Raw genomic sequence first — 69,568 nt, 5'->3', positions numbered from 1 at the left:
GGCTCACACTCCCACGGGGTGACAGTCTCCTGGAGGGGCCACCGCTTTAGAGTGGAATGTTCTTCCCGGTTCACCGCTCTCCACCCCTCCCAGCTCCTGCCGCCCTCAGCGGCCATTGCCCACACACGCAAAAGTTCACTAGGAAACGGGACTTTGTCTTGTATTCACAGCTCTAGTGGGAGAAGGAAGAGCAATACGAGGGCACCAAGACCATTCCACCCCCTCCAGCTTGCCTCGTTTGGGTACCACCTGGCCCCAGTGGGGATTTCAAGTTTGTGACAATTGTTTTCAAAAAGTTTTAGCCATTGAAACCTTTCTTCTAGTGGAAAAATGGAGACAGCAACCTTGGTTGAATTGAGGGTTGGGCCCAGGCACCCCATCTAGCCTCTCCATGAAATTCCAGGGTCCCCAGGGACCAGGCAACCCTAAGGCTCTCCATTCCCCTCCTTCCCCAGGTGGCTCCTGGAGGTCAACGCATCCCCATCGCTGACAGCCAGCAGCCAGGAGGACTATGAGCTCAAGACCTGCCTTCTGGAAGATACCCTGCATGTCGTGGACATGGAGGCCAGGTGAGGGAAGGCAGCCTCGCTCAGGCACCCCTGTATGTGACAGTCGGGGCTCCCATCAAGGAAGACAGAGAACTCAGAACTCTGGGACTTGAGTGGCCCTTAGAGATGGTTCGGGCCTGCTCACCATTTTACAGATGGACAAACTGAGATGTCCACACAGGGTTGGATCCTGGTCCAAGGACTCAGCCCTTTTGAGGCACAGCAGGGCCACCTATAGCCTTCTGAGATTCAGTCCAGCAGGATTTCCATGAGACCCTGGACTTCACCTGTCTAAGCCTGTTTTCTGGTCTGTAAAATGGGAAACCTCATGCTAACCCCCAGGATTGTTAAATTAATCTACTAAGATAATTTATTATAAAGTGCCTTGCTCATAGTAAGTGCTCAATAAGAGACTATCTACTGTTATTTTTTTAAATGTTTTTATTTATTTTTGAGACCGAGAGAGACAGAGCATGAGCAGGGGGTGGGGCAGAGAGAGAGGGAGACACAGAATCCGAAGCAGGCTCCAGGCTCTGAGCTGTCAGCACAGAGCCTGACACGGGGCTTGAACCCACAAACCATGAGATCATGACTTGTGCCAAAGTCAGACGCTTAACCGACTGAGCCACTCAGGCGCCCTGAGACTATCTACTGTTATAACGATGTGCATATGATGGGAAAACCCAGGGTCTGACTTCAGGAATGGCTGAATCCAGGTTCTCAGTCAGTATTGGTTGATTCCCTTTCTTTCCCTTTCTCCTTCTCCGTGACCCACCTCTTTCCTGTGTATTAGCTTTTTCCCAATTATTCCAGCAAAAGTTTGAGAGCTAACTCTCATTCTTATTGGTGGGGATTATGTCAATGCCTATCTCTGAACCAATCATTGTGACTCTGATTGCCTGGGCCTACATGTTGTGCCCATCTCCCAGGGGAGTAGGATCAGCCCTGAGCTGAGCCATGTGAGTGAGAGAGGGAGGAGTGGTTCTCAAAAAAACCCAAGGTACACTGAGGCTGAAAGAAGCTGAAATGGCTGCTGAGCAGGTAGAACCTCAAGTGTCCTCTGTATCTACCATCATTCATTCATTCAACAAACATTTGAGCTCCTACTATGTGCCAAGACCTGTGCCCCACACCGGGGACACAGTAAAGGACACAACAGACCTAGTCCCTGCCTTCCTGCAGTTTATAGTCTGGGAAGGACAGCAGACTTTAAGTATAAGTAGGTTCATGTTACCGAGGGCAAGGGTGGGGGCCTGGGGACAATATGGGAGACGACCCCTCTGAAACCTGGGAAATGGGTGAACAAAAGAAGAAATGCTGACAGCGTGGGCACGAGCAGGGTGCCGGGAGGGATCAGGAGCCTCGCCTGGGTCTTAGGGCTTCACCAGGTGCACCTTCATTAGCCCCTTGTATCTCCTGCCCATCTAGGCTCACAGGAAGGGAGAAGCGAGTGGGAGGCTTTGACCTCATGTGGAATGATGGCCCTGTCAGCCGAGAAGAGGGGGCTCCTGACCTGTCAGGGATGGGGAATTTTGTGACCAACACACACCTTGGTAAGTGGGGCCAGGTGGGGAGTGGGCACGGGGGATGTGTCATGAGAGGAGCCAGGTAGTCTAGGAGGCAGCTTGGCATAGTGGTTAGACCGTTTTAATTTGATCTACAATTTACCAGCTGTGTGACCTTGGGCAAGGGACTTAACCTCTCTGTTCCTCATCTGTAAAATGGAGACAAAAGAGTTTTTATCTCAACATATGCCTAGAACGCCACCTGGCACATGGCAAGAGATATTATTCATCTATCAGGAGGTGGATTGCAAAAGGCTTAGGTGGAAAAGAACTCCAAAAATGTACAATGTGGTAAAAGAAATTAAGGACTTCAGGGCTTGACTTTAAACTTGGTTTTTAAAAAGTGAAAAATGTTCTTGATTATAAAAATTATTCACTCATTGTAGAGTATTTGAAAACTAAAAGGGAATAAAAAACCATCCAGACATAACCAGCTTCAACAATCTGTTGTATTTCCTTCCAATTTTTCAAAAATGCCTATATTTATACTTTTTTCTTTACAACATTGGCATTGGGCTGGAGTTTTGAGTCCCACTTTTCCACATAGTATATTCCATGTCATTCAACAATACTAATAAAAGCCTCTCTTTTGGAAACACTTTTTGGCCAGGTCCAAGCTTTACGTACATCATTTCATTTTTAGGCAGCTTGTATCATTTTATAGATGGAGAAATGGTCTCCAGGTGTTACATAACTTGCTGAAGGTCCCAGTTATAAGTGATGAGGAGTTGAACTCCAATCCCTCTTACTCTAAAACCTGAATGCTTGGGTGCTAGAAAATTCTATCCCTTAGCACAATTAAAAACAAAATTACTCTACAGCTGTAAAATATTCCAGCTTGTATATAGGTCAACCTTACTAAATCAATTTCTCCTAATTGAACATTTGGTATGATTCCAATTTTTTTCTTTTATAAGTAATGCCATGCTGTGATGAACATCTTCTCACATCGAGCTCAGCTGAAATTCTGGCTATTTCTTTAGGACAGATTCCTAGAAGTAGAAGTACTGGGTCAAAGGGATGGACTTATTACAGCCAAATTGCTTTTTAGAAAGAGTACACAGATTTGCCTGCTCTGAATAAAACACATACACGCACACACACACGCACACACACACAACACCACAAAAAACCTTTGTCAACTAGATAGGTAAAAAAGTAGATTTGTTTTTATGTGTATTCTGTTGATTACTGGTTATGTTGCAGAGTTTTTCAATTCGTATTTCTTCTTTTGTAAGCTGTCCATAGTCTTTATGCAGTTTTCAGTGGCTTGTTCTCTAAATTTATAAAGGCCTTGGATATCAATACATTGATGACATTACCCCTCTGTCAAATGTATTTATAAATATTTTCCTGAATTTGTTATTTGCTTTTTAAATTTTATTTAAGTGGCTTTTTTTTTTTTTTAAAGAAAAGAAATTTTAAATCTTTTTTTAGGGTTTGATAGGATTTAGGATTGAGTTTGGCTACAAGCAACTGAAAAGCCAAATAATAGTTACACAGAAAGGGAATGATCTGTTTTGAGCCACAGGATGTCTTGGGGTAGATGACAGGGCTGACACAATGGAAACAAAATGCCCCCAGAGACCCAGCGCTTTCTTCTTTCCACTTGGCTACACTTAGTGGGTTGCCTTGGTGCTCATGCTTGTTGCCTCATGGTTGCAATATAGCTGCTCCTACTCCAGACACTGTGTCTTCGTCCCAGGCAGGAAGAAGCAGGAAGGCCCAAGGGCCAAGGCTTTTCCTTCAAGATTTGATTCTTTATTCCAAAACGGAAACCCTCCCAGGGCTGACATCTTACTGGCAAGAACTGGGTCACATGGCCACCCCAGCTGCAAGGAAGCCTGGAGTGTCGATTAATTTGCTTGAGAAAGGAGAGGAGAGGGGATTTATGAAAGGCTTTTCTACAGCAGTGCCACCTTGTGTTGTTGCAAGATGACTCTACAGAGCTTTCAAGCTTTGATGTGCATATATATAATCATCTGGAAATCTTGTTAAAATGCAGATTACGATTCAGTAGGTTTGGGATGCGGGCCTAACATTCTGCCTTTCTAACAAGCTCCCAGGTGATGCTCTCCTAGTTGACTGTTGCTATGTAACAAACAAACTCTCCCCAAACCTAGAGGCTTAAAACAACTTCTGTCCCATTTGCTGATTCTTCAGGTCTCGCCTGGGGTCATCCATAAGGCTGCAGGCACCCGGCCGGCCGATTCACTGAGACACAAGGCCTAGAATAGCCTCATTCGCACGGGTGGTGGTTGTGATGCTGGCTGTCAGCGGGGCCTCTCTTTCCAGGTGGCCACTCATCCTCCAGCAGCCCAGCCCTGGCTTCTTCCCATGGTAGTCTCACGTTCCAAGAAGGTGGGAGACCTAGCAAAGCCCCCTGAGGCCTAGGCTCAGAAGTCCCACGGTGTAGTGTCATTCCGTCACAATCCATTAGTCAAAGCTGCTGTAGCCCAGATTCACAGGGCAAGGAAATGGAGCCCTCCACTGGGTCAAGGAGCGGCAGTCACCTTGCAGGAAGGCGTGCATATAGGAATGGAAGGAGTTGTTGCAGCCATCTTTGGCAACCATCTGCCTCAGATATTAATGCTGCTTATCCCTGGACCCTGTCTGAGTCGCAAAGATGCAGAACAGTGGCTCTCCATCTTGGCCGCTATAGGAATTATGCTGGAGCTTTCAAAAGTACTAATGTCTGCTGAAGGTAAAGATACAGTTGATCTGGCCCTTAGGAGTTTTAAAAGGTCCCAGCTGACTAAAGCACAGCCTAGTTGAGAGCCCCTGCTTTAGAAGTCTCTAGAATAATCCCCAAGTCTCCAGTCGAGCGTCTGGGTGTGAGCACAAGAGAAGCTGGTCGAGTTGGGAAGAGCCTGGATGAAATGAAGGGTTGAAGGGTCTCCGGGTGAAAAGATCAGCAGGTAACTCAGAGATGAGTCTAGAACTCCAACAAGAGGCTTGCATTGGACACAAAGATTTGGGAGTTATGAAGGAACCAGGTAGTTCCATGGAACTCACTTTGGAAAACCCTGGGGACGCATATAGTGGGCCTCAGCTCAGTGAAGCCTTGATGATCAGTTGAGTACCCAGGAGGCTCTGGGGTGCTGAGAGGGCAGATGCCTCCAGGTCAGTAGTTGTGGCCACAGCGATGCAGTCATTCAGCCAGCATCTGTGAGCGCCATCAGTGTGCCTGGCACAACTAAAGGACCATGGTGCTGCCTCACAGACCAGCCGTGAGAACAAACGAGAAGCGGGTAACGCCGTGAAGGTGCTGAGAGGAGGTGTCTCAGAAGCTCCTGTCGGCCTCTCAGCATGGATTGCCTGGGACACCCTGCCAGGAGTAGGGGCCACTTGCGGGGAAAATTCCTCTCTTAACCACTTGTGCCTGCCATATGGGGTTGGGTAAGGAAGGGAAGGAAGCTAACGTTTAACCTGTTAGGTACCAGGCACTATGCTAGCTTGCAATGTTTTCACCAAGCGAAGCCAAGAGGAAAGGTAGTGTGGGGTAGTGGTTAAGAGCGTGGCCTGTCTGCTGACAGTGCAGGGCCTGCTTGGGATTCTCTCTCTCTCTCTCTCTCTCTCTCTCTCTCTCTATCTCTCCGCCTCTCTCTCTCTGCCCCTCCCCTGCTCACACTCTCTCTCAAAATTAAAAAAAAAAAAAAAAAGAGCTTGGCCTCTGGAGCTAGATCTGGGTTCGAGTCTCAGTTCTGCTACTTGCGGTATGATTCAAAGCAAATTTCTTACCCTGTCTGAAACTCAGTTTTCTTCTACACGTCATTCCTGTGAAGGCTCAGCAAGTTCATCCGCATTCAGCACCGGGGTTGAATGTTACCTTTTTCTGGTGATCCTTACATTCAGTCCACAAAGCAGGTATCCTGGTTGATTGATGAGAAAGCTATGCTCAACAGGGGAGAATGATCTGCTTGAGGGCGTGCAGTTCAGGAGTGGAGTCGGGACGAAAAACACAGGGAAAAACACAGGCCATCCGGAGTTGCACGACTCCTGCGGGCCCTCCCTCTTCCAGGAAGTGGGAGCACAGGCCCCTCCACGCCCCCCATGTCTCCTCTACCAAGGACAGGCCATCCCAGCTAACACTCCATTTCCCTTCCAGGCTGTGTCAACGATCGGAAAAAACAGCTGAGGCAACTGTTCCGCTCCCTTCAAAGCCAGAAGAAAGCCTCCAGTTAGTCCCCGCGGTGGGGAGGAAAGCGACCCTGGGAGGTGCCAGCACAGTCCTCTCCCCCCTCTTTCCAGCACAGCGGTGCCTCCAAGCACTCACCTCCCTCCCTCTGGCCTGGCAGCAGCGTTGCTGCTTACTGCTTGTTCCACGTCCCCTGGATGCCCCCACCTGGGCACCTCTGCACCAGGAGACGGCCAATCCCTGGGACTAGATGCGTATTAACCTTGAGGGATTGGCCTGGCCATTGGGCCTGACAAGGACAACCGCAGCAAGTTCTGCTACCCCAGAGAGATCCTGTCTAATAAATGAGAACAGACCTCACTCGGAGTCACTGGGCACTGGGCCTGGCTCGGGGCATGATGCTGACCGGAGCCAGGCCCTCCTGGCTTTGAGCCTTTGATGTCTTGAAGGTCAGTGCTTAAAACAAGCCTTCAGAAGCAAGGGGTCAGGGGCTAGGGAACTGGTCTTAAGGTGTGCTTGCAAAGCAAGCACTTACTGGATTACTGGGGGTCTGGGGAAAGGCTGAGCCCTAAATACACCTTTCCCTCCATGCAACACCCTGACTTGGCGTGTCAGGAATTCATGGAGCTCCCCTGACCATCTTGACATCAACAGGCCAGAGCATCCTTGTTTTTCAAGTGGACAAGGTAAGGATCGGGAAGGCCAAGCTGCTTAGCGAGGGTCTCTGCAAAGGTGCACTTAGGAGGCAGCTAGGTGATGTGGGGCCTCTACGCACCGTCCCGAGGTTGGGAGCTGAGCTTTTTAAGCCAGAAGGCCTTGGCCTGGCCAGCAACGGGATACAGCTTGGGGAGTTGGGCGCAAATCAAAGTTCTGCATTCTCTACACATTCCACCATTCCTAAGCCTCCTGTTGGTTTAAGAGAGACTGCAGCAGAGTGGGCTGTGGGCAAATTGCTCCACGGGGGACCGCCTAGGAGAGCCCAGGCAGCTCCCGCTACAACTCTCCCCACTGCAGGACAGTTCTTTTGGCTGCAAATAGCAGAAGGGGAAGGGGAAGGGATTTGGGGAAGGAGAAATACCGGCAGACCCAAGAAGTGAACCAGCCGGCCTTGGGAAGGCCAGAAGCTAGGCCACTCTGGGCCTCCTGCCTCAGAGCGTGGGAACCTCCTTCCACCCATGTGACTGAGGCAAGGCCAGACAGCCCTGGACACAGGTTCCTCATTTCCAGGACAGCCAACCTGACCGGCTCCTTTGGCCAAGCATCCACCCTGCCACACAGGCAGGGACAACGTTCAGACAGAAGTCACGCGCCAGGCACACCTATCAGACAGCAGCTACCGGGGCGAATGCTCCGGTCCCTTTTTTACATTTTTATGTAATATGTACTACAAAGGTGAGGTGTCCTTCTCTTTCACCCTTGTGCTCCAACCCGGCAGTTTCTGTCTTGGGGAGGGAACCATACAGTGTTTGCACACAGATTATCGGCTTATGAGACCCTGCTCTGGCGTCTTGCTTTTCTCACTTACTCTACCCTGGAACTTGCTCCCAATCAGTGCACAGCAAGCTTCCTTATCCCTGATTGTAGGTGTAGACTATTCCCCTGTCTGGAGCTGTTGACTCCTTTAACTAGTCTACTATGGATGGACAAATAGCTTCCAATTCTACCTCCCCACTTTAGGACCATGATGGGGAAAACAATGTAATTGTACTTTTAAAACTCAGGAAGATGCAAAATTGTAGGTATGGGGCCAAATTTGGCTTATGTAGGGTATTTTGTTGGCCAAAACCTAAGTCTTTAAAACTCTTCTGTATTAGTGATGTTTAAAAGGCAGGAGATTCAATTTAAAAATCCAGATTTCTAGCTCCTCTTGAAAAAAAAGTAACATCTGGACATACCAGCCTGTGTTCCCACGTAATCATCGGCTGGAGCCAAGTGCAGTGAGGGGACCGGGTGAGGCGTGCCCGCTCCGTGTTACCAGTGTTGGTACTGGCGGTCTAGTCCTGCTAGCATTTCAAGGCTGGTGGCGTCCTAAAGGCAGCGTGGCCTCGATTAAGGACCAAATGAGATAAAGAACAGAAGCTACTATTCATTCGTCCAGGAAACATTTATTAAGCTCAGTGACATGAAAGACAGCGTGCTGCCTCACAGCACATTAGGATCTGAGACCAGCGAAGGCAGGCCGGAACCCTGAGTGGCGCTGACCCAGGCCCCGCCTTCAGAGGTGGCAGAGGGCCTCGTGAAGAGGCAGCTCCCCCACCCGTCCCTGGTGCGGGACTCTGCAAGGCCTTCCTAAAAGACAGGTGCAAGAGTTTGATAAGCAGCACCCACTCTGGGCTCCATTCTGGGGGCAAGCAGGAAAAAAGGGTCAAAGTGGAGGCGGTGCTGGGGGAGTGGTGCGTCTGGCCCACAGATGGCTGTGGTGAACTACGAAACACTGATTCGGCCTTTCATTCAGAAACCACCTGTGAGCCTCCTGCTTTATTCCAATTCCACTACATGCTGCTTGAGAATGCCTCTCTTCTGGAGAGGAATGCAGGAATGATGCTCCCCGACGTCCGGGGCCCATCTGAACAGGGGCCCTTGTTAAAAGTGCCTGCTGTGGCCATTCTCACACCCCCACAGGCGCTGCCCCCACTCAGCACTGGTGGCTGCCAGGGCCTATCAATGGGCCTTGTGTCCATCCAGCCCCAGCAGTCAGCCCCAGCAGACACTGGCAGAATGAGGGCTCCCTCCTGCCATCACGGAGAGCCAATCCCCCCAGACAAAGGCTTTTCATGGGGCAGATCTTCTTTACATCTTAAAGTGTAAAGACGCCCATCTTCTAGCAGGGTGGATCGTGTCCTTGCAGGTTTCAAAGCTGGAGTCCTGGGTCCTCCATGACCTCAGGGGGGATGCTGTCCTAGGTCCCCCATCTCATTCTTGAATTTCATCCTTTTAAAATGATCTTGAGAGCTTTAAGCTCATCCTGGTTGAGGGGATTCAGGTTAAAACCCTTCAGCTCTGGTTTGCCTAAAGGGAGAAAACAATCCATCAGCTAGTTGGGCCTCCTGTTGTCCAACTCCTGCTGGCCCTGGAGTCAGGCCCAGGAAAGGGGCTTATGCTGCATTCGTGTTGCCAAACACTTGGCCTTGAGGTCTGACAGGGAAGGGCCTCAAATTCTGCAATGCATTGGACGAGGCACAGGAGTCACCAAGAACCTGACTCTGCTGCCCAGAAACCTCCAGATTTCTGCCAGACCTGTGACCAATCTGGAGGGGTTAGGTTTACCCAGAAATTTAGCTCTGGCCTTAACCACCTGACTGAGGCCCTCTGAGTGCCCTGAGTCAGAGCTATCCTGCTTCTTATACCATGCCTAGGATTTCCTGTGAGATAGCCCAGGCTGTTCCTTGTGCCTGGAAAAGGACTCCTGACAGGAATAAGACCCCACGACCTTCCTTGTTCATTCCATCTCTGGGTGGCTACAACCACCGTCCCTGCCCACAGCTTCAGCACCGCTCGCTTGCTGCCCAGGCCTTTGCCCGCCTGGGAGAGGCTTCCACCCTGCTCTGCAAAGTCCATGCTGACAGTCCTCTCTCTTCCTAGTTTCCATTTCCCGCCAGGCCAATACCTTGGGCCTCAAAGAGGCGGTTGACCTTCACTTTAAGTTGTTTGCGGAGTTTCTCTATTTCTTTATCCAGATGGTCCTGATCTGAAAAAAACGAGGTGGGCAGAGGATGAGGTTATACCACAGACAGACCCACCCAAAGGGAGAAGCCATCCGCTTCTCCCCCCACTCCTTGAGATCAAGGGCTCCTGGCATTCGGGAAGAAGGGGACTTGAGAGACCAACTGAGGAAGGAAGTAAAGCCTACAGAAGGGATGTGATCTGCCCAAGATGGTCGAGTAAGCCCAGGACAGGACTGAGCACTCGCCTCTCCGTTCACTGACCTATTTTCATATGCAAAGTACCTTGGGCTGCTCAGTGCGTGGGGAAGGCAATATGGGACTTTAGGTCACCCTCCCACAATGAAATCACAGAAAATTCAAACATCAAACCAGAGTGAAGAAGATGGTTAGAAAAAGCATGGCTAAGGAGTTTTACAAACCTAACTCCATCAATGCGAGGGGTTTTTAGGTAACAGGACTGTGGTAACACGTGACCTAAACAATCAATGGATAGGCCCGATGCTCGGGCTTAACCTAATTAACCCTGGTGAACAGAAACAGTTATCTTTGCCAAGACTGTTCATACCTTTGGGCACACTGCATTATGAGAAGTAGACGCCACAATGTTTGGTGACACCACTGCCTAATGTCACCAAACGACCACCTGCTGGTTTGTCTTCCCCACAGATTTTCATTCTTTCCGGTGGGGAGAAGGCCTGGGCAGCGGTTCTAGTGCTCCTGGTAAACGAGCGACGCTAGGCCCTCAGGGGCTTGGTTAGCTTGGGAGGACCCGGAGAACCAGCGACAATCATGTCCCAGAACCCCTCGAGGTATGGTGACAAGACCGTATCTGTGGACCAAGACAGCTGAGGACCAGATCCTGAACCCAGGCAAGCAACCCCCTCTGAAAGCTTAGCCTGAATGAACTGTGGCCACCACCCAAGTGCAATGACGACTCTTAATTTTATAACCATGGTATTACTGTACATTTTTCAAAAGCGCAGTCAGAAACTTCTTTAAGCTGTTCTAGTCTCCTTTGCTAAAATTTTACTTCAACAGCGCTAGGGAGACTCTGCCTTCAGGGACGGGCGACCTTGCTGGTCCTCTTGGTCTATACATTTTCCAAGGGTCGGGAGAGAAAAAACTATGCATAATCTTTCCTTTTCCCAGGCAAGGACCCATTTGCAGCTTGACTTTTTGCCGTTATGCTCCTACAAAGAGCCTCCAGGGTCGTGGCTATGAAGATCTGAGTACATGCTGAGTGCCCAGGCTGCAGCAGACCCCAGAGGCTCACTCTCTCCAGACCTCCATTTTCAATGCAGTCTCTACTACAGGGGACCTGAAAAATAAAGAGCTCACTCTGCCAGGCTCCCTTCAAGCGACGGGTGGCCACATGACTTAGTTCTGGCCAATGAGATGTCCGAAGTCTCTACGGAGGACAGCCTTACTTTGAAACAGAAAGCAAGGCCATACATGGAGCAGGCCCTCTGCCTTTCCTACAGCCTGGCATGAGGACACGAGGCCTGCAATGACCACACCGCCACCACGAGAATACGTGAGGGTGACCCTGCTGTGAGCAGCAGTGCCAGTCCTGGACTGCCTGCCTCTGGACAACTACTGAGGAGAAAAACAGAACCAGGTTTCCTGAAGCCTCGGTTTGTTGGGTCTTCTGTATTTGTGGCACAAACTGTTTCTCACTGGTAAACAAGCACTAGGCTAAGTACATATACTGTTTTATCCCACCTTCACAAGTGTGCTACAGAGATGCGTCCCCCCCTTTAGAGATGAGAAGTAGCTCAGAGTGGCAGAGCAGGGACTCAAACCCACACCTACCTGAACCCTGTAACACAGCTGCCTCTCCTCAAATGGCCCAAAGCCTGACTCTCACTCAGTTCTGGGTTACGATTGGCGCTGGTGGGGGAGATGTGTCCCTGACTCATCCCCAGAAGGCCTTACCTTTCTCAATCATCTCCTTCGTCTGAGGGTGAGGCATCCTGATGAACATGTTCCCGAAGCAAACCATCACATCTTCTGAAAGGGCAAATGGTCGCTCTTTCAACAAATATTTTGGAGCACCTACTCCCTTGACAGGCATTGTCTGAGATGCTGACAACACAGTAGAACGAGACAAAGTTTCTGCCCTCACAGAGCTTATGTTACGGTGGAGGAGAAAGAATAAATAAGCAAAGATAGGACCTGTCAGACCCTGATAAGTCTAAGTACTCCACAGAAAAATAAAGCAGGGTAAGACGATGGGGAATGTCAGAGTAGGGGACGAACTTGTCATTGGTATTAGGTGGTCCGAGAAGACCTCAATGATCATGTGACATCTGGGCAGAGACTTGAAGAAAGTGGGTGTGAGCCCTGCAGACATCTGGGGAAAGAGTGAGCAAGGCAGAGAAAACAGTAACAGCAAGACCAGGGTGAATGGAGTCGATGAGCGAGGGAGAACAGGAGAGGAGAGGATGTTGGAGAGTTCTAGGCGGTCTTACAGGACTCCACCTTTTACTCTGGTGAGATGAGAAGCAATGAGCAGGTTTTAGGCTTTCTGGTGCACTTTAAACCCTGGGCCTGGCCTCTGCCCATCTTTCCAGCCACATCACACGCTGCCCACCCCCCCCACCGCTTACTTTGTCTTACCCACCTGTCTTCATCTGAAAAGCCCTCAACCCCTCCTCCAACACCCACCTCATGTCCAATTCCTTCCTCAGCTTTCTCACAACTTCCAATTATGTGTTTATGCTGTTTTGTCTGTAAGAGCACAAGGGCAGAAACTGCACTGTGTCCATAACCCCCACCCAGCACCTTCCTAGTGCCATCAGTGAGCCAGCAACTAACCCCCATCATGGAGATGAGCCGCTGAAACCCTGAGCCACAGTCCGTGTCAGACCTGCAACACTTTCTCCCTCATCTCCACAGGCTGTGTCACACACGTGGGGCTTCCTGACTTGTCTTTGTTACGGATAAGTTCAAAGCCTTAGAAGGAAGATAGAACAGGCCTCCAGAGCCACAGTGATGAAATCCTGACTTACCGGAGAGGCTGAGATCCTTCTGCAGAGCCCGCAGGCCCTCCCGGTTCTGATTCCTTTTGGTGTCCAGATCCACAATCTGCAAAGCACAGGGGTAGGAGGGAACTCAGCTTCCTCTTGCCCCAAACTATTACCTTCCAACAGACCAGAGGCTTTTAAAACTCAACAGACACAAGGCACTGTCCCTGGGTTTCTTCCTATGTCATGCCCAAAACACACTGACGTGCAAATGTACTTCTCCTATTCAGTTTCCAGGTCCTTAAAGACAATACTCCGTGCAGGTGCTGTCCCCACAGAGAAGGTGCTGGGGAAAAGTTCGCTGACTAAATGGGTAACTTATTATTCACTGGAGTGCTAGTTCTCAAGCTGCAGAGCATTTCAGAATCACCATGGCAGTAGAAACCGCTCCCTGGACAAGTCCCTTCAGCTGATGCTGACCTAGTATCAGGAGAAGGCCAACAATCCTGGACTGCAATAGCAGGGGTGGGGGCACTGAAACAGTGCTAACAACACAAAAGCGACTAAGGAAGTGAGGAGACGCTACGGTATCCTTCTGGAGAGCCCTGGCTCTGGAGCCACGATACCCAGGTTTGAATCCTGTTGCCCGCCACGAGCTGTGTAATTTCACCTTCGGAGAAATGGAGATATGAATAGCACTTAGCTCATACGTTATTGAGCCAGGAACTAAATGAGTTCGCGTAGTCCTTGACACACAGTAAGTACTCGGCAAATTTTAATCGCTTCTTTATTATTATCATCCAGCACACCCTGATGCAGTGTTTCATTTAATGGGCACTTATTCATCCAAGTCCTCCCCTTCTCAGTAAACACCCGACCAGTCATCCAATTATTCTAACTGGAGACGAGTCATGAATCACTCTTCACTCCTCCCACTCCCTCACCCCCATATGTAACCACATCAAGGCCTACTAAAGCCCCAAAATATACCTCTGACCCATTCGCTTGTCTCCATCACCACCAGCTAGAGCCAAACCCATCTCTTGCCTGAACCTTGGCAGTGGCTCCTCACAGACCACCCCCCCATGCCCCCCTATATTTTGTGCTCCACACACCAGCCAGAGAAACTCTTTTAAAGCCTAAATCCAATTACATCATCCTCCCTCCCCCCATCATGTCCCTTCAAACCCTCAACGCTTAAATTAGTACAAGACCCAAGACCCAGACTTCCAGGTCAGGTCTACAAGGCCCTCCACGACCAAGGCCCCACTTCTCCTCCAGCGTCCCCACCTGCCCAATCACAAGACCACTCTTTTCTCTTTCTCTTGTCCCGAGAGCCTTGGCCAAGGCAGAGCACCCACAGTCAGTGGGGCGAGGCAGCAGGAACTGCCCTTTGAAAAAGATGTTCAGGTAAACCTACGAAAGAGGTAACGGCTCGGGATCCCGAGGGCACGGCAAGGGACGGAGAAAGGATGGGCACAGGGAATCTCTGGCACAGAGCAGGCGCCCACTTAACACGTGCTAATAAATGCGTGAAGCGAGGCGCCGTCACAGGCGTCTGGTCCACCTTACCTTACCGCCGCCCCACGTCTGTAGTCACAGCCGTGAGCCCACCAGCCCAGGTCAGCCCACTGCGAGCCCCCGCTGGAGCCGGATTCCGCGCCCAGCGCGCGGCCTTAGGGCGCTCGCCGCCAGGCCCCAACCGCCGAACCCCAGCCCCAGCGCCTCGGACCGGCCTCCTACCTGTCGCTTGTCCGCCAGCACCTCCTCGGCGAGCTCTTCCACCTCCACCAGGTACCGAAGCACCCGTTCCGCCTCGGGTGACAGCATGCCCACCACCTCCGACACCACTCCACTCGGCTCGGCTGCGACACAGCTCAAATTCCGTTCGGGCTCCGCTTCGGCTGCGCATGCGCACGCGCAAGCGCCGCCCGGGCAGGCCTTCCGGCGGGCATGCGCAATTAAAAGAACTGTGTCGCGCAGGCTCCAACACTCGAGAGAGAGGCGGGCCTAGCTTTGGGGGCGGGACTGGAACGCCCCCTGCAGGCCCAGAGCGCCTAGCGTGCAGCGCTGCCTTTGAACCCACCTGCCTGTCTTTCTCTATTTGTTGAGCACTTACTAGGCGCCAGGCAGTTTTAGGTGCTGAGGGCGCAGCAGTGAACAAAACACAGTCTCTGTCCTCATGCAACGTCATCCTAATGGGAAACACCGACAATTCATGACAAAAGATATAATTACATACTATGGTGTTTGGGAGTAATAAAATCAGTCTTCCCCTGTTTCAGGAACACTAAGAAGGAAGAAGGTCCATGTGTCAGAGTGGCTTATATTTAATCTCTGACACCTTCAGTTTCCAATTTATAAAAATGGGAGTGAATAAAATTCTCCCTCATTGTGTCTCTGCCGGATCAGAAGGAGGTAGGCATCATTTTAAAAATTCAGCTTTCACCAGTATTCATCGAGCCCCTGTCTTAGGCCCAATGTTCAGAGTAGTTGACCTAGACCCAGGGAAGGGGCTGGAAAACCATGTGCAGTGAACAATGAAGTGCCAGCTCAGAAAAGAAGTTCTGTAAGTGTTAGAAAGCAAATCGGTGTGGGCCATAGGTTTGGAGGGATGTCCAAGAAAAGGCAGGCAGGTGGAACATGGCTGCCACTCAGAACTAGAAGGTTCCCTAGAGATCTTCATGCCTGAACCCCTCATTGTACAGCTGAGAAAAACTGAGGCCCAGAGAGGAGTGAGGACCTTACACAGCCAACAGCCGACCTAGGATTCTGACCTCCTGCCTCCCTGATTCCAGCTTTTTATTCTCTCCTTTGGCCCCTGGTAACCAAACCCCTTAATGTCCGTTGCCTCACTTGAATTTCACAATTTTTTGTACAGATAGGTTATTACTGCCCATTTCATAGCTGCAAAGTGAGGCCAGGAGAAGCACAATGCCCTGTCACACAGAAAATCAGGAACAAATGTGTGTCTAGAAGCATTCTGGTCTCCATACCACAACTGTCTTTGGATCCTGGGGGAAAAAACTCCCCCCACCCCAGATTGTGGCCCCAGAAGCCCCACCTCCTCTTTGCCTGGCCTTTGGCTTCCTTCAAGTGCCAGAGTCACGGCTAATTTTCCCTGCAGCTGCCCTGCGTGGGGAAAGAAGATTCATTAAGGATTCCTCACTGAGGGTGAATTTGTCGCCAAACCCAAGATGTTTTGTGTAAACACCTTCTGGTTCAGAAACGTAGGCACAGGCCCTATAAAGGAAAGAGGAACATTTGCCAAAGGAGAAACAGGACTTACCAGGCATCCCTGGGGCCTAGACCCCAGGACTGGGTCTCCTCCACCTTGGGGCCCAAAGAGGGCTGGACCAGGCTAACCCTTGACCCCTGCCAGATGAGCCTGGATGGGGAAGGGTTAAAGTGGGCTCCCAAACTGACTGTGACTGGCCCTTAGAGAGCACCCCTGGGGAGAGAAGTCATATGTTTCATTTATATCCAAAACCGTCATTCCACAAATATTTATTGACTGCCCTGATCCCGTTATAAGGATTCCACCATGGGCAAAAAACGGACATGGTCTTTGCCCTCAGGAAGCTTCCAGTCTGACAGGAGAGACAAGCAATAAACACATGAACAAGTAAATATATCATATATCAGGTAGTGATAAACGCCATGGAGAACAACAGAGCAGGATGGTGGGGAAAAAAATTATAGAGGGGCTATATGAAATAATGTGGTCAGGGGGCTTCTCTGAGGCAGTTGCATTGGAGCAGAAATGTGGAATAGGTGAGGGGTGAGCCATGTGAATATCTGGGGGGAAAATGTTCCAGGCAGAGGGAATAGCAAATGCAAAGGCCCTGAGGTGAGGCTTTATTTAGTAAACTGGAAGAATAACGAGGCCAGTGTAGGTAGAACAGGATGAGCAAGGGAAAGAAAGTAGGAGGTGGGGTCAGAAAGGTGAAGGAGGCATGGAACAAAGAGTTCTACAGAAGGGGCTGTGGGTGCCCAGCCCAGATGGGCAAAGCCCTTCCTGGAGGTCACCCGCAGACACTGCGGCACATGTCCGCACCCCCACTGCGGAGTGGGGGGAATGCCGGTGAGTTACGGCCCAGAGACGTGACCCTTACCCAAGAAGAGAGGAGTTAGTGACTGAGTACCCCAGCTTCTCTGCCCCTCTGTGGGACACCCAAGAGGAGACTGCCACAATCATCCAAGTAGGAGAGGATGGTCACTGCACTGGGAAATAGCGGGGGGCGGGCAGGCAATGGTGAGGGATATCATGGCCTTTGCGCTCCCTCCTCCATTAGCCTGGATTAATTTTCTCCTGCACCTTTGTCACTGCCACATACCCCCTACTTATCAGCCTGGTGTCACGTCCTCCCAAGGGTCAGGAGTCTCCTCTAGGAGCACACAGCTTCCTGGGCTTCTCCCATCTCTGCACTCAAATACTACCTTTTTCTCCGGTCATCTCCCTCCCCAGCCGTAAGCTCCAAGGTGGAGACTGTATCTGTCTTGCTCACCGCTGTGAATCCCGAACTGAGAACGGTGCCTGGCACACAGTGGGTGCTCAGCCAATGTTTACGGAATGAATGAGTAGACTCAACACAAAGCAGAACTTTGTCAAATCCAAAGTGTTCAAGGATGAGCAGAGCTAACCCGAGGGTAACTAGTTCCGATCCCAGAAGCCTGGACTGCCCCAAGCTGAGGATATTGCAGAGGGTAGATCCCTCTGCAGCCTGGGGTGGAGGTTCAGGAGTGGGCAGGTGATCCCCAACCAGAGAAACCCTGCCTGGTCACACCGGGCATGCCCCCAATCTTTAGCCCAGGCAAAAGGGACGTGGCTGCTGGGACTTCGGTGTTTGGAGGCTGGAGCCAACAAGAGCAAAGCTACACCCGTTCCCCTGGGGTCCCCTTTTATTGTGCACCCCCTTTGGGTATGTGCCCAGTGAGCAGCACCCACTTCTCCCCTTAGGGGGGACTGCCCTCAGGCTGCTGGAGCCTTCTGGGGTGACTTACCTTCCCCTTAAGCTATGACCCATCATTGTAGAGATATGAAAGCCCACCTTCCTCACCTGGGATGATCGTGGGGGTACGGATGGGTAACTCCGAGGTATAATTTGCACTCCACAGTCCCCCTGTGGGATCAGGCTGAAGTTGCCATCCACGTGACATCTGCCGGGCCTGCTCGGCTTCCCCTCCTTCCCTGCCCTGCCCTCCCCACTCCCTATGGTCAAAACTCTCCAATACTCCCATCTCACTCAGTAAAAGCCTCCTCACCAAGACCCACAAGACCCTGCCTGCGCTGCCCTGCCTCTCTGAGGCATTTCCTACCTCTCTCCACTGTTTCCCTCTGCCCTACTATCTGCGTGCCCTACTATCTTCTCAGCAAGACCTACCCCAACCACTCCACTGTATTTAAAAATGCAGACCCTGCCCCTCCCTGTCCACTGATGAACTTCCTCTTCTCTACTTTTTTCTCCTTTTTTTCCTAGCATTTGTCCCTTTCCAGGGTGTTATATAATTAACTTCCTTATATTTGTTGTTCATCTCCCTCTGCTAGAAAGGAAGTTTCACAAGAGGAGGAATCTTTGTCTCATTTGTTTTTTTTTTTTTTAATTTTTTTCAACGTTTTTTATTTATTTTTGGGACAGAGAGAGACAGAGCATGAACGGGGGAGGGGCAGAGAGAGAGGGAGACACAGAATCGGAAACAGGCTCCAGGCTCCGAGCCATCAGCCCAGAGCCTGACGCGGGGCTCGAACTCACGGACCGCGAGATCGTGACCTGGCTGAAGTCGGACGCTTAACCGACTGCGCCACCCAGGCGCCCCTGTCTCATTTGTTAATGACGTATCCCAAATGCCCAGAACAGTACCTGGCCCCCAGTCGGTGGTGAATAGACATTTTTGAATGAATGAATGAATGAATGAACAAATGAGGAAAAGAGCCAGGACTCTAACCGAGGCAGATTCTCTCTGAGGCCAGGCTCTTAACCCCTCTACTGGAGGTGGGGGATGGGAGTGGCAGATCCCGCCAGGGCTTGTTGGCTAAGGTAAGGGGATCGGGTTTTGCTCACAGATCAGTGAGAAGCTGCTGGAAGGTTCTGAGTAAGTATGGGACATGATTGGGTGTATTTTGTGAAAGCCTTCTCTGGCGGTGGGGATAGGATGGGCTAAAAGGGAGGAGGGTTACAGTCCAGGGAGTGGGCATTAGGAATGGGAGGGTGGTGATGAGGGCTTGGAGAGGCAACAGGGCTGTGGCTACCCTGGGACTGGGAGCAGCAAGAAGTCTGCTCCATATCCCAATTCTCCAGGCAGCCTGGGTGGTTGTCCCATGGGCTCTGGCCCGTGAGTAGTCCGGGCCGGGCCTCCCAGCTGCTGACAACATGCCCGTCCCCCAGATGGACTGTTTGCTCTCCCGGGTGGTCCCCAGCTCCTCCCTCCGCTTCCTTTGCGCCCTTGTGGGCTTGGCAGGAGGTGGGGAGGCCTCCACTCCTTCTCCTCTCCTGACCCAGAGAATAATCCTTATATTCATATGATCCTCCTCCTCTGTGCCCTCACTTCATCCTCCCACATCCCCCAGTAACACAGAAACCTGATTCCCATAGGGCAGATGAAGATATTGAGGCCCAGAAAGGGGATGAGACCTTCCTGAGGTCATGAAGCCAGATGGGGACACCAGGTGGGGACCCGTCTTCCTACTCCCCTTGCCTCGATTTCATCAGGCAACAGATGGTCCCATGGCTTGACTTGAAAAATCTTAAGTGACCTCAAAGAGAATGCAAGCCCAGAACATTCCAGGCCTCCCTGAGCTGGCCGTGACGACTATCTTTAATACTAAATCTATTCATTTTAAATCCCAGAAATAGATTCTTCTTATAGACAATGAAAACATTACTGAGAGGACTGAAGTTCCTTTTTGGCACCCCTTCCCCCATCTCAGCTCCCTTTAGAGTCCCAGTTTGAGTGTCTTTTCAGAATTGTGATATCCGTTTAAAGATATAGTCAGGAACCCAGAGAAAATATCGAAGACCACTGTGTGTGTGGCAGGGAAGGAAGGTGGATGGAAAGCACTGCTCGTGAGTATTTCACTCTGTAGCCCGTTTACTCTCGGACATTTTTGATTCGTATATTTAGATCACTGTCGTATTTTCTGACAGCTGCACTATTTCCTAGAGTGTATGAGCACCATTTGTTTCTCTAGCTTTCTAAATGAAATTTGACATTTATTTTTTTAGGCACTAAAGTACAGAGGTGCTCTCTACTGTGTTTGATATGTGTCCTTAAATATTTGAGACTTATTTTGTTTGTTTAAGTTTATTTATTTATTTGTATTCTCTGCACCCAATGTGGGGCTCGAACTCATGACCTTAAGATCAAGGGTTGCACACTCTTCTGGGCACCTGGCTCTGCTGGTTAAGCATCCGGCTCTTGATTCTGGCTCAGGTGGTGATCTCATGGTTCGAGCCCTGCATTGGGCTCTGCGCTGACAGTGCAGAGCCTGCTTGGGATTCTCGCTCTCTCCTTCTCTCTCTGCCTCTCTCCTGCTCTCTCTCTCCCAAAAATAAATAAATAAACTTTTTAAAAAAAAAAAAAAAAAAAAAAAAAAAAAAGAGCTGCACGCTTCTGATTGACCCAGCCAGGCACCTCAAATATTTGAGGTTCTTACAAAGTGCGAGTAGTTGTTTTGTGTGTTTATGTATTTTTTAAAAATCTTAATGAGGTCATCACACACACACAGAGATGGGCACAAATCATAAGTGGACAACAGTTCAAGAACTTTCCAAAACTGAACACACCTATATAACCAGATCAAGCAACAGAACTGGGAGATCCCCTCCAAGGCCTCCCCACCGCCCCCACTTGAACACCCTCCTTCTCACCTCTCTGCCTTTGCTCAGGCCCTGCCCTTTGCCTGGAATATCCTTTGCTTTCCTTCACCACTTGTTAAGGGCTTACTCTTCCCCGAAGGTCTCTCCTCCTAGAAGACACCCTCCTCCCACACGCCTGATTCACCAGAAAGTTTGCTCTCCCCCAGGTCTGCCAGAGGGAATTTGGTCCTTCTTTTCTTCTGTCATCAACCACTTTCCTGTTTTGGGCTGCTTATTTTTTGCCACTGTTTTGGCTTTCTCACTAGCCATGGAGCCCATTGGGGCTAGGGGCTCCATGGACTTCCCATCAGGTGCCTGGGACCCCCAGGAGAGAGGTCTACTGAATGACTGAGTGTGTCCATGACCTAATCATATGTTGGAGGAAATTAAGGGTCCTGTCCGTCTGTCTGTCTCTGTTTCTCTCCCCTCTCCTCTCCTTCTTTACCAACCAGAATCTTTCAGGAGATGCTCATTCCACTGGAAATAGGGTGGAACATGGAGTCAAGACTTCCCCTGTCTTGGGTGGAGATGAGAGGCTCAACTCATCTGTAAAATAGGTCTTGTCACTCACTCAGTCACTCAAGGTAATGGTTATTGAGTGCCTACCCTGTGCCAGGCCCTGGGGACCCACTGGTAAAATAGGACAGGTCTAGTCCTGAGTCTGGCGAGCTTTCAGTCACAAGGATAAGATCGGCTTTCATGCATATACCGTTTCTAACTGCAATAAGGCTCATATGAAAAGCTCAGAGTCCAATAAGATAATACAGAGGGGTGCCTTAACCTAAATCAGGGAGTAGAAGTTAAAGAAGCTTTCTATAAAGAGTGACATTTGACCCAAGATCTAAGGCTGGGTAAAAATAAACCAAGCAAAAGGAAAGACTACGGGTGAAGGTGAGGTAGAGAAATTGTTCCAATGGTGTTGTGGCAGGAAGGAACCTGGAAGAGGCCAGTGTGGCTGGAGCCCAAGGAGAAGGGGAAAGAGAGATAAGGAATGAAGTTGAACTGGGTAAGCAGGAGCTAGGTCATAATGGAGGGCCTGGTGGGCAAGGTGACATTGAAAAGTGGATTAATTCACTCCGTAAGTAATTATTGGACACCTTCCATTCGCCTGGAGGTGCCTCTGCCAGGGAACAAGGCAGACAAGGTCCTCGTTCCCATAGAGCTCACAGTCCAGGGGCAGATAATAACATTAAACAGAGGAGGAATGGCTTATCTTTACAGAGGCCCTACTGTGTGCCAGGAAAAATCTCGTTTGATCCTTACTACCACACATCACGAAGTAGGATATTCATTTTACTGAAGAGGAAACAGGCTTAGCAAGGCGGAGTGATTTCCTCATATGCAAGGAGTCTTGAGGATGTATTGCAGCCCATTTTCAAAGCCCCCTGACAGCACTTTTACTCAATGCCAGTATGTGAAGGATAAACTGCCGTATTCTCTGTAGAAGCCTCTATCTAAATTATAAACACACAGACCATTCCGTCAGCAAGTGGATTTATTCTACAGATATCCAAAATAATGCGTCCACAAAATTATTCATTAATGGATTATTACAACAGGCTGGGGACAACCTAACTGCCCGTTATTTAGGGGCTTGGAGAAGTAGATTGTGGTACATCCATGCAATGGGGTGCTGTGATGCCATGAAAAGGAACAAGGGCCCTGAAACATGCACCGATAACACACACACACACACACACACACACACACACACACACACACACACACAATTATGTTTGTTTAAAGGACTTTCAGATTCTATAGGGAAGAAAGTGACAGCAAAACAGGGAAAACATTCCAGGATTGTTAAATCGAAAGTGACTTCCTTGTTTTACAAATGAGGAAACTGAGCCCAGAGAAGAGAACTCCAGGATTGTTGAATCCAAAGTGACTTCCTCGGTTTACAGGTGAGGAAACCGAGGCCCAGAGAAGAGAATTGAGGTAACTTGCTCAAGGTCACCTAAGCAGGCAACTGGCAGACTCAGGACTGGCTGTCGCCTGAATTAGAGACCTGTGCCCTTTCATGTCACAGCTGGCTCGGGATCACTACACATCTGTGTGCCAAGTTCCACTAAGTGCAGAAGACACAGTGGTGAACAATGTAGGCATGACTGCTGCCTCCACAGATCTTATATCCTAGACCAGAAACAAGCACATATTATAACATCATGTAGTGATACATGCTTCGGATGAAAAATAAGGCAGGTAAGGGGATGGAGTGTCAGGGGAAAATTACTAGGAAAACCCCTCTGAAGAGGCAACATTTTAAAGAAGAGAAAGATGGAGGCCTGTGAATTCCTGGGGGAGTTGCAGGAGTAAAGCCAGGCAGGACGGATTAGGTTGGCATGGTAAGAGAATAGCAGAATCAGTGGCTGGAACAGAACAAGGGAGGGAAAGACAGAAGGAGGTGAGGTCAGAGAGGAGAACAGGAGAGAGATTATAGTCAGGGTTGAGGACTTTGGCTCAAAGTGAGGAAGGAAATATTCAGAAGGTTTTGAGCAGACATGAAACCTGATCAGATTTCTTTTTCAAAAAGGCCCCTCTGGCTAAGGGTGGAGATTGAACATTAGGAGCAAAAGAGGGGCTGCGGTGTGATCCAGTTGTCCAGGAGAGAGGTGACAAAGCCATGGCCTGGGGCAGTGGATAGGGAGCAGAGATTGGTCTCCCCATCTGTGCACTGAAGGAGTTGGATGACATGGTCCCTTAGGGCCCTTCTAGTTCTGGCGTTTCGTAATTTGGTGAGTTAGCTCAGCATACACCAAGTAGGTGCAGCCAAGCCCATGTTTTCCTTTTCTCACAATCTCTAGATTTTTCCTTTTGGATTCTGAGTCTGGACAGAGCCCAGTGATCTGAGGCTCAGCACGGGGACTCCTGCCCACCCCATCACTGCCAGCCTCACTCCGGTCCCCACCTCCCATTGACAGATGGGTGGGCAGCAGGAAGCAGCTGGGCCTCGAAGCCTGCAGGGCCCCGGGGGAGGGAATTATCTGAGAGTTCATAACCCCTCTCTGCCTTCCAGATCTTGAGTTAAAAGCCCCAAATGTCACATCCCCAAGGGGCAAGGGCATGAGGGTGCCAGGAGAGGGGCAGGACAAGGGGCATGACAGCGCTTCTCTGTCCTCTGCTGCCCACATGGGGGTGGGGCCCTGGGGTGCTGAGAACTCCAGCTTTGGGAGCAGGAAGCCATTAGAGGCTGGAACTGGTGGCCCTCAGGCCGTGTCTGACCCACTGACCTATTTACTTGGCCTGAAAAGTGTTTGAGCAAAAATGGAGCCAACATTTAAAAATCAAGAGATTTTTACAATAAAATCCAGATTTCTGGTTTCTCTTGAGTAATTAGAAGATCTGACCATGCTCACCGCCTATTCCCATATGACAACATTCAGCAATCGCTGAGTAGCAGCTGTCCTCATTATTATTTTATTTTATTAATAGGTAAATACACTCACATGATTCCAAAAAAATTATAAATGGGCATATAATGAAGTCTCCCTCTCCCATCCTGTTCCCCTTCTGCCTTCTTTAGTAATCTCATGTTCTTATATAGACTTCCAAAGTTTCTTTATGCATATACAACAAATAGATTATTCTCCTCATTTTCTTTTTTTTTTTTTTTTAATTTTTTTTTAACGTTTATTTATTCTTGAGACAGAGAGAGACACAGCATGAACGGGGGAGGGGCAGAGAGAAAGGGAAACACAGAATCAGAAGCAGGCTCCAGGCTCTGAGCCATCAGCCCAGAGCCTGACGCGGGGCTCGAACTCACGGAACGTGAGATGGCGACCTGAGCCGAAGTCGGACGCTTAACCGACTGAGCCACCCAGGCGCCCCTATTCTCCTCATTTTCACTCAGCTTCACCCCCGTTCTGTCCCTTGCATGTCCCCATGGAGACCTCTCTGTATTAGGAGATGGAAAGCTTCATTGCCTCCCTTACGGCCACATGTCATTCTGTTGTCAGAAAGTCCATGATTTATTTAACCAGTCCCCGACTGATGGGCATTTGGGTCATTCCCAATATTTGCTGCTATAAACAATGCGGTGCCAATTATCTTGTGCATAGTTTACACAAGAAAAACAGGAATATTACTAGAAGCTGCTCCAATCAGAGGGTGCGGTAGGCACGGACTGAGTTTTGAGCTAATCAGAAAGATGTGATAAGGACTGTTCCCCAAGAGTGATTCTTCAGATTCCCACCAAAGCCCAGAGACCATGACCTAGGGACCTAAGGAAAGGCTCCCAGATTTGCTTCTGCCCCTTGCTAGATGTGGGACTTCTCTCTGGGTCTCAGTGTCCCCATCTGTAAAATGAAGGAGGGGCTTGGGGAGCTGGATCAGATCTCAGGGCCTGTCCGGTTCTAAACAGCTGTGGTCCACATTCTCCTTCTGCACTAGCCACATCCAGCCTCTCCTCAGCCCTCGTATGAGCCTGACTCAGTCCCACTGCAGAGCCTTTGCTCAAGCTGTTCTGTGCCACACCTGCCCCCCATCACACACACTGACACATCCCTTCCACTAAAACACCATTCCCTTACTCCCTTATTAGTCCTGGGATGAATCCCTGATCTTTGATTTCAGACCACTCAGAACACGCCAGTCCAAACCATTCGGGTCAGGGTTCCCTCTAAGTACCATTGGTAGGTGGGTCACCCCCACCTGGCCCACACTTCAGACATCCCATCAGATCCTTCTTCTGTCACCTCTCCAGTGGCCTGAACTAGCGTTCTTGAATGCCAACTCTGCTACTCCCTAACTAATGGCTTTGGGCAAGTGACAGCACCTCCAAGGGTCCCAGTTTCCTCACGCAAAAAAAAGGGGGCGCAGTTTGAGGGCAACATATAGTCATAACCATAACTTCTTAGCACAACTCCTGATACTCAGAATGGATTGATAATTCTGTAGGCCACCGCCCTTGTGTGAATCAGTTATCTGGTTTATAAATTACAGAGAACAACAGAACTTACTTCATAGAGTTGATCACTCACTCATTCCTTCAATGATGTTTATCAAATACCTATTGGGTGCCAGGGACAGCACTGGGCACTCAGCAGTTTGTCGGTGAAAAAAATAGATGAATTGTCTCAACTCTCACGGAGCTGTCAGGAAATTCCAAACAGGCAAACATAAAAGGATAAATCGGACTAACACGTCATGGAAGTTCATAACAGGGGAGCATCAGGGAGATTTCTCTGAGGGATAAGGAGCATGGCACAACTGGGTGGGAGATCCGGGAGGGCTTCCTGTGGAAGGCATCACCCTAAGTTAATAATTAGCATTAATTCTCCTCACCACAGTTCCAGGAGGAAAACACTGGTTGCCCTTCCCCATTTTGCGTTTTTTCCCCCCTCAAGCTAAGAGAAATTGAGTGACTTGTCCAAGGTCGTAGAGTCAGGAAGAGGTGAGTAGGTTTCAAACCCAGGTTCCCTGGCTCTAGGGCCTCAGACATAAAAGTATATCTTCTACTGCCTGTTTGAACAGGTTGATATGAGGATGTAGAAAGGCATGGGAGGTACAGAGCTGCCTCCGTTGTGGTGGGGCCCAGAGGTCAGAACCTAACTGTCAAGCCCCATCCAGGTACCCATGAGAAGGTAGAGATCCAGACACACACAGAACCGGCCCAGGGCCGTTACGGGGTCCAAGGTCAGAGCTTCGCTCTGCCCAGGGCTCCGTGCACTCCATGAGTCTCCCTGCCTAGGGCTGTAAACAGAGAAAAAAGGAAAAGATATTGTTCCTGCCTAAATTACATTGGGATTCAGACTCCCCTCCAGCCCAACCCACAAAAACTCCCACTAGTCTACACATGCCTGTGGATAGAGACTACTAGCTTTGAATCCAGCCTGGAAAACTCCTTTAATCCCTAACTCTTCCTTTTCTGTTTTCAGCTTTGGGCCACAGCTGGCTCTCCAACCTCCTGAGCATTGCTGGGACCAAAACAGTCCCTGGACACAAAAGGGCTGCTGGGTTGCAGGACTGCAGACGGCTGCTCCTTGCTGACCCAGGGCAGCTGTTTGCCCTTCATCTTCCCTTCCCAGCTACTCCGAGGCAGTGTGGTCCTCAACCCTCCCTCCCACCTTGGGAGATAGCAAAGCCTACTCTGGAGCCAGACGATGGCTTGAATTTGTCTCTAGCACTTAGTAACTGTGTGACTCTGAAGAAATGAATTAACTTCTCTGTGACTCAATTTCTTCATCTGTAAAATGGGAAGACAAAACGTAAACTACCTCACAAATTGTGAAGATAAAATGAGTTAGTAATTGTACAGTGATTCCGGTGTCTCAGGCAAAGAGAAACTGCTACATGAGTGTTTGTACAATAAATGCCCTGATATATCCAATTTGAGCAAAGGGGTTGGGGGTGTGTGTGGGGGGGGGTATCCGGGATGTATGAGCAACCCTACCTCCTCTCCTAGATTACTGTTATATTCTCTCTTTGGCTTCTCCACCCCCAAGTTACTTCGCTTCTCTGGCTGCAAGGGCTTCTTTCCAAATCTTGACTTGATTGCATTTGTCTCCTGCTCAAATTTTGCGGTGGTTTCCCATTGCATCTTGGATAAAGTATATCTTCTGGACTTTTAGGATCTCATTCCTCAGAATTCTCCAGCCCCATCTTTCCAAGCTTTGCACCTCCCTGGATCTGTGGTCCAGACTTTCTTGACAATATGCCCTCCAATCTCAGGCCTGCAAGCCTTTGCACTGTCTCTTCCCTCCACCTGGTGTTTCCTCCCATTCCTCTCCCTCTGATGTTGCCCCCTTCCCTGCCCCTACTCTGCTAGGGCTGTAGCCAGGTGAAGGCATTCCCTGAGGGAGGGAAAGGGGAGAGTGGGGAAAAGAAAACAACTCTCAGAGCTGCAATTTTCTCAGATTCAAAGACAATAAGAAAAGGGACCCTTCAAGATCAAAGATGGGAATGGAACAATATGTGAACACTCTGGAAACTAGGAAGTGGCTTGTTAGCATCCAGTGATTGCTAAAGAGTTACTGACGTTCCTGCCTAGGCACTCCCTTGCTTCCAAATCACTGGTCCCCTACTCTCCTCAGACCTAAAGCACCAAGGTAAACAGAGGATAAATGGAAGAGGAGAGGATGGAGAAAGAGGCGGTGAAGAAAAGAGGAAATAAGGAAGTGCAGTGGGGTGGGGGAGAGAGGCCGAAGCCTGTGGCTGGGGCCCCACGCCTCTGAGGAAGGAAGGAGAGGATGACCTGGGATGCTCTCCACTCCCTTCCCCCTCTCCATTCCCAGGGGAGCTGCCCCCATCCGGCCACAGCCCAGGCGGGGTGGGGGAGGGACGGGGGTGGCGCCGAGGGAAATGAATAATTGAAGTAGAGGGGAGGAGGAAGAAGAGGAGAGGAGGAAGACGAGAAAGCGGGAGCCTCCCGCACAGGGTCCTCCCCACTCCGCACCCCACCCCCTCCGCCGCCCGGAAGTCGCTCCCCGCCTCCTGCTCTACCAACATGGCCGCGAAGTCGGATGGAGCGGCGGCCGCGGCCGGCCCGGGGCCGGAGGGGGCGGCTGGAGGAGCCCGGGGTGGTGCAGGCGGGCGCGGGGAGGCGGCGGCGGCGGTGGCCGGGGGCCCTGGAGTGACCGGGGCGGGGGGCTCGGGGCCGCGCTACGAGCTGCGAGACTGCTGCTGGGTGCTGTGCGCGTTGCTCGTGTTCTTCTCCGACGGCGCCACGGACCTGTGGCTGGCGGCCTCCTACTACCTGCAGGGTCAGCGCACCTACTTTGGCCTCACGTTGCTATTCGTGCTCCTGCCCTCGCTGGTGGTGCAGCTGCTCAGCTTCCGCTGGTTCGTATACGACTACTCGGAGCCCGCGGGAGCCCCGGGACCCGCCGTCAGCACCAAGGACAGCGGCACCGGCGGGCCCTCCATCAGCACCAAGGACAGCGCCGCCGCCTTCCGGACCAAAGAAGGCAGCCCCCAGCTGGGTCCCGGGCCCGCGCCCTCCTCGGCCAGCGCCTACCGCCGCCGCTGCTGCCGCCTCTGCGTCTGGCTGCTGCAGACCCTCGTCCACCTCCTGCAGCTCGGCCAGGTCTGGAGGTAGGAGAAGCGCAGGTGGAGGGAGCTGAGCCCAAGGAGTGGGGGTGGCAAGGGGGCTCCCTGCCGCCCCAGCCCTGTTCTGACCTCTTCAGGTCCCCCTTGCGTCCTGACCTCCGCCCCGCCCCACCCTATTGCAGTTCTGATTTCTTCTCTGCCAGCTTCTCTTGCCCTCTACCCTCAAACACTGACCAACCTCAGTACCATCCTCTCTGATCTGGCCATTGAGGGAGGAGGGGATGGGGCAAGAAGAGAGAAAAAGTGATCCTCAGGGGTGTGAATAAGGAGGGCCAGGGGCTGAAGGGTTATGAGAGGGAAGCTTGGAACAGGGCCCCAGGGCTCCCTCCAGCCTTGACCCACTCCTCTCTGCCTGAGTGCCAAGCCTCAGGTTAGGAAAGATCTCAGAAGTCCTTCCTTGCTCTCAAAGATTCTCAGTTTGGAATTGCAGTCCATTCCCAACCTCCCAGGAGAAACAATCTGAGGCAGCTAAATGAATATCCCGCCCAAACTTTTTGGACTTCTGGTTAAGGGTGTGCTGGACCCTGCTGAGAAGCTGTCTTCTGTTTTCTAGGACTTCCCCAGTTGTCTCCCCTATCCCGACAGGGCCAAGGGGATTTAAGATCTTGAATCTGAGATTAAATGGCCACTAGCTGACCTTTAATCCCAGGACAGTAAAACAAAACTGAGGCTTTGTACAAGCAGCCCACTTCCAGGCTGTCTGCTGAGCTGAGCTAATTGGAGACAGGGGGAATTCTGAACCTGGGGCTCCCCTTGAATCAGAATCGCTCTGGTAGCGTAGGCTCTACTGTGCACTGACAGAATAAACTTGCCCACTTTATGGTCTTAGATGAACCTCCCTCCAAGCCTCTGTTTCCTCACCTGTGAAATGAGGGAGAATTCCTACTTATCTCATCTCATTGGTCTACCATCCCATTTTATTACCTGTTGGGATGGTAGGGTGAGAGAAAGTCTGTGTGAAGGCCTTGCAGACTGTAACATATTTTAGGGATGTAATAGATTGTCATGATCACAGATGTAGGGAAATCAAGGAAAAAGTCAAAGTCACTGTAGAGACGTAAGGGGTGATTACTGCTGTTGTTATATTTATTCTGCTACTTGTTAACACGTTCTGCCTAACTCAGAAGATTCAGTGCTGGGCTGAGGGTTGGAAACAGGACTCCCAGGGTTTGTCCCAGCTGCTCACTTGCTGTGTCACCCTTGTTGTGTTGCTGAGTCTCTCTCTGCCTTGGTTTCCCCATCCACGCCTTGCTGAGATGGTGTGTATTTTTCATTTAGCTTGCCCTGGGGGAAAAGGGAGGTGGAGCTCTAGCCACACAAGGTGGTGTTATTATTATTAGCTTGACACATAAAAATATTCATGTCTACATCCAGGAACTAATCTGCATTTATCATTCTGTGCCCGAGTGGACAGATGGTGATAGATATTTTTAGATTCTGAAATGGCAACTTCCTATTCTTGGTAGCCAAAGCTTCATCCCCCTTTCCCTTTAGCCTAAAATGGGCCAGCTGCCCCTCAACTCACTGGCTACCTCAAACCCCCTCCTCCCCTTGTTTAGAATCTACTTACAAGAAACAAATACTTCTTTCTTGAACATAAACTGAGATTCCCTCAAACAGGGCAAAAAATGACCATGGGGTAGGGGTGGGGGTCTCAGGGAGAGTACCTAGAGATGGCTGAGGGTCCATTGAGCTCCATGGCTTCTCAGACAAAAGGGCTAACTATTTCCACTCTCCCTCATATGTAAAGCAAGGGGCTTGGGATGAGATGATTCTCCAGGGATGACAAACTAACGTCCCCAGGTTTGAATATGGCATACAAACGTGTTTTGTTTGGCTTGTACAGTATTTCAAAAACCAAGAGTTCTAGCTTTTCTTGGGGGGAAAAAAAAGGAATCCAGCAGTATCAGGCCTATAGCCATGTATACAGGGTATATGTCTCCTGGTTGTCCAGCTCCATTCCCTTTGGTCACATCTGGACCATTTCACTTAGGCATTAGAGGCATGAGAGCCCTAATTTACAGTTCTGTAACAATTATTTTATTAAGCACTCACTTTGTGCCAAGCCCATTGGTTGCCTTTTTATCCGTTTCATCTCTTATATCCCTCCTAATAATCCTGTGATGTGGTGGTATTATTCCTACTTACCAGCTGAGGGAGTGGAGGCTCAGAAAGGGGGCATCCTTGCCCAAGGTCACACAGCTAAGCTGTAGTAGAGCTGGGACTCAGGACTCTCTGCCTTCAAAGCCTAAGTTCAATTTATCCATCCTGCAGTTCTGCCACGAAAGTGTCCCCCAAGCTCAAAGAATTATGAGTCTGAGATTCCAAGATTCCAGGAGATAGAAAGTCAGGGCTTCTGCTGCACTGAGATAAGAATGTGAAAGGAGGGGGAGGGAGTTGAACTATGTGGGTGAGGATGGGGAGACAGCGTGTATCGTGGGAAGAGTGCTGGACTTGGGGTGAGGAGATTAGGAAACCCACGTCTTCATCAGGGTTTGTAACTAGCTTCCTAGGTGACCTTGGGTGAGACTCTTCCCACCTCTGGGCCTCAATTTCCCTGTATGTGGAATGAGAACATTAGATCTGATGACCTTAAGAACCTTCCCTTTCTGGAATTTTGACTCTGGGACTAGTTACCAGAGCTAAAGCCTCTGGGCCCCTGTCCCAAAAGCTCTGGATTCTAAAATGGCTAAGTGTCTGGCTAAATGGAGGAAAACCCAGACAAGATAGAGAGAAGCCACTGGGGCTGGCATTCCTAGAAATTAAGCAACGTTGGCATATGTTTGCTTACCACGTGAAATGTTCCCACAATGAACATGCTCACTGTTCAGCAGGCCTTGGTGCAGATGTTCTGAGTGGTAGAACTTGGTGTAATGAGGAAGAGCCCTACAGGATCAAAGCTGGGAGGCTGGCCAGTCCACCTTCTGATCTCACACCCTCAATTCTGAATAAAATAATTTGAATTATAAAAATATCTTTCAACTCCTCAAGCTTATACAATGCTGAATCAAAAGTCTGACTACTTTAAGGAGCCAGGTAACACAGACCTGTATCGGTGCATGGCTTCAATTGATAAGGCTGGATTCTGTTTCCAAACAACCCTGTGAAAATGGGTGTTACTATTATTTTAAACCCAAGATGGGGCTCTGAGGAGGAAGACGAGGGGAAGGAATTCATGGACACTGCACACGCACCATGACCCAATAGACTCCATATGAGGTGCTCCAGGCACAGGATCTCGTTCTACCCTGAAAGCCCCCCACTGGTGGCAATTGATATACCCAATCAGACAAGAAAGTAGGGCTCAGATGAAGTCAAATAACACATCCAAGGTCACCCACTGAGGAAGTAGGGGGAGCTGAGGTGTCAACCCAGCTGTGTCCAACAACTCCCAAGCCTAAGTCTTATCTCTGGCACCACACAGTGGCTGCATTGGAGGATCCCAGAGCAATGGCCCACATAAAGACAGATTGATCCCTTAGAAAATCAAATCCAGATCCTTTGGCGGGACATGAAGCTGGCTGTGAGCTGGACAGCAACCTGTGTTTTCATCCCTCCCGGCCTCCTCAACGCCAACCCTCTGAGCTGTTAAGCCACTCAGGGTTGTTAAGCCAATTAAAGTCCTAACCCTGTCTTCCCTGACCCTGTGGGCAGCAGAGCGGTAGACCATGAATCCTGCTTTCCCTAATCTTGAACTCACTGGGCCCAAGCTTTGCCCAGATAAGCATAGTTTGCTAAGCCAATTAGTGAGAGATGATCTGGCATAGATTCCTCTGAGGCTGTCAGGATCTGGGGACCCCAAAATGGGGAGGGAGAGGAGGGGGGCAGGCAGGCCTTTAGAGGGAAGGCCTTCCCTCTAATACTCTTTCTATGTCTAGGCCCCAGCACTGCTCCCTCTGCCTCCTCACAAACCCCGCACTCAAGAGAAGTTCTGAAATGAATGAGTAACCTACTGGGTGCGAAAGTCAGTCTCTGGGTCTTCTCTCTGGGAAGTTATATTCTTGGCTTAATGGTTAAGAGTACTGACTTTGGATTCAAATGTCCTCGCTTCAAATCCTGACCCGTCTACTTGCTATATGTGATTGTGACAAGCTATATAATCTCTCTGTGCCTGAGTTTCATCCTTCATAATCTAAGGACCACCTCTTGGGTTCTCTCTAGGTTTAATATGACAACACATACCAAGGATTTAGCAGAGGGCTGGCCCCATTGTTAAGTATTCAGAACCATTGGAGGTGATTAGTGCCATCAGCCTGGGCTTTGTTTCCTGTGGACGGAGATTTGTTCACTTCACACTTAACCAGGGAGGGGCAGGAGGGCAAGAGGGCCTCAAAGGTACCTGTGCACTCAATCTATAGTCATTCATTCCACAATATTGCAGAGCACCTGCTGTATACATGCTAGGAATAGAGTGGTGAATAAGACAAAGTTCCTGTTCTCATAGAGCTCAACAGTCTAACGGGAGAAACCAATAAGCAAGCAAAATAAAATATGGTATACATTTTAAACAGAATATAAAATGTAATGAGTCAAATAGTAAGTGCTATGGAAAAAGTGAAACAGTGCAGGGGGCTACAAAGTCCCAGGGAGGAGCGTTTGGCTCTTTGAGATAAGACGATCAGGGAAGGCCCCTGCAAGGAGGTGGCTTGTGGGCAGAGGGCAGAATGAGGTGAGGGTGAGCTGTGTGGAGGCCTTGGGAAGGATGTCCAGGGCAAAGGGAAAAAGAAGAGCCGGGAGAAGTCTTGTGTGGCTGAAGCAGAGAGTCGTGGGACCGTAGGAGATGATGGTGGACAGGTCGGCAGGGACGAGATCACACAAGGCTTCGAAGGCCACAGGAGGACTTGGTCTTTCATTCTGCATGAAGCGGGAGCCCCAGAGGATTTGAGAAGAGGAATAGGGTCTTGACTTAAGTTTCACAATGTGTACTCTGGCTACTGGGAAATAGACTGGAGGGTGGCCAGGGTAAGCCTGGAGACTGGTGAGGATCCTGCTCCATGATCCAGGTGAGGGGAGATGAAGGATGGGCCAGGCTAGTGGGGGGGGGGTGTCTGTTTCAGGCCGACTGGACAGGGTATCTTTCCCTCTTTTGTCAGTTTCCCCACTGGGGCCAGAATGTTAATGGTTAAGAATTCAACTCTGGAATCAGCCATATCCTATGTTGGCCACTTTCTGTGATTTGGGGCAAACAGCATAACTGGTCTATGCCTTGATTTTCTCATCTGCAAAATGGATATTCTAATAACAGTACCTATCATATGTGGCTTGAGGGAGTAGTTAAATAATGTATACGTGGTGTTTAGCACAGTGCCAGAAACACAGGAAGTGTGCAATTCTTCTTAGCCATTCCTATTTATATTATTATTTATAAAGCCGGCCAGAGAGCGGATTCCATAATGGTTTCCAAACCCTTTCACTCCCTTCTCACTATCATTTCAACTGAAATCTCTGAGGTTCTCTTTTCTGATTATTTTGGTTACCTACCTAGGATTTGTTTTGACAGGACCCCTGCTGAAACGGGTTTACAACCCCCCTGAACTCAATGACTGTCCACAAGGTTCCTCCCTGCTCTGACTCTGCAGGGTTGTTCCAGCCCAGCCTCGCCACCTACCTCCCGGGAGACCCCTCTCCAGGAGGCGCTCCACCCCCCACCCCCTTCTCCCAGCCCATCCGCCTGCAACAGGCCATTAGAGCTGCTCCTAACAGACACAGCGGCGGCAGTTGGGCCCAGCGTCCCCTGTTTGATCTATAAAGACCACACAGGAGAAGCCCTGTGGGGAGGATGGAGGGCTGCCAGGAAATGGCTTTGAACCCCTGCAGCTGGGGCGAAGGTCCCTAGGGAGGAGAAGGAAGATGGGTTGGGATCTACTCTGGCCTTTCCATTCACCACCCAGCCTTTGTTAGGGTCTTGAAATTCCTCCCCTGGGAAATCCTATCGGCCTCCAGTTCCCTCCATCCCACCCATCCCCCTCCCGCTGCCTCCACCTGCAGCCGGAAGGATAGTTGAATGCTCAAATCTGACCTTGCCACCACTCCAGTCTAGATGCTTTAGTGGGGCATTAGGGCCCTTGACCTCTTGCCCTTTCCCCTCCTCACTGTTCTGTACCCCGCCCCCCCCCCGCCCCCAAAGCAAGCCACACGCTTTTTTTCTTCATGTACCTGAGCAGCTGCCTGTAGTCCTTCTGGCAACACTCTGTCCCGTTCTCCTCCCAGTGAAATTCTGCACATCCTTAAAGGTGGGCTCCAATGGTGCCCTTTCTGAGAAGCTTTCCCTGAACAAACCCGTTCTGCCCTCAACCCTTCAGACCCCCCCCCCCCCACTCAGGCAAGTTGTTTTTAATCTAAAGTGGAATTTGTTTCGTTGTTCTGTCTGTCTATAAAGGAACTATATACTCTTGTTTAAACCTCAGGCAGCATAGAAAAGGTATAAGGAAGACTCCCCTCCCCTCATTATCTTGGGGGGCAGAGAGGTGGGGTTACGAAAGATTTCCGCTTACTAAGTGGCTATTTCTTGTATTGCTTAAAGATTTTCTTTGGTTTTAATTAACCAAGAAATACATGTACACATTCACCTGTTTTTATACTTTTATTTAAAAATTTTAAATGTTTATTTATTTTTGAGAGAGAGAGCGGGGGAGAGGCAGAGAGAGACACACACACACACAGAGAATCCGAAGCAGACTCCAGGCTCCGAGCTGTCAGCACAGAGACCGATGCAGGGCTCGAACTCATGACCCTCGAGATCATGACCTGAGTCGAAGTCAGACCCTTAACTGACTCAGCCACCCAGGCGCCCCTGAAAATTATAGTTACCTTATAGAAACTTCAATCAGATCATTCCACTTCACTACAATTCTGTCAAGTAGGGAGAGTGGTGATAAAGCGTAAGGACTGAGGAGCTCAAACTCTGGTTCTGCCCTGTGTGAGCTAATGGGCCTTGGGCAAGACATTTAACCTCTCTCAGTTTCCTCATCTGTGAAATAGGATAATAATGTCCCATGGCTAGACAAGTAGCCATTGTGAAGGCTTATTGCTAATATATGGAACATGCTTTGCCCAGGACTCAGCATACCATTAAGTGCTCAATTAGTGTTGGCATTATTGGCCCATATTACAGATGTGGAAATTGAGGCACAAAGAGGTAACAGCATCCCAGTTAGTAAAGAGCAAAGCCACGGTTTAAAGTGATGCAGTCAGGCTCCCAAGTCTGCTAGTGAAGTGTATTCCTACAACACAACCAATCAAGGTTTGCTTTGGGAAGAGGGGGAAAAAATCAGAAAGATATTTTTAAGTTTTTATTTGAATATAAAGTACCTACTGTTAACATTCTGGGTTCTTCCTCTCAGACTTTCCCTCCAGGCACAATTACTCATTCCTCTGCAGCCTCACAGGTCCTGATTATGTTCTGTTGTGATCACCTGCCCACCTAGCTGGTTTTCCTACCAGATTACAAGCCTCTGAGGAGGTGAGGCCTTGCTCTTTCTTTCCTCCGTCCCCCATGGTGACTGGCCCAGAGCAGACCCTCAATTGCTGTGGGTGACCTTGCACCTGGCCAGCTTTGGCAAGGTCCCTAGCAGTTACTAGAACATGAGTCTGTCGAAGTAGGCTTTGTATCTGTGGCCGATGTGGGGGGCGCTAAGGCAGTGTGGGACCCCAGTATGGTTGTGGGCACAGTTGGGGTCTGCTAGCTTCCACACTATATCTGCAGGCTTCCACACTGTCAGTGGACAAATGCAGGCTAAGGGCAATGCATTTCTATTTGTATAAGATGTGGTAGGAACAGCCCTGGGGCTAGGTTCCCAGAAGGATACAGGAATGCTGGCATGGCTGACTTCGGAGATGGATCCAGTAGGTCCTGAGTAAATGTTTGTGCGAGCTAAATGGATTCTTTGAAACAAGAACCTTGAGCAAGGCACTTCACTCCCTAGAGTTCAGTGACCCCCATCTGTAAGTCCAGTTAGGGGCTCAAGAACACTGGCTGAATTCCCCAGGACTCGGACGAGAGGGCAGAGTAGCTGAGAGCTTGGAGTGCTGGTGGGCTCAGGGCTCCATGACTTCCTACTAGTGTGACCCCGGGCGAGTTGCTTCACCAGCCAGAACTCTAGTCTCATCTGTGAGGTGGGGATGGTGATAACACCCACTTCTTTAATTTTTTTGTAATGTTTATTTATTTTTGAGAGAGAGACACACACAGAGTGTGAGCAGGAGAGGGGCAGAGAGAGGGAGACGCGGAATCTGAAGCAGGCTCCAGGCTCTGAGCTGCCAGCACAGAGCCCAACACGGGGCTCGAACTCATGAACTGCGACATCATGACCTGAGCCGAAATGGGACGCTTAACCGACTGAGCCACCCAGGCGCCCCTAACAGCATCCACCTCTTAAGGTTCTTGTAAAGATGTCCTGAGATAATATAAATGCACAGAACTTTCACATTCTATATGCTCAGGAAATATTTACTGCGACCACTATTATTATTGGCCCAGGTAGCAGCCATCCCACTTACTTAGTCACAAGATAGGGGGTAAAGGAGGGGCATCGGGAGTCCTAATGCGTGCTAACCCTCATCCACAGACAATCTTTCAAGGAAAGAGACTTTTCCTGTGGCACCAGAGATAGTGTGAGGACAGATAACAACCCAAGGTCCAAGGGAGGTAGAATCTGTCTGAACAGGAGCAAGAACACCCTGACAATCAAGCTGTCCAGGAACTGAGTGGGCTGTTCCTGAGGGTGTGAATTCCCCATCACCACACAAGTGCAGACAAGAGTGACTGACTTTGGCAGGGAAGCTGCAGCTGGGCCTCCTGCTCTGTTTGGAGGGTAAATTAGATCTCTGTAAAGCCCCTTATGGTTTTAAGACTGTGCAGATCGAACTTGGGGGCTTCGTGAGGCTTAACTGCCAGATCACAGGTTGCAAATCGGTGGCCCATGGGCAAATCCAGCCCGAGGATGTGTTTGTTTGGCCCACACAGTATTTTCTCCCTACTGCTCAATGAAACTGTTGATTATGGAAAAAAAATTTAAAAAAAAATTTTTTTTTTTAACATTTATTTATTTTTGAGACAGAGAGAGACAGAGCATGAACGGGGGAGGGGCAGAGAGAGAGGGAGACACAGAATCGGAAGCAGGCTCCAGGCTCTGAGCCATCAGCCCAGAGCCTGACGCGGGGCTCGAACTCACGGACCGCGAGATTGTGACCTGAGCCGAAGTCAGACGCTCAACCGACTGAGCCACCCAGGCGCCCCAAAAAAATTTTTAAATATACAAAAGTAGAGGGAACAGGATAATGACCCCCCCACGTGCCACCACCCTGCTTCAACACTTAACTCATGGCCAACCTTGCTTTATCTAGGCCAGCAGCATCCAATAGAACTTTCTGCTGTGATGGAAATACTCTATATCAGCACTGTTCAATACAGTAGCCCCTAGCCATGCCTGACTATTGAGCATTTGAAGTGTGCTGGGTGTGATTGAGAAGCGGAATTTTAAATTTTATTTAACTTTAATTAATTTAAATTTCAATAACCATATGCGGCTAGGGTTGGACACTCAGATGTTAGAGAACATAGGTCTAGACCCCACCCTGTCTCCTTCGCCTCCATGTTATTTTGAGGCAAATCTCAGACATCATATCACCACATCCACAAGTATTTCAGGACATCTCTAAAAAGATGGACTTTTAAGTATGACTAAAATACCTAATACTGTTATCACACCTTTAAAAAGGAATAATAATTTCTTAAAAATTCATATGGTATTTTAAAAAATCAGTTGCCAACATCTCCAAGTTGGAATATTTTTTTTTTGCATGAATATCCTAATTTCCATCTATTCTTGAAAAATTGCAATTCCATCCATACTGGGCTCACAGTCTCCCAGGGTAGCAGTCAGCTAGAGCTGTTCTGCTCTCTAGGCAAGGTACCCATCTATCCTTCCCCAGAGTCCCCCATAGTATCAGCTTGGTCTCTCTATAAGTTAGTGTCCCCCAGGCCAGGGACAGAAAGAAATGGTGCTTCCTCCGTGCCTGGGCCTCCAAGTACCTTCAGATGCCACCAGGCGACTGGACCCTAACCCCTGTGCCCCAGTGGCTCATGCCTTCCCAAATAGGGATGACTCTGCCCAAAGATATCAGGAAAAGAGAGAAATGGAGGGGAGGGGGCGGGCAAAGTGCCCTGGGCTAGAGTACAGGGTCCTGAGTTTTAGTCTCTGTTCTGCACGCATTTCACAGATGGGGAAAGTAAGGCTCAGGCAGCAGAGGAGATCTGGCTGCACGCACACAGTAAAGGACAAACCAGGTGGGAAATCTCGTCCCAAATGCTTTGCTGGAGAGGGGCTGCCTACTTCCTGCTGAGTGAAAAGATGAGCCGATAGCAGTGGGTGGGAGGGGAGAGGGTCTCAGCTTTTCAGCCAGAGCCTAAAATTAGTGGCAGGGAAGTGTTTGGCCTTAGCCCAGCAAAAAAAAAAAAAAAAAGAGAGAGAGAGAGAGAGAGAGAGAGAGAGAGAGAGAGGTGCTGTGACTCTGTAGAGGGCTGCTAAGGAGGAGGGAAACAGCCCAGCTCTCAGCACCACACGAACGGGAGCCAAACGTGTAAAATCACATTCTTTTCTGACATTTATGACTCATTTGGCTGCCAACCCCAGGAAGGTCCCATTTTGCATCCTTACAGGAGCGCTCAGCATTGAGGGGTAGGCAGATGGGGAAGGAGCCTCAGGGCCATTCCAGAGCTTCCTGAGCCCCACCGCAGGTAAGGTGGCTGTTTAAGGGGGCCCCACTGTTTCCCAGAGAACCCAGAGACTGTAGCTGGGTCTGCAGGGCCTGACTCAGCCTGATCTGTGCCCTGATTTTGAGATGAGATGCAACTCTGATGCTTCTGGCTATTGACCTTGGGCCAGTCACTTTCGCAAGTGCCTGCTACTTGCGTCTGGAGTCCGTGCCCTTCTGTGGGGGCCACACTCAACTCTCACCTGTAACTGGTCTCCCACCTTCCACCCTTGCCTCTCTCCCTTCTGCTCCCCACAGAGTGTTCCCTCTAAAATGCAGAAGTGCTGGCTAGCCCTACCCTTGCTCCCTTGTTTTAAACCTCTTCATGGCTCCATCACTCTTAAGATAAAGACCAAATGCTTCGCCACGGCTCACCTCATCTCACACTTTGTCGCCTCCTTCTCTGAGCTCCAGCCCCTCGGATCACTCACTGCTTCCTTGTAACTCGGGATCTTTGCCCATGTTTTTCCTCTGCCAGAAATTCCCTTTGTTCCCTCCTTCACCTGGTTAATTCCTGTGCCTGCTTCAGACGATGGCTCAGCAGCCACCCCCTTCTGAAGCCATCTCTGACTGCCACACCTTTACAAGCAGGGCCAGGCCCGATCTTTCTGTCCTAGAGCACAGAATCTTGTTTGGAGCATGTCTGGTACCCGTGGAATGTTTGTCGTTACAAGTTTACATGATGATTTAAATAACGTCCAGGTCTCCTACGAGGCAATACCTGACATGGGCTGGGTCTGTCTTGCTCACTATCGTGTCCACCAACACTTTAGCACAGTTTCTGGTGCTGCGTAGGTATTCACAAATGCAGGGTGAGTAAATGTCAAACAAACCTCCTCTTTTCTGGGACTCCATTTCCGCATCTGGAAAATGGGAATCATGCCCATGAAATCTCACGGGTCTGCAATGAGGATTTTAGCAAAGTACATTCAGAAGGCCTCTCGATGAGCGGGGGTTGTTTCTAAGACCCCCCAAAGAAGACCCTGCCCTATGCATTTTCCCCAAAAGGACTTCTCTGACCCTCTGCCTCCTGGGAATAGGTCCTGCCAGCCTAGGAATAGGTCTCAGGAATAGGTCCCAGACACGAAACTGGAAACCACAAGCCTTCCTCTTCCTGCTGAGGTGTCCGAGTCAGGCAACTCCTAAAACCCCCCATAGGTCAAGGGCCCAGAACTGGGCTGGGAATTTTATGCTTATCACCACTTTCTGATTTCATAGCTACTCTATAAAATGGGCATTGAGCTGAGGGGTTCAGAGAGGGAAGCAACTTGTCCAAGGCTACACAGACCGTAAATGATAGATCCAGAATCTGAACCTGGGTCTCCCTGACTCCCAAGCTTGGGTTCTTTCTCTCTTCACTTGACCGCCTTTACTTGGGGAGCTTATTAAGTAGATTTTATAAAGTACATTCACAGGGGGCCTGGCTGGCTCAATTGGTAAAGTGTGTGATTCTTGGTATCAGGGTCATGAGTTCGAGCCCCACATTGGGCATGGAGCCTACTTTAAAAAATTATATAGCAATTTCATAATTAATATAAATATAATAATATAATACAATAATTATATTTAATTATATATAATGTATAATGTAATAATTATATAATATATTCATATAACATATACGAATATATAATATAATTATAATTATATATATTATATATATTATATATATGAACATATATGTATATATATTAATATATTCATATATATTCATATATATGTATATTCAATATGTATAACATATATTATATATATAACATATGAATATATATTATATATTCGTATATGTTATATGAATATATTATATAATTATTACATTATATATTATATATAACTATATATATAAAGTACATAAGATATAAGGTACATTTACACATTCACTCTTTCAAGAAACAAACATATATTGAACATTAACTCTCTGCCAGGCAATAGGGACATAGCCAAAAACAGGACAACCATGGTCCCCACCATCAGAGAGAGACAGGCAGCAAATATGTAAGCAAGAAATTTGACCATTTCAAATTGTGATATGTGTCATTAAGAAAAGAAATCAGGGGCGCCTGGATGGCTCAGTGGATAAGCGTCTGACTCCTGGTCATGATCTCAGGGTTCACGAGACCGAGCCCGTGCTGTCAGAGCAGAGCCCACTTGGGATTTTCTCTCTCCCTCTTTCTCTGCCCCTCCCCGACTAGTGTTCTCTCCCTCTCTCTCTCTCTCTCTCTCTCAAAATAAATAAATAAACTTTAAAAAAAGAAAACAGTGACAGGACAGAAAGTGGCCAAGGGGTGGGTAGAAATGCTCTGGAAGTGGGGTGAGGGGGATCTGGGGAGTTGACACTGAGGGAGGTGACACTGAGCTATGGAAAGACTGAGAATGAAGCCCCTGTCCAGGCAGAGGTCCTGAGGCTGGAATGGGCTTGGGGTATTCAGGAAGCAGCTGGAGAGGCATGAGAGGGGAAGGTGGAGGCAGATGAGCTCTCCAAGGTGGACAAACCTGGATCACACGAGGCCTTGAAGGTCATGGTGAGGAGTTTATTCTAAGATAGTAGGGTGTGGCACGACCTGATCAGGATTTCACAGGACCCTTCAGGCAGCTGTGTTAAAAATAAGCTCAGAGGGCAGGGAAGGAAGGAAGGAAGGAAGGAAGGAAGGAAGGAAGGAAGGAAAGAAAGAAAGAAAGAAAGAAAGAAAGAAAGAAAGAAAGAAGACCTCAGCTACCGCTTGGCGTTCAGGGGCCTGCACTAGAATGGTGCCCCCTGGTGGAAGGAAGTGCTTGGGTTCAAGACACTGCTGTTGGGCCCTAACGTTACCAGAACTGGATGGGTGGGCTGTGAGCCTGATGACTACCCCCTGTGGTAGGCAAGAATCTGGTTACTAGGGCCCATTTTTCAGTGGAGACTGAGGTCCCCAGAGGGGTTAGACTTTCCCAGAAAGTCCAGTGAAGGACTGAGCCTGAGTCCTCTGACTCCAATTACCAGTGTCCTACCTCCTCCTGTTTGCTCTGAACACTTGTCATTCAGTCAAAGCTTGTAGGTCCATCCCTGTCTAACACGGGTCTTCCCTGGCAGCCATACTGCACAGCCTCCAGGGAACCGAATCACCTCCGAGGCAGGGGCCCATGGAGAGCCAAGTCGGAGTCCTAGGTCTGGCACTAACTTGCTGTGTGACTTATACAAGCCCCACTCCCTTTCTGGGTCTCCGTTTCTTCATCTGTAAAACGTGCATAATAATAGCACCCACCTCAAAGATCTGCCGTGAGGAACGGACAGTCTGTATAACAAGGCTTTGCGTGCAGTTGGCGCTCAATAAATGTGAGCTATTATCGTTATTATTAACACCTGCACGCTGTCCCCCTACACACCTACAGAACAGTCACGGGCTCCGCTCGGGTGGGGTTCCTGCTCCTTCCCATCAGCTCCACCGGCTCACCTTCCAGAATCTGCAGGCCTGGCCCGTGTGGGAGACCAGAGAGCCAGCCATGTGGGGGGTGGTTCCTGGATGGAGCCCGAGTGGGGGAGCCGCTGGAAGCTGCTGTGTTTTTGGCCCGGAGCCGTGAGGGGGAGTGGAAAGGGGCGAGAACACACACTCAGAAACGCCGAGACCGACAGATGGAGGAGCTGAGGACGTGAGAGACGCAGACAGACAGAAAGAGACCCAGAGTCGGGAGAGGAGGAGCAGGCAGGGGAGGACGGCAGGAACACTGGCAGTCATGCCGAGCCACGAGCTGAGCAACAGACCACCAGATGGACCAGGCAGCCGAGAGACTGAAAGACAGACAGACAGAACAAAAGGCAGACCCAGGATCCTAGAAACAGACAGACAGACAGAAAGGCAGGTGCAGTATCCAAAGGGACAGACAAGCCATCCTGACTTCTAATGGACACACAGACGGATGTTCCCAGCCTCTAAGAGCAGACAGATAGGCTGACCCAGGACCCTAAGGTCAGTCTGACTAACAGAGGAGCATAGTATGTGAGAGGCAGCGTGACCTGTAGTCTAAGGGACAGACAGGTGGGTTGACCCAGGGTCCCAGGGTGAGACTCACTAACAGATTGACTGACTGACAGTAACTGAAGAAAAGACAAATAAATAGGCTAACCCCGCAGTCAAGGGATGGACACGACAACAGGCTGATCTGAGTCACAGACAGAGACAAGGCCCCGGACCTGATCTGAGGGCAGACAAAAGGATGGGTCCAAGCTGGCCATCTGCATGGAGACTGAGGCCCAGGCCAGAAATCCTGGCCACCACGAGAGACTCCCGGTGATACAAGAACAAAAAAACAGGAGAGAGACAGAGTGACCCAGACACGGGGCCCGGGAGCCTCCTGGCTTCTCAGGGACATGAGATCCCTTCATCCTTCCTCCTCCCTTCTTCCCATTGAGGAGAAGCTCCCAGGTCTGGGGGACACTGGGAGGTTCCTGGGTCACAATGGCAACCAGACCCAGGAAGCAGGGAATGAGCTCCATTCACTTCTTGATCCTGCTGCCTGCTCTCAGAGGCAATGGGGTCTAGAAGAGAGAGCTTTTTGCATATCTGAGCAAGCGATTTCATTGCCTACTTGCTGGCTTCTCTCTTCTCTAGGGTGGGGTGGGTTCCCCCCACCCAGCCCCACTCTCAGCGATACACACTCACCTGCTCTGCCAATTCCTCCCAGACAGGCTTCTTCTTCTCTGAGCACAAAATGGGCAGTCAGCAAATTAATCCAAAAGAGACCTCTGAGCACCCGTTTCCACACTGTAAAATGGGTGACGGTAAACCTGTTAGGTTCCGGTTCACACCGGTCTCGGCAGTTTAAGTCAGTGTTGTGTGGGGCCCAACCGCGCTAAGAAATATCAGGGAAGCCTTCCTGGAGGAGGAAGGACAGGAATGAGTCGGTGAGGACAGGAGTTGCCCACAAGGTGTTCTGGCAATAAGAAAACTCAGGCGAAGGAGCCCCAGGGCCTCTGAGGTCAGCAGAAAGATGCACGCGAACACTCTCTCACCTTTATTCATTCGACAAATATTTATTGACCACCTACTACCGGTACTAATGCTGAGGAGACAGTGGTGCCCAAGACAGAGTCTCTACCGTCATAGAGCCCAGTGGTAAAACAGAACGTAAATGTGTCAAGTAATAAACAAGATTGTTTGATAGGCTATATTAAGATCAGACAGGGCAATGCGAGTGATGAGACTGGGGTGGGGAGGGCAGAGGGCCCACAGGGGATGGCCGACCTGGGAGGCCTCTCTGACAAAGTGACACGGGAGCCGGTGAGGACCCAGGACCCAGCCACGGAAGGGTCTGGAGACGGATGTTCCAGTCAGAGCAAATAGTAAGTGCAAAGGTCCTGGGTCAAGAACAAGTTCGGCCGGGTTTGAGGAACCTCCAGGGCATCTGGAATGCTGGCTTGAGACGAGGAGAGAAAGAGGCCGGGCCAGATGGTTTAGGGCCCACGAGCCAAGGGAAAACCATTGGACTTTATTCTAAGTGTGATGGGAGGCCCTTGGGAGGTTTTGAGACGGGGAATGATGTGATCTGACTGGTTTTTAAAGTATTCCAACAGTTGCCACGTGGAGAGTGGACTACAGGGGGCAGGAGAAGTCAGGGAACCCACCGAGAAGGCAAAAGATGATGGTGGCCTGGACCAGGGTGGTGGCAGTGGAAAGGATGGGTGGACCGGGGATGCCTTTTGTTGAGACCAGATGCACCCCCAGACCCCACCCCCAGGTTGGATTCCTTTCCCTGAGATGGGGTGTCCTTTCCTGTGGGTGGTGTTGGTCCCATTTGTGGTGAAAATCAACTTCTTCCAACTTTCCTTCAAATAGGGTGGAGCAGGGTGGGCTTCCCAGAAGAGGTTTCAGGAGAGGCTGCTTGGTGATCGGGAGGAGCCAGAGGCCCCCACCTAACATGTGCTCCCTCTCTCTGTGCACACCCACCCCTCTTAGTGTAGAAATTATTTTCAAACCCATCACCTCATTCAATGTTCACAACCAAGACGGAAATGAGGCTCAGAGAGGCAAAGAGACTGCCCAAGGCCACACTGCATCCAGATCAGGGCTGGGAGGCAAACGCACAAGCCCAGCATTTTGCCACCTTGCCTTTCTGATCCCCACCCCAGGGGCTGTGACACAGGCAGGATGGTGAGTGCTGGCCCCTTCTTAAAGAAGGTAAAACTGAGGCGCAGGGAAATTAGGTGGCATGTACTGGGCAGGGCTGTTTTAAAACCTTGGTGGGCCCCACATCTATCAAGCATATTAAAATGCAGCTACATCAAACACCAAATGTAAATTATATATAACCAGATAAGAGCCAAATTGCAGGCAACTGGCTGATATCATGTTCTGTTTTGCAGACATTTAATTAAACATTTATTAATTTTGATTCTGCAGTTTTTCCCTGTGTTTTAGAGCCAATTTTTTTTTTTCCAGGCCTCCAACGTTTTCCTAGGCTCATGAAAACCTCACAGGCCCTTGGCGGCGAGTGTTTAGTGATGGCTGAAAGGAACAGCCACGCTTTGGGATCCTGTTGCCAAAAGGGGCAGAGTGAGGTTGTACCCATGTCCGCTCATCCCCAGAATCCAGCAGGGTCTTTCCACACTCCCTGCCCAACATCACGTTTTTGGGAATCAGAGGCCTCCTTCCTTCCCCTCTCCCTTCCTTGCTCGGCCCACAGTAGCCCTGGGCTGGGTGAGCCCTTTGTCTGCGGTTATCTGGGATGAGGGGCCTTGGGAGCTGGCAGGGGAGGGGGCAGGAGGGGGCGGGGAGGTGGGAGGCAGCCTGTCAGGTGGTGAGGGATGCTGGCTGGGCAAGGGCCTCCCTCATGCTGACCCGGGCCAGGAAACAGATGGTCCTCCAGCCTGAGAGAAACTTCCAGGGTGTCGCCCTCCCCCAACTCCCCAGGCCCCTTCATGTTGGACCAGCTGGTCTCTCCTCTCTGTTCAAAGCCAGAGCCACAGGAATAAGGAAGGGAATAGGTCTGGGAGAAGATGGAGGCTGGGGAAGGTGGTCTGTGCTCTGGGCTCCCCAGAAGCTCTGGAGGCCATCTTGGTCTCTCCCATAGCCCCCATCCCCCACACCTAGCCATCTCTCCTCTGCTCTCTGCCCCTCCTCTGTGCCCTGCCTTTGCTCAGCCTGTCATCTCAGGCCTGGACCAAACCCCAGCCTCTCCTGGCTTTCCTCCAAGCCAGCCTCCAGAGCGAGCTTTCTAAGCCAGCAAACCGATCACATCACCCTGACTGTGGGATAGAATTCAGATTTAAAATAAAATATGAACCTTTCAGTCTAGAATTTGATGCCCTTCACAATTTGAGTTCCCTTCCGGCCCCAGCAAACCACTGGCCGTTCCCCTAAAAGGCTATGCCCTCTCATGCCTCTATGCTTTTGCCTCGGCCATTTCTTCTGCCCGGAATGCCTTTCTGCCTCCTGTGTGCCTTCAAATCCTACCCATGCTTTAAAACTGAGATGAAATGTTTCTTCTTTGGGAAGTCTTCCCTGATCTCCTCTCTGCCCAAGCTAAAGTTACCCATCTCTTCTCTGGGCTCCCAAGCATCTTAGAGCATCTATTTCAGATCTTATCTTATCTGTGTCTCTTGGGCACAGGGCCTGACACATAACAAGCGATCAAAATATACTTGGTAAGTGAATGAATGATTCTGGCTGAAGGGATCCTTAAGTGGTGGGGAAGGCAGGGGCCCAGAGGATGGAAGGCATAGGGAAACAAATTTCTGCTCATCAGAAGAAACACAATCCAGTCCTGAAGGTGCTCAGAAGGCAAGGGCCCTGCCTTAAGAGGTAGGGACTCCCCATCCTGGGGAGCGTGTAAGCAGAAGGTGTAAACACACGGGGCTGGGAACTGCCGAAGGAGTTCTAGCATTGGATGGGGGAGTTAGACTGAGGGCCTTTGCATTTGTTCAGTCTGCTTCTGAGGGACCAGCCCTCTTCCCCTTCCCAGCTGCTGGTCCTACACTGTGTCATGTTGAAGGTATGTCTACACCATTGATTGGTGCTGGGAAGACCCAGGGATGGGGAAGAGAGCCTTGAATGGGATGTTTCTGGCCACATTTTGGGGAAGGAGGTTTGAGTCCCAGAACATTAGCTCTAAAAGGATCTCCAGAGTCATCAAGCCCATCCTTCTTGTTGGTAGATAGGGAAACTGAGGTCCAGGGAGGGCCACACCATTCCTATAACTGGGATACTCATTTTGGGAAACTCTGGGTATCAGCTGATACCAAATTCCAGGGGGTACTGTGATTCTCCTCGTGGGCTGGCAACACACAGTTGAATACAGTTGGTCCCCAGGTTCCCAAACAACATGTTAAAAATGCCAGCACTTCACATCTGGGAGGAGACCCTCAAATATCTGGTTCCTCAATTTCAGATTCAAGTGATAAGATCACTGAATCTGTGTTGGGATTTTCTCCCCTGATTTCTGGAGAGATAACTTCTAGAAGAGCACTCTCTGATTTCAGCAAAGGGTGTGCCTGCCCCATGAGTGAGAGAATTGAGGGGCTTGGGGGCCAGGGTCTATGGCTGCAACAACCCAGGGCAGAGCTTCTAGGCAAAGAACAAGGGCAGAGAAGGAAAAGCACATCCAGAGATCTGGATGGCAGGCCCCTCCCTTCTCATCCTACATGGGCACTGCACTTCATAGGTGCAGAGTATATTCTCATCCATTTCATTCTCACAGCCACTTTGGGAGGGATTCACTAGGGCTCAGAGAGGGTCTGGCTCAAGATCACACGGTAAATGAGAAGCAAAGTCAGAACTTGCACTCAGGACTTCAGGATCCTGCCCATACCCCCTACTGGGTTACCAGAGTTCCATTTAATTAAACAAACTTCCAACACAAAAACAAACAAAACCTTGCAATTATGCATGCATTCATTCTTTGAGCCAACACAGATTGAGCACCTACTGTGTGCTAAGAACTGAGGGTACAGCAGTTAGCAAGCTGACCTAGTGATCCTCATAGAGTTCTCAGCCTGGGGGAGATGGGCGCATAACCTGGCAGTTACAACCCACTGTGGGTTAGACAGAAGCCCGGGAGAGGTCCCTACCCCTGGTAGAAAGTGGTTAGCAGACGCTTCCTGGAAAAGGTCATGTTTAAGGGCTTCCCCTTGGAAGAAAAGCAGGAGTTGCCAGGTTTGGGGCTGGAGTGGGGTTGGAGGACCCGGATGGGTGTTCCAGGCAGAGGGAACAGCAGGTGCAAAAGCCCAGCAGTGAGGGAGAACATGGAGAGTTGGGGTCTGTGACCTGCACAGGGCAGTTGGAGCCATGACATTTGTTGGGAGAAATAGCTCAAGAAGGAAGCAGCAAAGTCTCGTGCCAGGGGATCTATGAGCAGCTTCCCTGTGCCCTGTGGGGAAAAACTGGCCACTTAGAGGTGGGGTTGGGCAACAGGCCCGGAAGCTGGGGGTTGGCACCAGAGAGTGTTCCTGAGAGAACCAGGCTGCTTGGGTTTGAATCCCGGTTCCACTGCTTCCTAGCTGTGTGACCTTGAACAAGTGGCATACCTCTCCGGGCCTCAAGTTTCCTCATGCGTAAAATGAGGGCAATCACGAGGCTACTAGAACCTCAGTGCACTGTGAAGTGTCAGGAATCCTGCAAAGAAAGCGGGCCCCGGGAGCAGAAATGAAGGTGAGAAGGCTGAGTCAAGGGCTTACTTTGTGCCAAGCGCTTTAAGCTAATGAGCGCGCATTCGGGGTCCCCCGACGACAGCCTGGGGAGGCGATCCTTCCGATATGTCCAGGCCACGGGCCGAGGAAACAGGTTGGGCTGGGCGCTACTTTACAGAGGGCACACCGCGCGCTTGCGCCGGGCGCTGGCCTCGCGGCCCGGGGAGGGCGGGGGCGGGGGGCGAGTTGGGACCCGAGACCCGGACGAGTGCGCGCGGGGCGGTGAGGCGGGGGGGGGGCGGGTGTTGGCCTGAGCACGGCGTCCCTCCCGCAGGTACCTGCGCGCCATGTACCTGGGGCTGCAGAGCCGCTGGCGCGGGGAGCGGCTGCGGCGCCACTTCTACTGGCGGATGCTGTTCGAGAGCGCCGACGTGAGCATGCTGCGCCTGCTGGAGACCTTTCTGCGCAGCGCGCCGCAGCTGGTGCTGCAGCTCAGTCTCCTGGTGCACCGCGGCGGCGAGCCGGACCTGCTGCCCGGTGAGCCCCGCCCCGCCCCCGCCCCCGCCCCCGCCCCCGCCCCCGCCCCCGCCGCCGGGGCTCGTTCATCCTGCGTAGTCGGCTTGCCCCCCCTCCTTCCTAGCACCCCCACTCCTGCCCACCCTCAGGGATTTGGAGGCCCCGCCCCTGCTACTCTCACCACCCACCAGGCCTCTGGAGACCCCCCATGTCCCTTCCACCGGCCCGCTTACCCTCCGTGTTGGGAGAGGCCTGGCTCCACCTCCTCGCCTCCCCTTGGCACCCCTGGGTGCTGCCCGCTCTCGCCCTCCTCCCCTTCCTCCTTGTCAGGACAGAGCAGACCCCATTTCTGCTAAGTCCAGAGAGGCTCTTGACCCCATCACCACACCTCGGGCCCTTTCTGGAGTTTCCCGCTCTTCATTCCCGGATGTGTCCTGATCCCAGATTGCATCTCTTGGGGACCCCCCTGACTCACAGACCTGCTCAGTCACCCTCAGTCTCCAGAGAGTCTCTTTACTTACCCCCTCACTGGCCTTCACTCCCTGGGGACCCCTCCCAGGCTTACCTGGTCCCCAGGTGCTCACCACCAACCTTGCCCCTTCCCTGACTCTCACAGACCAGGCCAACCTTCGTTGTCAGACAAAAACCACATCTGGGCAGCACCCCCGTGCTCCTCCCACCCGGACACTGTCCATCCCACTTTCAATGACCTGAAAGATTCTATCACCACCCTCAGGCCCCTGGGAGCCCCTTGCCTAGGATACTGTGCCCCAATCGAAACTTCCCACCCCAGATTTCTTCCCGTGCCCTCAGCTGTGCTTAGCTTGGACACCCCTCGACATACCCCAGCTTCACCCTGGTGGCCTATAGCTACTAATAGTCCCCTCCTGGCTCCTTCATGACCTAATTGTGACCCCCCCCCCAACTCTTCACTTCCCTTTTCACTCCCAGAATCCTGGACCCTAGTTTCCCACCCTTCCACCAAGACTCCTGAATCCTGATATCCCTATTCTAGAGACCTGGCCCTGACCTTTATGGAGACCAAAGTCACCTACCTTCCCTCCCCCTTTATGCTCCCACTCCTCCAGAAGTACCCAGCCCCATCCGCTCTACCTGCCCCCATCACTGCTCTTGAAGGCCACCCACCCGGGCCCTCCCCACAGCCCTCCTGATTTATAGACCCTTCCCCTCACACCTCCTCGGAACCCAGCTCCTGACCCAGAACCCTCCCCCCTCTCCCCAGACCCCAACCCGGACCCACCCCTAACCCAGCCCGCCCTGCCCTCACCCTGTCTCTGCAGCCCTGTCCACCTCCGCCTCGCTCGTGTCCCTGGCCTGGACGCTGGCCTCCTACCAGAAGGTGCTGCGGGACTCACGGGACGACAAGCGGCCACTGTCCTACAAGGGCGCTGTGGCCCAGGTGCTGTGGCACCTGTTCACCATCGCCGCTCGCAGTCTGGCCTTCGCGCTCTTTGCCAGCGTCTACAAGCTCTACTTCGGCATCTTCATCGTGGCCCACTGGTGCGTCATGACCTTCTGGGTCATCCAGGGCGAGACGGACTTCTGCATGTCCAAGTGGGAGGAGATCATCTACAACATGGTGGTGGGCATCATCTACATCTTCTGCTGGTTCAACGTCAAGGAGGGCCGCAGCCGCCGCCGCATGACCCTCTACTACTGCATCGTCCTGCTTGAGAACGCTGCGCTCACTGGCTTCTGGTACTCCAGCCGCAACTTCTCCACCGACTTCCACTCGCTCATCCTGGTCTGCGTGGTGGCCTCCAGCTTCGCGCTGGGCATATTCTTCATGTGTGTCTACTACTGCCTCCTGCACCCCAACGGGCCCATGCTGGGTCCCCAGATGCCTGGCTGCATCTGCCCTGAGGCCCCAGGACCCTGTGGCCCACCGGCCGACGCTGTCACAAGCCCCCCAAGGTCCCTGCCGAGGACTACAGGCACTGAGCGGGATGGGGCCTCCGCGGGGGGTGAGCGTGCAGGGACCCCCACGCCACCTGTCTTCCAGGTGCGGCCTGGCTTGCCTCCCACACCAGTGGCCCGTACCTTGCGGACAGAGGGGCCTGTCATTCGGATCGACCTGCCCCGTAAGAAGTACCCTGCATGGGATGCTCATTTTATTGACCGCCGGCTCCGGAAGACTATTCTGGCGCTGGAGTATTCGTCTCCTGCCACGCCCCGGTTGCAGTACCGGAGCGTGGGGACCTCCCAGGAGTTGCTGGAGTATGAGACCACGGTGTAAGCCACAGTCTCCCCCACGAAGAGGGACAGGCTTGGCCGACCCCACATCGACCACAGTGTTGAGCCTGGAATTTCAGGGCCACCCAGCTACAGGGGTGTGGATCTGTTGGTCCAAGTGTAGAGTGGCCCACCATGGGTTCTTTCTGGGGAGGGGGCAGCCTTGTGGAGGCCCCAGCCCTAGGCCTGTTTGCAGCCCTGTGGCCCATCTCCTAAACTCCCCTGAACCGGGGCCCAGGGAATCAACTGGTGCTACACTCCTCATTAGCTGCCCCGCTTCCAAGGAGGCCTCCGTGCCACGTCGGGTGCCAGGGGCACCACACCCTCTCCCCTGCCTGGAGTCACCCACATGTCGCTCCTGGTGGACCTGCCAGAGAAAGGGCACCGTCTGGGGTCCGTGACCTAGGTCCTGTGCTCCTCAGGGGGTGTTGGGGGTGGGCTACTTCTCTGGAGAGAGGGGATCTCTGAGCAGGACGGAGGAGGCCGTGGAAGATGTGAGGGAAGGTTGAACGTCTGGTGGACAAGGCTGGTGTAGCTCCTGTGGGGTCTGAGGTCCGGAGCCTGGACAAAAGGGGGCTTAAAAGAGGGAGCTGGGGGTGGGGGCTGACAGGAAGAAGAACCCTGAGACAACTGAGGGGGTCCAAGCCAGCAGAAGCATGAAGGGATAGCAGGTTGGGGGGAGGGGAACCCTCAATGCACAGCATAGAGAATGTTTCCAAGGTGAACTCGTCAGGAGACACCCTTTGTTATGGGCTCTGTTATGGATGAGGTTCCAGAAACCTCAGGTGAAACGTTTCAAGGAGCCATTGTTTGTTCTAGATGAGTATCTAGAACGTTTCTTCTAGATAAAAGTCTTGAATACAACAGATACTCTGTCTGGTGAGGTCCTAGCACACTTAGCAGGGGAATTGTTCTAGAGAGACATTCTTAATTCTGGATTAAGTTTTCAAGCACTTAGCTGATAAAATGTTCTAAGGAGTCATTCTGATCTGGATTCTGTGATGAGGGTGATGGCACTGGAGCCCTGCTACTCTGCTCTGGGGGATTCTGGCTCCTGCCAAGGTGGTGGGGGAGGGGGCTCTAGAATCCCATGTGAGTGGAATATTCTAGGAACGGGTACTCCAGTTCTAGATCTCTGGGATTTATAGGAGTTCTATGCCCCATCCACCTTGGTCCACAGCCATCTTCCCCAGAGGAATTTGTCCTCACAACCCTTGAGACATTTCAACTGCCAACTGGTTTCCAGCTGGAAAAAAATTAGCTCTGGGGACGTGACATAAATCTTGGCTCTCAGCCGCCCTGCAGATGTAGCTCCTTGGGATGTCAGTTTTCCAGCTGACTTGTTTTGCCTCAGATCTGACGACTCCCTAGGACCTGCAGTCCATTCCTGCATATCCTGGGTGCCCATGGGACCACTTGCCCGCGGCCCCTCCTCTCTAGCTGGGGCAGCCAGTCCTGGATAGGGTGGGGGAGCGTGGGAGCAGAGAAGTAGGCAGTTCTGTGGGCTGAGGGGACGGAGCCTCTAAGCAGAGCTTGGAACCCCCGCTACCATGTCCCCACTCCCCCATGCCAGCTAAGGTGTGTTCAATGCAAGGGCACAGCAGGCCATATTAAGGACAGATGCAGACCTGGGCTGGGGGTGAGGAGATGCATGAGAATCCTAGACTATGCAAATTAGAGAGGCACTTTGCCCTCTCTGGTTCAGCCTCTCTCAGCTTATAAATGGGAAACTGAGGCCCAGAGTGGCAGCTTAGCCCCACAGGTCCCAGACTCCTGCTGTCCCTTCAGATAGTGATTAGTGAGGGTGAATTTGCTGAAGATATAAGGAAAGGACCACATTCAACGTGCAGGGTGACCCCAAAGGCAGAGAGGGCAGGACTGCCCACATACACATATACACAAGCACACACCACACCTGTGACACAAGTCCCCTCACCCCCTGGCACACAGGTGACTGCATAGACATCCACACAGGCCCAGATGGTGAGTGTGTCCCTCCCGCCAACACACAAAGAATGCTTTTCCTACTTGAAGAAAGTACTTCCATGATCCCTAAGAAGCTTCAGGAACCAGGCCTGAAGGGGATGGGGAGGGGGGCGGGGTCCAGGGTTGACCCAGACCCCCTCTGGTGGGTTCACCCGTTGGGGAGGCAGACACAGGTCTGGCCGACCGCTTGCCCAGGGCTGACTGTTTGTTTCACTTAAACTCGCCCCTGTTTGCAACAGCTCTGCAAGGCAGCTGTTATCAACCCATCTTACAAAGGAGTAAAGAGGCTCAGGGAAGTGACGTGAGGGTCAGCCTTGGCAAGTTATTTTACTCCCCAGTGTACTACAGTGCTCCATCTGGCTGCCCCATGATCCAGCACCCTAGAAGGAAAAGTTAAAAATGCGCTCCCGGGAGCTGGAAATTCTTACAGATCCAGAAGCCACCAGAGAACCAGGGAATAGGAATGAGCTGGCAGCGCTAAGAGGCAGCGTGAGGGTCTCAGGGAAACCAGGGCCACGTTTTTGGACCTTACTCCCTCCCCACCCCTACATCTCTCTCCCACGAAACCTGCCTTCAGAGCCTCTGCCTGCAAGGACAACCCAGCACTGGAAATACCACAGTCAAAGGGCCCTCGGAGCCGCCTTCTCCTGCTTCTCACCCTCAGGAAAGAGCTTAGTCTCTTAAGGACCACCCCCCACCCCCATATATCCAGGAGCTCAGGACCCCATCGCTTCCTGTCCTGAGGTCGTGCTCTCCACTGACCTGTCTCTACTTCATCTGGTCCCCGTGAGTCCTCATTTCACTGGGATAGAGGGGTCAGAGTGATGAAGGGGCATCATCCCATGTGTTGTTGTTTTGGTGTTTTTTTTTTTTCCTGTGACACAATCTACCTCAGCCAGTCCCTCTCTTCCTTGCCAGAATTGGACCCCCTGGGTCCCTGCCTCCTGCTCCCCAATCTCTGTCCTGCACCCTAGCCTGGCTGCTTAGTCCTTCCCAGAATCCCTACAGGGTCCTTGCAGTGAGAGAATATTTCAGAACCACAGCCCCCAGAACCTTGGGGTCCCCTAAGTTACCTGCCCTCCACATCTATTATAGAAGAGAAATGGAGGCCCAGAGAGGGCCAGGGACTTGCCCAAGATCACACAGAAAGTCAGTGGCAGAGTTAGGCTTTTCCTGGAGCCGAGAGGTAGTTGGGTCCATCTTAATTTTGCCAGGAAGAGAACAGGACACTGAGTACCAAATTCGCCCTCGATATCTCTACCCCCAGGAGACCACATCACCATTTCCAGGATAGACTTCTGTCTCCTAGTTTTCTTGAACTGATCTCCCAGCTTGTTGACTGCTCCCCAAACCTCTCCAGGCACAACACACCCCTTGTCACACCTCCATGCACTGATGTGCCACGTGCCTTGTAACTGTCACCCTGGTTAGACAGCACAGACCTCCACCCCTCCCCAGCGGGGGTTCCCCAAAGGAAGGCTTTCTTGGTCCCCTCCTCTCATCTGTCCCATCCTGTGTCCCCCCCCAAATCTGCCTTACCCCTGCCAGCTCCCTGCCGCACTGAATCCCACAGAGGTATGTCACTAGAAGAGTTGGGGAAAGGGAGAAAAAAGGCCAGGGAGAGAAAAGCCTGGCGAGGGCCAAGGGCGCTGCAAGTATCTAGGGAAGATCTTACCTGGCAGCCCAATGCCCTCCAAAGGGCTAAAGTCCCACAGGTCCTTCCCTTGGAGCGCACCTGGGCTTGGAGTTCACAGAAACCTCAGGCAGTGGGGAGGTTTTCCCGGACAAGGGTGTATGGGTTGCAAGTTCAGATGTCTTCAGGTAATGAAGAAAAGGAGAGAAGGGCAAGTGCCATACAATAGGGAGTGGTGGGGACTCTAGAAAACACAGGGGGTACATGCCCTGACTATAGGCCCTAGAACTCAAATGTTTGAAAAACCCTGTGCTGGCCAAACTAATCTCAGACTTGGCCCATGGGCCGCCTGTTTGAAATCTCTAGTTCAAAATGCTGAGAAGGTTCGAGGAAGCCATGTGGAGTCTGGAAACCCCTCTGGGGAAGTCAAGGACAGAAGCCCTGGCTCCCTCTGAGACTTTTCTAAACCCCCCACCAACTGGCCACCTGAGAAGTGTCTCCCCTTCCCCCCTCATCTGAAAAGTGGAAAGGGGAGGGAGACCTGGGTGTTCACAGGGTCCCTGCCTGGGGAACCATCGTCTGATAAGGGTTACAGGCCTCTCCATACCTGAAGGGGAAAAGCTGGAGGCTGGGGTATTCTCCAGTGTTGGGGCCCCCGGTTAGGAGGAACTTGCATTGTGTGAAGGGAGAGTCCAGGGAGAGGATGAGGACCGAAAGCCAAGACCCAACTGCCGCCATCTTGTGCTGGCCCCTGTCACCCTTTGGCACCTATCTCTGTCCCAGGTAAAGCTGGAGGTAGGGACTTCAGGGGAGGAGCTACCAATTCCTATACTGATACGCGTTGTGAGGTCTCCTTGAAAGGGACTGAGTGCCAAGCCATATATGGGCAGCAGTGGACAAGGGGGCTAAGTCTCCCCTCCCCAACCAGAGGGCCTTCTAAGACTTGGGGCCTGGGGGGCAAAGGGATTATAACATGTCCTTCTGGTTGAGGACAGGCTAGGACATTTCTGGGTCCTTGGTTGTTGCAGGTGGAGGCCAGGGGAGGAAGAGCAGTAAACTATAGAAGTGGGAAAGGAAGGCCCCTTCCCGGGATGGCCTGGTTCCTGGATGCAGACCTCCTCCCCCCCACCCCCGGGCAAGTGGGAAGAGGTCCTCCAATGCCTGGCCTTATCCACCCTTCAGCAAGGCAGGGTCCACCCTCTCCCCAGCAATCCTGGCCTTTTTTCTATGCACAATCATTGTAAGGGCACCCTCAGGCCAGGCTGAAGGGGTGGGGGGCCCCTGAGCACCTGCAATAATCCCAGAGTGGAGGGTAGCCTGAGACAAAAGGTGGGGCGAAGGGCAGGGGTGGGGTGGGGAGAAGGGTATTCCTCTACCCCTCTCTCACCCAAATATCCCAGAACCCAAACCAGACCTGTCTCCCTTGGGCTAGCCCACCAAACTTGGCAGGGGGAGCGAGGGTGCGCTCATACTACACAGCCCCCAACCCCCTTGGTTTTCCAAACTCGTAAAATAGCTAGAAAGGACCCGAACAATTCCCAGGGCCCCCTCTTATTATTTTCACCCCTGGGGATCCTATAGTTTGGAAGATTTTTCTCCCAAACAAGTCTCACTTCTTAAAGAATAATTCATCTTTCCACATTAAAGTAACTCAAGCTGAGCTTCTGATTCCAGATAAAGGCTACCAAGGCCTCAGGTTAGCTTTTAGGGCTTGAGGGTTGGGGAATGTCTGTATTATATTGGAGTGTTTAATACACAATTCTGAAGAGCACTCATGGGCCCCCATTCCTGCCTCCAGGGTTCCTTAGGGTCTGGGACCCCAAGTTGGGAATCTATTTATCCAGCCTCCTGTTTTATGGAAGGGGGAAGGCCTATGGAGGCAACCAGCCCAAGGTCACTGGGCCATTGGTGGCAGGGTGGGACCAGAGGCCGCGTCCTTTGGGGGTCCCACCAGAACACTCCCAGCACTGATGCTTCCCTTTCCACTCTGTCTCCAACTCCAGGAACCACTAGCCATGGCTGAGGGGCTGATTTCCCTCCCTCAGCACAATTCTGGTGATTCTCCCCTCCAGGTCCTTTCTTTGCTCCCTAATCGGTCCCGCTCTGGCCCACCCCTGTTTCCTATTCCTTCCTGGTCCCACCTCCTGGTATTTACTACATCTGTGCCATCCTCAGTCCCCCACCCCCACTCACCCCTCTGCGCTTCCCCCAGGAGGGGGAGGAGACCCCAAGCTGGGGCTTCTGTACTGAGACTCTTTTGTACACCACAAACTTTTTGTATATTTTTAATTTTGCTGCAACATGAGATATTAAAAGTCATTTCAGTACGTGCTGCTTGTGTCCTATTGTTTTGGTTGTTCTGGGCCAGAGGAAGGCAAAAAGGAAGGAGGGAGAAGGAAGGAAGGATATCTTCTGCCACAATCCCTCCGGTTCCCCTAAGAGATGAAGGCAGTTGGCTAGGAGAGGAACCCAGAGTACTCTGAGGGATTATCTCCAAACGCTTCATTCTACAGATAAGGGGAAGAAAGAGATGCGGCTGGGGACAGACTTGCCTGGGGTCCCAGAACGAATCCAAGACAAAATCAGGACCCAGACTGAAGTTCCTAACACCACTAAACCAAATATTTGTTGGCACTTATCGTGTGCCAGGCACTCTTCTAGGCACCGTGAACAAGAAAGATAAAAAAACAAGCATGGTCTCTGCTCTCATAGAGCTTCCGTTCTAGTGAGTATTGCCCCTAAAAGATCTCCCTGCCTCCTCTCTGTGTAGTGGTTCTCTAACTTCAAAGTGCATCAGAATCACCTGGGTAGAGTCGGCAGGGCGGGGGGGGGGGGGGGGGGGGGGGGGGTAGTTTTAAATGCAGATTTCCATCTCCCGAATGGATAGAGCTTGCCTGGAAGTCTGCATTTTACAGGTTCTCCAGGAGATTCTGATGCAAGGGGTTTGAGAACCTCTCTTTGAGGCCCACTGCTTTAATGTATTCTCATCCTCTTACAAATCTCATCACAATAGTTCTTTGCTTTAGAACCTCCATGGCTCCCCAGGGCCTTCAGGATAAAGAGCGAACCCTTTGCAAAATGCTGACTTTTCACTACTGGGCCCCGAATACTCCTTGATCCTTATCTCCAACAGAGCCTCTCCAAACCATTCATCTTCCTGTTTTTGTGAGCCTCTCCTGGCTCCCACCCAACAGCCTTTCTCACCTTTCTTTCATGCAGGTGGAGCCTCACTTCCTAGGGACCCCCATCCCAAATGCTCCGGGAATGCAGCCTGTACCTGGCCGCAGGAAGCAAGTCAGAATTGGCCCAAGACAGGGGTTCTCAAAAGGTGGTCCCTAGACCAGCATTACCCGGACATTTGTTAGAAATGCTGATTCTCAGGCCCCACCCAGACCTACCTAATCAGCTACTGTGGGGTTGGTTGGGAGCAGCTTGTTTTTATGTCTTTCAGGTGATTCTGATACTCAAGTTTGAGAACCATTGCTCCAAAATGATTCCCCTGACTGAAGATTGGTGGGGGCAAGGGCATATGACTCAATTCTGTGAGACAGAGACTTCTATGTGTCCCCCAGTAGCCATGCTCCCTTTTGTCTATAAAGGAACTTTTTTAGTTGGGCTGGTGGCCACCTGGGAGACTACATTTCCCAGTCTCCTTTGCAGTTAGGTGTGGCTAAGGAAACAAGTTCTAGCCAATGGGATGTGAGCAGTAGAATTTCATATTACTTACAGGTTATCCCTTTAAAAGGAGGGGTTGTGCTCTCCTCCGGCTAGGTTTACCTTTCCTATTGGCTGGACCAGAGCCGTGTTGAAGGTGAGAAAAAAATCCTAGTATGGGGAGTAACAAGATAGGAAGCCCCTAGGTCCCAGACATCTGGAGCTGCCATGCCTGCCCCGACTGCTTAGGTGATAGAAGAGAGAAACTTCTATCATGTTTAAGCCACTGTTATTTGTGTCTTTGTCACAGCCAAAATATGTCCTGGCTCATACATCTGGCTCCTAGACTCCTCAGGGAAGTCTTTTGAAGAATCTGTGGGACAGGTGTTCCTTCACAATAAAAGAAGGGGAAACCCTTCAGCCTTATCAGGGGTTGATGGCCTCACAGACTGGTGCAGCCACTCTGGAAAACAGAATGGAGTTCCCTCAAAAAGTTAAAAATAGAACTACCCTATGGCCCAGCAATTGCACCACTAGGTATTTACTCAAAGGACACAAAAATACTGATTCGAAGGGGCACATGCACCCCAATGTTTACAGCAACACTATCAGCAATAGCAAATTATGGAAAGAGCCCAAATGTCCATTGACTGATGAATAGATAAAGAAGATGTGGCATGTATATGTGTGTGTGTATACACACACACACACACACACACACACACACACACACACACATATATATAGTGGAATATTACTCAGCCATCAAAAAGAATGAAATCTTTCTTGCCATTTGCAATGACGTGGATAGAGCTAGAGTGTATTATGCTAAGTGGAATAAGCCAGTCATATGATTTCCCTAATATGTGGAATTTAAGAAACAAAATGGATGAACATAGAGGAAGGGAGAGGGGAAGAGAGAGAGAGAGAAGCAAACCATAAGAGACTCTTAACTACAGAAAACAAACTGGGGGTTGATGGAGGGAGGTGTGTGGGGGGTGGGCTAAATGGGTGATGGGAATTAAGGAGGGCACTTGGGATGAGCACTGGGTGTTCTATGTATGTAAGCGATGAATCACTAAATTCTACACCTGAAACCAGCTTTACCATATATGTTAACTAAGTAGAATTGAAATAAAAAATTGAATAAAAAGTGGGGGGGAGTTGATAGCATCAAAAGCAGGACAGTGATGGATGGCATTGTGTCTGTATTATTCCAAAAGCCACTGCAGCCATCTGGCCAACGGTATCAGTCTGCTGGGCCTCCGTAACAAAATATCGCAGACTGAGGGGCTCCAACAACAGAACTGTATTTTCTCCCAGGTCTGGGGGCCGGAAGCCTGAGATCAGGGTGCTGGCAGGGCTGGTTTCTTCTGAGGCCTCTCTAGTTGGCTTTTGGTCGGCTGCCTTCTCGCTCTGTCCTCCTGTGGTCTTTCCTCTGTGTGTGCACCCCTCGTGTCTCTCTGTGTGTCTGAAGTTCCTCTTCTCAGGAGGGCACCAGTCAGATGAGATTAGAGCCCACTTCACAGACTCATTTTAACTTAATCACCACTTTAAAAGCCTTATTTCCCCAAATAGCCACACTCTGAGGTACTGGGTATTAGGGCTTCAACGTATAAATTTGGCGGGGGGGGGGGGGGGGGGACATAATTCAGCCCATAACAGCAGCACAGTAGGAAATGTATGGAACTTGATGTCATTTTGGGGTGCTCAATTAACCAGCCCTGAAATCAATTGCCTTTGGGCTTCTCGTCTTGAGAGGTTATACAGTTTCCTTACTGTCAAAGCCATCTTTGATTGGGCAGCCTGTTCTTTGGAGCCCAAAGCATCACAACCCAGGCACTGTGTGTTTGCTCAAGCTGTTTCCTCTGCCTAGAGTGACCTATCTTCTGTATGTCCTTCAAGGCTCAGCTTGAATGCATTGGAGTTTGGTGAATGGCCCCTGATTCTGCCTTCCCCAAATGCTTGGCTTGTATCAGAGTTTTTGCTTATGTGTCTCTCCAGCCAGATCAGGGTCAGCATATGCACCATACACCTGCTGTCACATCCCCTCCTCCTGTCCCGTGGCAGGCATTGATAATCAATCCCCTTTTGGTTCTGAGAGTAGATCTGGTTTTCATAATCTTCTACACAGAGCTCTAGGCAGCCCCTGCCAATCAACCGGAGGTGGCCCCAAAGAGATGAACCCTATTTGCCACAACTGTTAAGTCTTTGAGAACAAGGATTCTGTTTCACTCCTCTGTTTTGATTCACAAGCTACTTTTATTTTTTTTTATTTTTTAAATGTTTATTTATTCTGGGGAGACAGAGACTGAGCGCAAGCAGGGGAGGGGCAGAGCGAGAGGGAGACACAGAATCTGAAGCAGGCTCCGGGCTCCGACCTGTCAGCACAGAGCCTGATGCGGGGCTCGAACCCACGAAGTGCAGGATCATGACCTGGGCCGAAGCCGGATGCTTAACCGACTGAGCTACCCAGGCGCCCCCACAAGCTAATTTTAATAATCAATGTTACCATTGTATGCTTCTGTTCCCATTTAATCCCTGTAGCAGCCTTATGAGGCAAGCATCATCATTATCTTGCTGCTGACGCTTGAGACTCTGGGGCTCTGAAAGATGACCTGTTCCAGGTCATACCCATTTGAACCTAAGTCCACCTGTCTCCACCTATTTCCGCTGACATTTACTGAGCACATGAATTTACTGTTTGTGGCCCTGGGGTGGGCATGCAGGGAATGCAAAGATAGTTTGCTATTTCTAGCAGCATTCAGAACACTTCTGGTGTTCCCAGCACACTATTTGGTATTCCCAGCAGTTCGGTGATACTTGGAGTTAGTCCAGGAATAACAGAAGTCCTCATTTTACAAATAGGGAAATTGAGGAATTCGGGAGTTGCTCAAGGGGTAAAATGGGTGTTTGGGTGTCCTGGGTGTCAGGAGCTGTTAGGGATGGGGTTGCACATCCCAGCCTCTTCCTGTTGGGCCTGGCGGGCTGCTGGACATCTCACTTCCTGATGCTGGGACTTGACAGCCGGATATAGGGGAGGCAGGAGGGAGGGGCTGTGTGAGCTAGCACTAAGCAGCCTGGACTATTTCTCCTCCCCCGAAAGGGAGGGAAGGCGGAAGGCTAGTGGTTGGAGGCTCCGTGGACCTCACACCCAGAGGCAGTGGGGAGCTCTCTCTCACTCCTGTGGGCACTGATCTGGCACACTCGGGCTTCAAAACAGTCCAATGCATTAGCCCCTGCCCTTCACAATTTCCAGCTGCTCTGTCTCACGCATAGTCAGATGTCCTTCCTGCCACACCTCTGACTGCAGGGCAGGGTATTTGGGATCATTGCTCCCATTGGAAAGATGAGGAAGTGAGACCCAGAGAGGTTACAATAAGCAGTCTGCCCTAGATCATACAGCAACCTGGGACCTCTAGAACCCAGGTGTCATGGAGGTGTGGATGGGTCAGTCAGAATCTCCCCAACTGTCCCGGGTGGGACAGGCTGAACACACTGGCCCTAGAGGTAAGGAACTAGGATTCAGATCCAGACTTTCCAGAAATCCCAGGCCCTCCTCTTACAAACGCTATGACTTTTTCGGGTCAGCCTCTGCAGTTGAGGCTGACGTATAAATCTGTATAAATAGGTATAACGATACCCCAACGCTGTAAGGAATAAGAGAGATGAAATATGTAAAGTGCTCAGCACAGAACCACAAAAGGAAACTTGCCTCACTAAGGTTCTCCCAAGAGACAGAAAAAGAGCCCGGGACACACAGACACATAGATAGGGAAGTAGTTAATATTCACGAAGCACTTCGTATGTGTCAGGAGCTCTTCTAAGTGCATTTAATCCTTACAAGGTCACCGTGAGGTCAGACCGGCATGATGCCCATTTTACAGATGGGGAAACGAGTGGATAAGGGACTTGCCCAAGGTCATCACCCTAGTAATTGGCGAAATCAGGATTCAAACTCCGGCAGCCTGTCCTCAAAGCCCATGAATACTGCCTCCTTAAGAGTAATGATTAATTTTTAATTAATTAATTTTTAATTAAGTATCCTATAGTTTGGGAAGCATTTTCCTACCCACTTTTGCATATGTTCCTCACCACAGAGAGGAAGGCAATTTTATTCCTAATTTATAGAGAGGAAGGCGCAAATGAGGCTGTGAAGGGAACTGACTTGCTTTGCCAAGGTCACACCACAAGGTCAGTGGCAGAAGTAGGGTTGGGATTTGGGATTTTCTGACTCCAAATCAGGGGACCCATCCCTAGCCTGACTCAGTTCCCAAGCGCCCCTCAACAGCAAGCCTTCTGGCTTCAGGCTGGAGGCGTTCTCCCCAGGACAGTTGCTCTGGCTGGGTTTCCTTCCACCCTTCAGCTGGAGGGGCCCAAGGCTGCATCCTGCACCAGCCTCCATCCCCCCACCCCCCACTCGCTATCAGACGGGAGGGGCAGGAACTCCAGGGCTGGTGGAGTTTCCGACCAGGCAGGAAAAAGAACAAAGGAACTGTGTGGGGGGAGAGGGTGGAGGGGGTTGGCCAGGAGGGTGGCAGGAGTGGAGGGGACGCTTCACCATGGAATATGAAGTCAAGAAAGGAAAAAAGGTAGGTGGGAGGTTGGGAGGGATGTCAGGTAGAGAAATGTCCCTGGAGGGAGTAAAGTGGGGAGCCCGGGTGGGGGTGATGGGCAGCGAGTGGCATAGAGTCTTCCTTCTCATTTGGAAAGACCGTCCTTCCCACCCTTGGGCAACCAGACATTTGGGCTCAAACTCCCTAACCTGTCTCCCGGCTCTCAATGGCCTCTGCCATCCCTGGAAGGGACACTCAAGCACCTTCCAGGGAAACCCAGCCAGACAGATTACTTTGGGAGATACTCTCAAACTGCTGCCACAGTTTTCCTGGGGTTTCCTCAGACTGAGGGACAGACAGACACCTAACAGACCCATTCCTCTTCTCCCTACCTCCCAGACAGAAGGACCTCAGCCAGGGCAGCTCTGTGCTATGAGGCTGTCTATCCAGGTTGAGACACCTACCTGCTCCCCTGCTGGATTCCAGCCTCGTCTGCGCCCTGCCCCCCCAGATCCTCACTCCTCCTTACTGTCAGAAGCTTTCTAGTCTGGTTCCCTGGACACCTCACCTGGTTGTCTTTGCCATTCAGGGAGTCCCTCAGATTCCAGCACCCACCCCCACCCATCCCTCTTCCCCCAAGAATCCTAGGTCAGGCTATGTGAATCGTGAGGGCTCAGAAGGGAGCCAAGACCTAGGTGCTTGTTCTCTCTTGGCTCATTCCTTCTGCAGATGTGCACTAAGAACTTATTTTGTGCCCCACACTGTGCCTGGTGCTGGTGATGATGTAGCAGTGAGCAAAGTCAGACAAGGTCTCTGCTCCCTCCCTGGAGCTCACAGCATTTTGGGGGAAGGCAACTTTGAAGAAAAGCAATTAATACAAAGTTGCATGAGAGACGCCATACGTGGTGCTGGGGTACAGAATATTAGGGGACCCAGCCCTAGCCTGGTCAGCTTGAGCTGAGATCTAATGGGCAGAAGGAGAGAGGGTAGTGAAGTGTTTAAGGGGGAGGAACAGCATGTACAAAAGCTCTCAGTGGGAAGGAATGTAGCAAGCAAGACGGCCCTGTAGCTGGAGGGCAGGAGTGAGGGGGCAGTAAGATAAGGCTGGAGAGGTGGGCAAGGCTGGACCACTGAGGGCCACAGACCAAACTTTTACCTTTACACTCCACTCACACACACATATTCACACACACAGAATAAAGTCCCGGCTCCACAGCTGACATTCAAGCCCTCTGTGACTTGTTCAACAGACCACACGCATCTTCTCCAGGCTCATCATGCTCAGCCAGCCCTGCCAGCCCCCAGACGTTCGCACATGTCGTGCCCTCTGCCTGGAACGCCCTTTCCCAGACCATGTGCTCTCATTTAGCAGAACCTCCATATATCTCATGCAGGCTCCATGATACTGGTTTTAAAATCTGGGCTGGGCACGCATCAGAATCACCTGGAGTGTTGATTAAAACATAAATTATGGGGGAGGGGGGCGCCTGGGTGGCTCAGTTGGCTGAGCAGCCAACTTCAGCTCAGGTCATGATCTCATGATTTGTGTTCAAGCCCCACGTCGGGCTCTGTGCTGACAGCTCGGAGTCTGGAGCCTGCTTCAGATTCTGTGTCTCCCTCTCTCTCTGCCCCTCCCCTGCTCACACTGTGCCTCTTTCTCTGTCTCAAAAATAAATAAACATTAAAAAATTAAAAAAAAACCCACATAAATTATTGGGTCTTACCCTTAAGCTCTGATCCAATAGGTCTGAGATGGAAAGCGAGAATACGCGTATCTCTTAAGTTCCTTGGTGCTGCTGCTGATGCAGGAACCATACACTAAGAACTGCTCTAGAGTAGTGCTTTCCTGTGAGATTTAGATTCTGTTGGGATGGGCTGGAGTCCTGGAATTGGCTTCTTTAACCTTGCTGTAGGCCATGTTTATGCAATGCCTGCTGGATTCTACTTAAACATACTTATTAACTATTTTTTTTTTTAAGTTTATTTTTACTTATTTTGAGAGAGAGAGAGAGAGAGAGAGAGAGAGAGAGAGAGAGAATGAATGAGTGGGGAAGGAGCAGAGAGAGAAAGGGAGACAGAAGATCCAAAGCGAGATTCGCACTGACAGCAGGGAGCCCAATGCAGGGCTCGAACTCACGAACCACAAGATCATGACCCAAGTCATGACGCTTAACCAACTGAGCCACCCGGGTGTCCCTACTTATTAACTATTTCTAATTTTTAGGAAAGCACAGAGAATAGCTTAACAAATATCTGTGCATTCACCACTTGGCCACATTGAATCTTTTTTTAAAGTTTATTTATTGAGAGAGAGGGAGAAAGAGAGAGAATGAGTGGGGGAGGGCCAGAAACAGAGAATCCCAAGCAGACTCTGTGCTGTCAGTGGGACTCAGTCCCAGGAACTGTGAGATCATGATCTGAGCTGAAATCAAGAGTGAGACGCTTAACCGACTAAGCCACCCAGGCACCCCTCAGCCACACTGAATCTCAATATTTTTCTTACTTGTCCCAGCCTGGACCCACTCCTTACGCCTGGGCCTGGGCCTTAGCAGGGTCTCCGCCCTCATCTGGGTGTTTAGAATGGAGATTTTAGAGCCAGACTATTGGTTCTACTGCTAATAGCTGGTGATCTTCTCGGCTAGTTCTCCCTCTGAGGCTTAGTTTCTCCATCCATAAAATGGGAATCACAGAGGTACCCCTTCTGCAGAGTCTATGAGAATTAAATCAGGTAATAGGGAAATAGTTAAAATGTTGAATGTGGATGTGCTTGATAAAGTCAGTTGCTGTTATTACTGTTATTTCTCCTGCACCCCCCCCCAGGGCTTTGTCTCCCCCATCCGGAGGCTGGTGTTCCCCAAGGCCGCGCGCCGGGCAGCCTTTCGGACCAGCGTGAGTCGCCGGCCCCTGCACTCGATGCCCCTTTATCCTCCTGACTACCTCATCGACCCCCAGATTCTGCTGTGTGACTATCTGGAGAAAGAGGTCAAGGTACGTGTGGGATGAGGAGAAGGGTGGGCAGAATCTTGGGGCAAGGGGTAAAGGAGGGGTAAGGTTTTCCTCAACTCTCTTAAGAGTCCCTGGCAGGGTCTGAAAATTGAGCTGACAAACAGATTAACAGGAGAAAAGCGTACACATTTTATTAAATGTTTACATGTCCATGAGAGCCTTCGCGAGAGAGTGAAGGCCCAAAGAAGTGACCAGAGCATGAAGCTTTTGTATCTTTTTTACAATCAGTTAATTTATGAAGAACTGACAAGGCGGAGGGGTGGGGGCTAGGGGTAGTAAAAGGTGAAGAAAGAACAAGGTTTGTTTATACAGCCTTCTCAGCCCTAAATTCCCTCATGAGAAGGATGTGTGGCTCCCTTCCGGTACAGGGAGGGTACCTTGCATGTGGGAGATTCATCTTCTGCTTTCAGGGAAGAAAGGTAGGGGTGGGGGCAGGTCAGAGGGACCTTCCTGCGTCTACCATTTTCTTCAACTTCTTCAAGCTTAGGATATTCTGTAAGCCGAGGTGCCATATTTTGGGGTAGCATGTTCTGGATCCCGTCAGGAGAGACTGCACCTCTCCCCCACACCAAGCCCTGACCAGCCCAGTCTCACACAGGGGAGGCTCAAAGGAAAGAGACCTGGGTTCAAGTTAGCCTAGCTCCTGCCTTATGCTGCAGCCCTTCAGCAAATGATGTCCATCTGCTCAGCTTCAGTGTTGTCATCCCAGCACGAGCCTCAAAACCCACCCACAAGGGAGAGCAGATGGCAAAAGCCATACCTTCCTGTGAGATTTTACTGCAATAACGTTATCGGTACTCAGTCTCCAGGGTAAAGGAACCCAGCTCAGCAAGCCACAGAGGACTTAGATCACTCAAGGCCTTTCTTCTATTTCAAGAGCACCATGGAGGAGCAGTGGAGAATCCTCATTGCCCAGGGAAGATTGCTATGGGGATAGGAGTGTCAGGTTTGACAGGCTGCCCATTTAAATGTGAGTTTCAGATAAGCAATAACTACTTGTGTCGTATTAATATGTCCCAAATATTGCATGGGACTAAAAATACTTTAGAATTTTTTGAAGTATTCACTGTTTGTGTGAAATTCAAATTTAACTGGCATCTTGTATTTTACCTGGCAACGATATATGGAGGGTAAAGCTAACAGGTGCACATAAGAACTGGGCGCTGAAATTTCATAGAGAATAAAAGAAGAAGAAAAAAGTTTGATTGGTGGGATTCACCTAGAAGAACAAAACTATTACTCCATTATTTTAACGGAAAAAGTTAATTCTTACATTGAGTAACTTAAAGTTTGTGATAACATTAAGTTATAACTAAGAATGGATGGAGAATTATTGATTGATTTGGGGCATCATTTTTTGGGTCTGGCTTCTGCGACCCCCTTAAGAGTTATTATCAGGTTATTATTAATTCAGATATGTATACTTCAGTCTATCTACATTGCCTCAGTGAGGAGGTCTGGGTCCTCCAAGGCTTCAAAGTGACTTCTCTCTGCCCTTCTCCCACCCACTCCCTCATTTTGTATCTAGTTCCTGGGCCACCTCACCTGGGTCACCTCCTCACTGAACCCCTCCAGCCGGGACGAGCTCCTGCAGCTGCTGGACACCGCCAGGGTGAGGCCCTGGAGAGGGGGGGAGGGCAGGGTCTTGTCCCTTTCGCCCTCTCCCACCCGAGTTCCTCCGGGACCCAGGAGATCCGACCCACCCCGCAGCAGTTGAAGGAGCTGCCGCTGAAGACCACGGCGGAGCAGGACAGCATCCTGAGCCTGTCGGCCCGCTGCCTGCTGCTCACCTGGCGCGACAACGAAGAGCTAATCCTGCGTATCCCCACGCACGAGATCGCCGCCGCCTCCTACCTGCAGGACGACGCGCTGCACCTGCTGGTGCTTAAGACCGGTACAGCTGCCGGGGCCTGGCCAGGGGCAGGGCTGGGAGGTGAACAGGGTGAGAAAAGACCCAGCGTCTAGTCTTGGGAAAGGCGGGGGCGGGCAGGTGGGGGTGTTGAGGATGGATGGTGTGTGATGGAAAAGGCCTGAGCACGCTACCCTGAGACGAAGGGCAGGCCATGGCTATAAGCAAGAAGTCGCGGCCCAAGGTTGAGGTTGAAGGGTGGATCGCCACCAGCCTGAGGCCAGGTGCCGGGGCCTGGGAAGGTTGGAGGAGCCCAAATTCTGAGACCTGAAGTTAAAGCGCTTGGTGAAACAGAGCGAGATCGCTGCGCTCGGAGAGAGCTCGGGCTAGCAGCCGGGTCTGATCCAGGGGCGTGGCCATACGCCAGAGAGGCGGAGCTCGCGGCTGGGGCAGCGGCGGGACAGGTCAAACCCCGCCAGGCTAGGGGCGTGGCCTGAGGCCAGAGGCGGGGTTGAGGGGAAACCGGAATCAAAGAAGAGGTCTCTGAAATTAGAGACTGGGGCCGAGGTAGGGCCAACAGAGGGAGGAGACTGCCTGGCCACCGCCCTCAGACCAGACGCCAAGCGAGGTGTGGCGGGTGGAAAAGGCCTACGGGACAAGACCAGGGTGGAGCCGAGGCCGGGGGGGTGGGCCCGAAAGTAAGGGCACGGAGCGGGGCGGGTTTGGCCTCCAGACTTAGAAGGCAGAGGTGGGGCCACGCGCCGCTCGTCCCCAGCTGGCCTCGTGGGGGGCTCTTAGCCCGGGTCTCCTGACCGCCATCCCGCCACTCCTAGGTCTGGGCGTGGACCCGGTGCCAGCCGGCGTCGACGCCAGCCCCGGCGGCGCGGGGCGCGACCCAGGCCCGCCGGGCGCGGCGCCAGAGAAACGGCGGGTGGGCACCACGGAGCGGCGCCACACCATCTGCAGCCTGGACTGGCG

The 69,568-nt window shown here is 51.0% G+C and overlaps 4 protein-coding genes across 5 annotated transcripts in view; 3 read left to right on the top strand and 1 right to left on the bottom strand.

Moving 5' to 3' along the window:
* TTLL9 (tubulin tyrosine ligase like 9) overlaps window positions 1–6,611 on the top strand; it is a 41,663-nt gene extending 35,052 nt beyond the window's left edge. For both annotated transcript variants that reach the window (XM_049650945.1, XM_049650944.1), the window contains exons 13-15: window positions 456–569; window positions 1,977–2,101; window positions 6,222–6,611. In XM_049650945.1, coding sequence (XP_049506902.1) covers window positions 456–569; window positions 1,977–2,101; window positions 6,222–6,298 — 316 coding nt within the window. In that variant the 3' untranslated portion in view covers window positions 6,299–6,611. The remainder of the gene's footprint in view (window positions 1–455; window positions 570–1,976; window positions 2,102–6,221) is intronic.
* A 1,725-nt stretch (window positions 6,612–8,336) lies between these two features.
* On the bottom strand, window positions 8,337–14,813 carry PDRG1 (p53 and DNA damage regulated 1). The gene is made up of 5 exons (XM_049650946.1): window positions 14,626–14,813; window positions 12,928–13,003; window positions 11,852–11,926; window positions 9,859–9,939; window positions 8,337–9,260 (listed from the first exon to the last, which is right to left on the bottom strand). Exons 1-5 carry the CDS (start codon window positions 14,710–14,712, stop codon window positions 9,178–9,180), a joined length of 402 nt encoding a protein of 133 aa, XP_049506903.1. The 5' UTR covers window positions 14,713–14,813; the 3' UTR covers window positions 8,337–9,177.
* A 13,372-nt stretch (window positions 14,814–28,185) lies between these two features.
* XKR7 (XK related 7) lies at window positions 28,186–51,910 on the top strand. Its single transcript, XM_049650943.1, has 3 exons — window positions 28,186–28,772; window positions 49,472–49,674; window positions 50,955–51,910. Exons 1-3 carry the CDS (start codon window positions 28,186–28,188, stop codon window positions 51,908–51,910), a joined length of 1,746 nt encoding a protein of 581 aa, XP_049506900.1.
* Window positions 51,911–63,695: 11,785 nt separating this feature from the next.
* The window catches only part of CCM2L (CCM2 like scaffold protein), a 19,911-nt gene continuing 14,038 nt past the window's right edge, over window positions 63,696–69,568 (top strand). The window contains exons 1-5 of the mRNA XM_049650942.1: window positions 63,696–63,771; window positions 66,556–66,723; window positions 68,270–68,353; window positions 68,452–68,635; window positions 69,424–69,568. The exon at window positions 69,424–69,568 is cut by the window's right edge and continues 39 nt beyond it. Coding sequence (XP_049506899.1) covers window positions 63,742–63,771; window positions 66,556–66,723; window positions 68,270–68,353; window positions 68,452–68,635; window positions 69,424–69,568 — 611 coding nt within the window. The 5' untranslated portion in view covers window positions 63,696–63,741. The remainder of the gene's footprint in view (window positions 63,772–66,555; window positions 66,724–68,269; window positions 68,354–68,451; window positions 68,636–69,423) is intronic.

This window comes from Panthera uncia (genome assembly GCF_023721935.1).
Source record: "Panthera uncia isolate 11264 chromosome A3 unlocalized genomic scaffold, Puncia_PCG_1.0 HiC_scaffold_11, whole genome shotgun sequence".
NCBI classification, from domain to species: Eukaryota; Metazoa; Chordata; class Mammalia; order Carnivora; family Felidae; genus Panthera; species Panthera uncia.
The sequence above is the reverse complement of the archived record's forward strand: the minus strand, read 5'-3'. Positions and strand labels throughout refer to the sequence as shown.

Excerpts from the sequence above, each read along its gene's own strand:
- PDRG1 (XM_049650946.1), bottom strand. The coding sequence starts at position 14,712 with ATGCTGTCACCCGAGGCGGAACGGGTGCTTCGGTACCTGGTGGAGGTG. Across the intron at positions 13,004-14,625 it reads TGCTGGCGGACAAGCGACAG|ATTGTGGATCTGGACACCAA; the intron begins GTAGGAGGCCGG and ends TGTGCTTTGCAG. Across the intron at positions 9,261-9,858 it reads CCGCCTCTTTGAGGCCCAAG|GCAAACCAGAGCTGAAGGGT; the intron begins GTATTGGCCTGG and ends TTCTCCCTTTAG.
- XKR7 (XM_049650943.1), top strand. The coding sequence starts at position 28,186 with ATGGCCGCGAAGTCGGATGGAGCGGCGGCCGCGGCCGGCCCGGGGCCG. Across the intron at positions 28,773-49,471 it reads CAGCTCGGCCAGGTCTGGAG|GTACCTGCGCGCCATGTACC; the intron begins GTAGGAGAAGCG and ends TCCCTCCCGCAG. Across the intron at positions 49,675-50,954 it reads CGAGCCGGACCTGCTGCCCG|CCCTGTCCACCTCCGCCTCG; the intron begins GTGAGCCCCGCC and ends CTGTCTCTGCAG.